The 72,089-nt window shown below is 37.7% G+C and overlaps 1 long non-coding RNA gene across 1 annotated transcript; it reads right to left on the bottom strand.

Moving 5' to 3' along the window:
• Positions 1-35,807: 35,807 nt before the first annotated feature.
• On the bottom strand, positions 35,808-54,432 carry LOC139357785 (uncharacterized). The gene is made up of 5 exons (XR_011611547.1): positions 53,978-54,432; positions 53,733-53,837; positions 51,426-51,477; positions 38,328-38,424; positions 35,808-35,959 (listed from the first exon to the last, which is right to left on the bottom strand). It is a non-coding gene; the product is annotated as an uncharacterized lncRNA (long non-coding RNA).
• Positions 54,433-72,089: the final 17,657 nt, after the last annotated feature.

Here is a 72,089-nt window from a genome sequence, read left to right as displayed (position 1 = left end):
ATAATCACTAAATGCAGTCCTTCATCAAGGTGAGTTTGTCTTATATTTAGATAAAATGATTATAAGTGTTTGCTTTTGAGATTGTAACATCCTCTGTACCTGCTCTCCTGCCTAGTACATAATTAACCTGTCAACCCACCCTGCAGTAATAAGTGTGACAGACAGGAAATACATTAGGAAGGAACTTTTGTGTGATGTGCTTTCAAGCCCTCCTTTATCCTTCAACTATCTTTCCTTTTAATTAGCACTTGGGTAACAGCATAGCATAATGAATTACCATATTACTGTTATCAATAAAAATTATTTTGGGTCTAAAGTAGTCATTAAGATGAAATGTGTAAGACCTGTTCTGGATATTTTGTGGGGAGATAGCAGTTGAAAATTAAGTTCTATTTTATATATTAATGTTTAAAGATTCGGAGGATTCTCAGGTTTGTAAATCTATGCTTACTAAACATAAAGATCTGAATGTATGGGTGATGAAGGAAAGAAAGTGAATGTATGCATCTGGGGAAAACACAGTACTGATATGTTAAAAAATTTTTCATAAGATGGCATATTTAGAAACATATTTTCCTCTGCTACCACTCTAGAAACCTGACCAAAACAGTAGCAAATGGACTATTTGTGTCACAAATACAAAGGAATGGGTGAAAAGATTATCAAAACCACATGCTGCAGGCAAGAAAGCAGAAGAATGAATGAACCTAACTTGTCAGATATGAGCATTTTGAACACTCAGCTGGTAGTAGAGAAAACAGAGTAACATACTTCCACACTTCTCCCTATATCTCCTACAAGCTTAAGAATTAGTTACATCAGGTATCCAGAGCAATGGACATAACGTTGGTATTAGAAAGAAAAAGATCAGGCAAGTTTGTTTAAGAAGCTACATCAGAAATCCCCTTGTCCTCTTGGATCAGCTGGGCAATGTCCCTCCCACACCCTGTTAGTAGGTTGGTGGTAGATATATTATCTGTGAAGAGGGTAAAAGACAAGAAACAGTTGAGACATAATACTCAGAACAGCAGAGATACGATACTCTTCTGCAATGCTCTAACAGTATTGGCAGCCAGAATTATACCCTCCAGGCAGAAAATTTGCAGTCCAAGAGAAAAATCTTAAAGCTCACAGTGAAAACCCTAAGTAGTTCCAACTATGGTAAAACCTACCAACATACACAGAATATCAAATCGAACTTTTTATGTCATCTTTTTAAATAGACAGGCAATTAAAAGAAAAATAATAAGAAATCTAAGGAAGATACCATTCAAAAGGCAAAGAACAAAACAAATAGAAAGAACAACTTGGACAATACAGGAAATTAGTAAAGAAAAAGAAAGTTCCAAGCATATCCTTACTGAAATAAGGGAAAATACTACACCCCCAAACAGTAACAAAGTGTTATAAAAAGAGAATAACCATAAGACAAGGAATATCGGAAACGAACATAGGAAGACAGCATCCCCCCAAACCCATGAGACACCAATCAGCAGACTAAACCATACAGTGATCAATAGTTGCACATATCTTCCAGAAAGCAGAAGAATGAGTGGAGGTCAGAGAATAGAAACAAAAATTAAACAAGATTACTAATCATTCAGAAGTGTTCATATATAAGTAATAAAAATAAAGATAAAATAAAATGACTTTTAAAAGATCGCCAGTAATGATTTCGTGAGTTCCTAGAATGAACAGTGTCATCAAGTTTCCTGTAAAATAAGTAAAAGATACTATGAGGCACAACATCATAAAATTTCAGAACACTGGAATAAAAACAAAAACCTAAAACTAACTATTGCAGAGATTAAAAAGGAAGAAAGTAAGCTACTTAAAAACATGGAGAAAGAGAAAGGCTGCAGACTTTTCAAAAGCACTGCTTGAATTTAGGAGACAGAGAAACGATGCCTTTAAAAATTTTCATAAGATGGCATATTTGAAAAACATATTTTCCTCTACTACCACTCTAGAAACCTGACCAAAACGATACCAGGGAACTATTTATATCACAAATACAAAGGAATAGGAGAAAAGATTATAAAATCCAAATGCTGCAGGCAAGAAAGAAGAATGAGTGAACCTGACTTGTCAGATGTGAACATTTTGAACACTCAGCTGGTAGTAAACAGAGTAACACACCTTCCCCGCTTCTCCCCATATCTTCTACAAGCTTAAGAATTGGTTATATCAGGTTACCTTCAATTTAGAATTCTTTACTCAGCCTAACTATCACTTTAAGTTTAAGGATCAATAAAAAGCATTTGTAGACATGTAGTGTCATAAAAGATTTGCCTTTCATGCACCCTTTCTCAGAAAAGTAATGAAACAGTAGTTACACCAAAATAAGGAAGTAAATCAGAGAATGAAAAGACATGGGCTCTAGGAATCAAAGTAGATGCAGGAAATCTCCAACTTGGCAATGAAAGGAGATATTAGACCGAAAGCTACATTGAAATCCCAGAAACAGGCTGGGCGCGGTGGCTCACACCTGTAATCCCAGGACTTTGGGAGATCGAGGCACAAGAATCACTTGCACCCAGGAGGCAGAGGTTGCAGTGAGTCAAGAGTCGAGATTGTGCACTGCACTCCAGCGTGGCAAAAGAGCGAGACTCCATCTCAAAAAAAAAAAAAAAAAAAAAAAAGTCCCAGAGACAAAACAGTTCAGATATTAGCAGGTCAGAAGGACCCAGAAAAGATTCTTCAAGAAGAGATTGATCAAATACATGATGTGTTTTAACAAAAATATTTACATACCATAGATAAGAGTAAAACAAAACAAAACAACAAAAAAGACTGTTCTTAATTCTAAGGAAAACAAGAAGTTTTACATAAAAGAAAAAGTTGTCATAGTATAATACATTGTAATTCTGATCTAATCAAAAATTACATCATAATTATTGTGGTAGGATGGAGTGTGGGAAGGGTACCTGTGAAAGGTGACCAGCAAATAAAATTAGCTCTTTCTCTTCCACAGGTAAATCAATAGAGAATGCCTGAAGTGAAAAAATCAAAATATGCCAGTGTAAGTGTAGTATTAAGAAACACGAAGATTGATACCATAGGAAGGCAAAACTACTTGAAAATTGCCATTTTCTGGAACGGCAATTGAAGAGGTGTAGAAAGGCAATCATATTTTGTATAATTAGTCTTGTAGAATTATTTGCATCTTTATGTGCTATGTGGTAAAAAGTGTTGCCTGTCTATAAAATTCAGAATCATAGCTACACAGTCTCCCTTTAGAAGCCTGAAGCTAGCTTCAGGGACAGAAAGACCTTGTTAGAAGATGCCAATGAACATAACGTCTTCTGTTGAGCTATTTTGAGGACACAAAGCCTCCAAGGAAGACCAAAAGTAGCCAGAGGAAGTAGCAGAATTAAGCAGGAATGCTTAAATCCCACTTCTCATTTCGATAGAATGAAAAATTTTCTCATTTTCTACCCTTGAGAGAAAGCCATGGAAACACTTCCTGTTCTCTCCCATGACCTCTTCTGAAATTAGCAGAAGCCACCGAGTATATATGGCTCAGTTACTTTTGGGAGTACTGCTTCCTTCTGTGCGTATCGCCCTCAGGACATAGGCGCCCTCTGCTGGTCCAGGGGCTGCATTCTAGACAGTGTCTGACCCTAACCCTGCAGAGAAAGGCCTGAAGATTGGGTTATATGTTCGTTTCCAGTGGGAAGGTACACTACATACGGTGATTATTGGAGATAAATCCACATTATCCATTTCAGCTTTATCAGAAAGAAAACTCATTCTAGCTCCATGTGTAGGATTCAAATATCTTCTCATCTGGCTTCAAACTCAAGAAAAGCGAAAGAAGGTGTTTCTAATGGAACCCCCTCTCTCCACAAACCTAACAGGCGTTATTGAACAGGTGATCTATCTGTTCAAACGCCTGAAATAGAGCCCCTTGACAAGTGATGGTGCTGCTTCTGGTCATGGTGAGTGTGGTGGATGCTGTGATATGCTGCTTAGTGTCCCTTTCAGAATGGAAGAACTTGATTCCCAACTACTGAGACTGTGGCTTTCAAACTGCTGTCTTCATGAATTGCCTTACCCCAAGACACATCCTTTCCCAAAGCAAACCACATCCATTGATTGTTTAACACGGGAGTTTCTAGGCCCAGTCCCTTACCCTAATTTGGACAATTCTGAAAAGCCATGCCTGCTTCATAGCTTCCTAAGGAGCAAGCAGAAATCTGGATTGAAACTATATGTCTCAACAAAAGTTCTCTCTCTGGCAAACCCTGCTTCCATCCCAATCTTGCCCAATTTTTCTTCCTTCCATAAGAGTTGATTGCATCAGTATTCAGTAATTAATTTCCTGAAGAGTTTGCTCCATTCAGAATCTGCATTTCAGAGAACTCAGTCTTCAGCAATGAGTAATATGTTACTATACAGATAAACCCTTATTGGCCATTGAAGAATGTAACAGTTAACACTTAGTGTTTATTAAGTGTCAGTTATCCTATTAGGCATTTTATGTGTATCAACTCTTTTGCATGTGTGAGATAACACTATAGGTAGGTATTATTATATTATCATGTCCAAGATGGGTACACTAAATTTTAGAGATTAGTAACTTGTTATGGTCACACTGCTCACAAGCAGCTGATCAGATATATTAACCAAGTTAACCTATCTACGACAACTGCCCTCCTAAACCCCTCACTAGAGCTCTCTCTTGAAGAAAATACCAATTTCTGTAGCCCTGGGCCTTTAAGATTGTGAGAAATTTGCCACAAAGAATCTCTCTTTGGGTAAAACATTCTCTGCTCTGTGCATTTTGTCTTCACAAGTAGACAGTTGGGACCTTACAAGCAGAATCTACAGTTTACCTTTGTTTTCCTTGTGTGAACTAATGAAAGTCAATTTTAAGACTTTGTTTCTTCAACATTAGCCAGGAATAGCTAAATTGTTTTGTAGTGCCATTATAGATGTGTAACAAGAAGCAGACATGAGTGAGGAAAAAACGGATTTTCTCTCTTTTCCAATTTCAATAGTCCACCTATTTTTTTTTTAACTTGAGTTATGTATGACTCTGTCCATCAAAACCGGTTTCTTCTGAAGGAATCTGCTTTTCATCCTCACTCTTGCTCCCAGGGAGATCTCCATGGTTACTGTCAGCAGTCCAGCCCAAAGAATATCAACCATAGACTACTGCCAAAAACAAATTTTGAGATGATCTATCTGTTCCAACTCCTGAAATGATTTTGGCCTTTCAGTGCCTCAAAGAGATTTGGAATATCTCAGATTTATAATATAGAAAAGCTTAACAAACTTTTATAAATGTGTTTAGCTCAGCATAACTTGGTTATTAGTGAGGTGGGAGTAGGGCATTCTATCTGCTCTTATAGGTGATACTGAAAACTAGTCTCTACTACTCCACCTAAGTTAAATCAATTAAAATTTTGAAATATAGTACAGCACGCTGACACACACCTATCAGACCATCATCTGCATCTTAATCTCCCTTTCCTAACAGAGATCTTGAGTGTACTTGATCTCTGCTCTTTTTTCATTTCCAAGACTATATTGCAATAAATTGTACTCTTGCTATGCTATCCACCTTAATATTTTCTTCTCTATCTCCTCTTCCTTCTTCACTTTCAAATTGAAATTTTTTCTATCCACTATGAATATTCCTTATGTTACAGTTGGGCAAAAAGTTTCCTACAATAGAGTTGACAAGATAGTAGATTTACTACCTGGCTGGTTAAGCCTTACCTGTTTTTTTTTAGTCTGGCACTGTCTAGATAACACTTCTCTGTACAAGCATAATGTGAACCACATCTGTAATTTTAGATTTTCTAGTAGCCACATTAAAATGTCAAAAGAAACAGGTGAAATTAATTTTAATAATTTGAGAAGAGGCAGAGCAAAGTAGCAGAATAGAAAGCTCCAGAAATTGTTCCCCTTTCAAGGACATTAAGTTAACAACTATCTACACAGATAAAACACTTCCATAAGAACTAAAAATCAGGCAAGCCCTCATCATACTGCTTTTAACTTCCTATCACCGAAAGAGGCATTGAAGAGATAGAAAAAACAGTCCTGAATCACCAACACCACTACTCACCCACCCGCGACAGCAGTGGTGTGATGCAGAGAGCATCTCTGGGTGCTGGGGGAGAACACAGCAATTGTGAGGCATTGAACTCAGTGCTGTTCTGTTAGAGCAGAAAGGAAAACCAGACCAAACTCAGCCAATGCCTGCCCACAGAGGGAGTTTCAAACCAGCCCTAGCCAGAGGGGAATTGCAGATCCCAGTGGTGCCTACAAACCTCACCACCCAGGGCTACAGCATGCTGTATCACCAAGTAAACTTGAAAGGCAGTCTAGGCCATAAGGACTGCAACTATTAGGTGAGTCCTAGTGCTGAACTAGGTCCAGAGACAGTGGACTGAGGGGACACATGACATGCTGAGACACCAGCTGAGGAAGCCAAGGGAATGCTGGCATCACCCTTCCTCTAAACCAGGCTGCAAAACTCAAGGCTCCAAAAGAAACCCCTTTCTTCTGCTTGAGGAGAGAAGAGGGAACAATGAGAAAGATTTTGTCTTACATCTAGGATACCAGCTCAGCCACAGCAGGATAGGGCACTGGACAGAGTAGTGAAGCCCCTGTTCCAGGCCCTAGCCAACAGACTAGTTTCTAGACATATCCTGGCCAGAACCCACTGCCTTGAAGGAAAAGACCCAGTGCTGGCAGCACTCATCACCTGATAACTGAAGAGCCCTTGGGTCCTGAATAACCAGCAGCAATACCCAGGTGCTACATCGAGGGCTACATCAGAGCTCAGGGTGAGCCTCTGAGACTTGATGGCTTCAGATAAGACTCAGCACATCACCAGCTTTGGTGGCTATGGAGCAAAACTCCTTCTTGAGAAAAGCAGAGGGAAAAGTAAAGGGGAATTGGTCTTGCGCCTTAGGTACCAGCACAGTCACAGGTGAGTAGAGCACCAAGTGGGCTCTTGGGGTCCTCAATTCCAGGACTTGACCCTGGAATGATACTTCTGGACCTGTGCTGGGCCAGATGGGAGCTCACTGCTCTGAGGGGTAGGTCCTAGGCCAGGCAGCATTCATGACAAGCTGACTTAAGAGACTGTGTGCCTTAAGAGACGATGGCAGTAATCTGGTAGTATTCCTTGTGGTCTGGGGTCATGGTGGCTATGGGGTGAGGCTCCTTTGTCTTTGGAAAGGGGAAGAAAGAGTGGGAAGGACAGCATATTGTGGTTTTCGTGCCAGTTCAGCCACAGTATAATAGAAAACTGGGTAGACTTCTAAGGTTTCTGACTCTTGTCCTTTACTCCTGGATGGTACTTCTGGACCCACCTTGCCACCCTGAAGGGAAGGACACAGGCCTGGCTGGCTTTTCCATCTGCCAATTGTAGAGTCCCAGGGTCTTAAGTGAACATAGGCATCCATGGAGGAGGCCTTGGTCAAGCCCCAGGGCTGTGCTGGCTTTAGGTCTGACCCAGCACAGTAATAGTGGTGGTATCCACAGGGAGGCTTGTGTCACTCTACCCACAGCCTTAGGTGGCTCACAACAGAGAGACTCTGTATATTTTGGAAAAAGTGATGGAAGAGAACAACAGTCTCTTCTTGGTAATCAAGAGAATTTTGGCAGATCTTGTCCAAGACCATCAAAGCAGTATGTCAACGAGTCTGTAAGAACCACAGTGTTACTGGGTTTAAGGTGCCCCCTAAAGTAAGTACAGCTTGGATGACAACACTCAAGTCCTTTCAAATATCTAAAACGTCTTCCTAAGGAGGATGGCTACAAATTAGCCCAAACAGTAAAGACTACAATAAATACCCTACTCTTCAATACCTAGAAAAAAAAAAAAAAAAAAAAAGAACATCTACTAACATCAACACTATCCAGGAAAACATGACCTCACCACATCAACTAAACAAGGGACCAGGGACAAATCCTGAAGAAACAAAGATATGTGACTGTTCAGACGTAGAATTAAAAATAGCTGTTTTGAGGAAACTCAAAAAAATTCAAGATAACACAGAGAAGGAACTTAGAATTCTATCAGATAAATTTAACAAAGAGTGTGAAATTATTAAAAACAATCAAGCAGAATTTCTAGAGCTGAAAGAAGAATGCCTGAGTCTTTTAATAGCAGAATTGATGAAGTAGAAGAAAGAGTTTGAAGACAAGCTATCTGAAAATATACAGTCAGAGGAGACAAAAGAAAAAATAATTAAAAAACAATGAAGCATGGCTATGAGATGCAGAAAATTGTCTCAGAAAGGCAAATCTAAGAGGTATTGGCCTGAAAGAGAAAATAGAGAAAGACGTAGGGGTAGAAAGTTTATTCAAAGGGATAAAAACAGAGAATTTCCCAAACCTAGAGAAAGATATCAATATCTAAGTACAAAAAGGTTGTAGAACACCAAGTCCATTAAATCAAAGCAGATTACCACTAGGCATTTAGTAATCAAACTCCCAAAGGTAAAAGATAAAGAGAGGATTCTAAAAGCAGTAAGATAAAAGAAACAAATAACATACAATGGAGTGACAATACATCTGTGAGCAGGTTTTTTAGGCAAGGAGAGAATGGCATGACATATTTAAAGTGCTAAGGAAAAAAACCTTTTACCCTAGAATAGTATATCCAATGAAAAATATCCTTCAAACATGAAGGAGAAATAAAGGAAGACAAACAAAAGCTGAGGGATTTATCAATACCAGACCTGTCCCATAAGAAATGCTAAAGGGAGTACTTCAGTAAAAAAGAAAAGGACATTAATTTTCAATAAATAATCACCTATATGTATATAACTCACCGATAACAGTAAGTATACAGGAAAACACAGAATATTATCACACTGTAACTGTGGTATTGTAAACTAATTTTATCCTAAGTAGAAAGACTAAATGATGAACCAATCAAAAATAATAACTACAATAGCTTTTCAAGATATAGTCAGTACAATAAGATATAAACAGAAACAGCAAAAAGTTGAAAAGTGGGGGGATAAAGTTGAGGTGTACAGTTTTTATTAGTTTCCCTTTTCCTTGTTTGTTCATGCAAATAATGTTAAGTTGTAATCAAGTTACAATAATGGGTTATAACATAGTATTTGCAAGCTTCATGGTAATCTCAAACCAAGAAACATACAATGGATACACAAAAAATTAAAAGTAAGAAACTAAGTCATATCACCAGAGAAAATCACCTATACTAGGGGAAAACAGGAAGGAAAGAATGAAGAGAAGACCATAAAACAACTAGAAAACAAATAACAAAATGGCAGTAGTAAGTTCTTACTTATCAATAATAACACTGAATGTAAATAGACTAACTTCTCCAATCAGAAGACATAGATTGGCTGAATTAATGAAAAAACAAGACCCATTGATTTGTTGCCTACAAAGAATACATTTCAGCTATAAAGACACACATAGACTGCACATGAAAGGATGAGAAAAGATATTTCATGCCAATGGAAACCAAAAAAAGGGCAGGAATGGCTATACTTATATCAGACAAAATAGATTTCAAGATAAAAACTTCAAAAAGAGACAAAGAAGTTCACTATATAATGATAAAGAGGACAATTCAGCAAGACAGCAGGAGGATATAACAATTTTCAGTATATATGTACCCAACACTGGAGCACATAGCTATACAAAGGAAATATTTTTAGAGCTAAAGAGATAGATAGTCCCTAATACAATAATAGCTAGAGAATTCAACATCCCATTGGACAGATCTTCCAGACAAAAAATCAACAGAAACATCAGACTTAATCTGCACTATAGAACAAATGGATCTAATGGATATTTACAGAACATTTTATCCAAGAGCTGCAGAATATACATTCTTTTCTTAAGCATATGGATCATTCTCAAGGACAGACCATATGCTATGTCATAAAACAAGTCCTAAAACAAGTTAAAAATTGAAATAATGTCAAGCATCTTCTCTGACCACAATGCAATAAAACTAGAAATGAATAACAAGAGGAATTTTGGAAACTATACACATATATAGAAATTAAACAATATGCTCCAAATGACCAGTGAGTCAATAAAGAAATTAAGAAGGAAATTGAAAAATGTCTTGAAATATAACATAATGGAAACACAACATACCAAAATCTGTGTGATACACCAAAAGTAGTACTAAGAGGGAAGTTTATAGCTAGTAGTGCCCACATCAAAAAAGAGGAAAACTTCAAATGAATGATCTAATCATGCATCTTAAAGAAACAGTAAAGCAAGAGCAAACCAAACCCAAAATTAGTAGAAGGAAAGAAATAATGAGGATCAGACCAGAAATAAATGAAACTAAAATAAAAATAAACATTACAAAAGACCAATGAACCCAAAAGTCGGTTTCTTGAAAAGTTATACAAAATTGACAAACCTTTAACCAGACTAAGAAAAAAAAGAGAGAAGATCTAAATAAACAAAATCAGAAATGGAAAAGGAGGCATTACAGTTGATACTGCAGAAATGTAAAGGTCCATTAGCAGCTATCATGAGCAACTATATGTCAATAAATTAGAAAATCTGGAAGAAATGGGTGAATTCCTGGATACATATAACCTATTAAGATTGAACCAGGAAGACATCCAAAGCCTGACCAGACTAATAACAATAATATCAAAGCTGTAATAAAAATCTCCTAATAAAGAAAAACCCGGGACCTAATGGCTTCACTGCTGAATTCTAGCAAATGTTTAATGAATAACTTATACCAATTCTACCCAAACTGTTCCAAAAAATAGAAGAGGAGGGAACACTTCCAAATTCATTCTATGAGGCCAGTATTACCCCGATACCAAAACCAGACAAAGAAACATCAAAGAAAGAAAACTACAGGCCAATGTCTTTGATGACTATTGATGCAAAATCCTCAATAAAGTACTAGCAAGACAAACTCAGCAATACATTAGAAAGTGTATTCATCATAATCAAGTGGGATTTATCCCTGGGATGCAAGGATGGTTCAACATATGCAAATAAATTAGTATGATACATCATATCAACAGAATGAAAGATAAAAAGCCATGTGATAATTTCAATTGATGCCAAAAAGCATTTAATGAAATTCAACATCTTTTCATGATTAAAAATCCTCAAAAAATTGGGAATACAAGAACACAACTCAACATAATAAAAGCCATATATGAGAGACCCACAGCTAATGTCATACTGAATGAGGAAAAACCAAAAGCCTTTCCATTTATATCCAGAACATGCCAAGGATGCCCACTGTCATCACTGTTATTCACCATAGTACTAGAAGACTTAGCTAGAGCAATTAGACAAGAGAAAGATATAAAGGTCATCCAAATTGGAAAGGAAGATGTCAAATTATCCTTGTCTGCAGATGATATAATCTTATATTTGGAAAATCCTAAAGAGTCCACAAGAAAAGTATTAGAACTGATAAACAACTTTAGTAAAGTTGCAGGATACAAAATCAACATGCAAAAATCAGTAGCATTTCTACATGCCAACAATGAACAATGTGAAAAAGAAATAAAAACTAATTCCATTTACCATAGCCACACATAAAATTAAACACCTACAAATTAACTTAACCAAATAAGTGAAAGATCTCTATAATAAAATAGATAAAACACTAATGAAATAAATTGATTAGGACACCAAAAAATGGAAAAATATTCCATGTTCATGGATTGTAAGAATCAATATTGTTAAAATGTCCATACTACCCAAAGCAATCTCCAGATTCAATGCAATCCCTATGAGAATACCAATGATATTCTTCACATAGAGCAAACCTACTTAAAATTTATATGGAACCACAAAAGAGACCCAGAATAGCCAAAGCTATCCTAAGCAAAAAGAACAAAACTGAACGAATTATATTACCTGACTTCAAATTATACTACAGACCTATAATAACAAAAACAGCATGGTACCAGCATAAAATCAGACACATAGACCAATGGAACAGAATAGAGAATCTAGAAATAAATACATACACCTATAGAGAACTCAATTTTGACAAAAGCACCAAGAACATACACTGGGGAAAAGACAGTTTCATCAATAAATGGTGTTAGGAAAATTGGATATCCATATGCAAAATAATTAAACTAGACTCCTATCTCTTGCCATATATAAAAATCAAATAAAATCAAAATGGATTGAAGACATAAATCTAAGATCTCACATTATAAACTACTACAAGAAAACATTGGGGAAGATCTCAAAGACATTGGTCTGGGAAAAGATTTTTTGAGCAATAGCCCAAAAGTATAGGCAACCAAAGCAAATATGGACAAATGGGATCACATCAAGTTAAAAAAGCTTCTGCATAGCAAAGGATACAATCAACAAAGTAAAGAGACAACCCACAGAATGGGAGAAAATATTTGCAAACTACCCATCTGACAAGGGATTAATAACCAGAATATATAAGGAGCTCAAACAACTCTACAGGAAAAAAAACTAATAATTCTGTTTTTAAAAATGGGGAAAAGGGCCGGGCACGGTGGCTCAAGCCTGTAATCCCAGCACTTTGGGAGGCCGAGACGGGCGGATCACGAGGTCGGGAGATCGAGACCGTCCTGGCTAACACGGTGAAACCCCGTCTCTACTAAAACGTACAAAAAACTAGCCGGGCGAGATGGAGGGCGCCTGTAGTCCCAGCTACTCAGGAGGCTGAGGCAGGAGAATGGTGTGAACCCGGGAGGCGGAGCTTGCAGTGAGCTGAGATCCGGCCACTGCACTCCAGCCTGGGCGACAGAGTGAGACTCTGTCTAAAAAAAATAAATAAATAAATAAAAAATAAAAAATAAAAAAAATAAAAAATAAAAATGGGGAAAAGATTTGAATAGACATTTTGCAAAAAAAGACATTTCATATGTCCAACAGGCATATGAAAAGGTGCTCAACATCATTGATCATTAGAGAATGCAAATCAAAACTATAATGAGATAGCATCTCACCCCAGTTAAAATGGCTTATATACAAAAGACAGGCAATAAATGCTGGCGAGGATGTCAAGAAAAGGGAACCCTTGTACATTGTTGGTAGGAATTTAAGTTAGTACAACCTTAAGTTGTATGGGGAACAGTTTGGAGGTTCCTCAAAAAACTAAAAATTGAGCTACCATATGATCCAGCAATCCCATTGCTGGGTATATACTCAAAAGAAAGGAAATCAGAATATTCAGAATATTGAAGACACCTGCATTCCTATTTGTTGCGGCACTGCTTACAATAGTTAAGATTTGGGAGTAATGTAAGTTTCCATCAACTAATGAATGGATAAAGAGAATGTGGTCCATATACATAATGGAGTACTATTTAGCCATAGAAAAGAATGAGATTCAGTTATTTGTAACAACATGGGCAGAACTGGAGATCATTTTGTGAAGTGAAATATGCCAGGCATAGAAAGACACACATAACATGTTCTCACTTATTTGTGGGATCTAAAAATCAAAACAAGTGAACTCATTGACATAGAGAGTAGAAAAATTGTTACCAGAAGCTGGGAAGGGTAGTTGGGGGCTGAGAGGAAGGTGGGAGTAGTTAATGGGTACAACAAAATAGAAAGAATGAGTAAGACCTACTATTTGATAGTACAGTAGGGTGACTATAGTCAATAATAACTTAATTGCACATGTTGAAATAACTTAAAGAGTGTAATTGGATTGTTTGTTACTCTAAGGATAAAAGCTTGATGGATATCCCATTGTCCATGATGTGCTTATTTCACATTGTGTGCCTGTACCAAAACATCTTAGGTATCCTATAAATATACACACGTACTATACATCCACAAAAATTAAAACAAAATAATTAATTTAAATAACTTGTCGGTTAGCCCTAGATATCCAAAATACTACTGTTTCAACAAACAACCAGTATAAACATTAGTAATACAATATTTTACACCATTTTTTATACTAAATCTTTGAAATCGCATGTGTATTTTATACTTAATAGATTTACTCATTCATACCAGCCACATTTCTCTGAATGGCACATGTGGCTAAGTGGCTACTGATTGGAAAGTGTAAGTATAGGGTCTGGACTAAGAACATGACCACATCTTTTCCTTAAACAGATCTGCCAAATACACGAGGACCACTTCCTGTACTGAGCACATAAATACTGCAACATTTCCAGTGACTCAACTACACCTGACCTCTCTGTCTTGCCATCCAAGCCTAAGTCCATATTTGTCCCAACATGACCTTGGTTCTCTAACTCTATGAAAGTTCTTTATTAATTTGCTCCTGCAACCTGTAGCCAATAATCACCTATTTCAAAAGAGAGAAATTTTGCATACTCTTCAAAGAGAAAATAATAAATCACTCCTCTATATATCAGAGTGAAGCACATAGAACAGATAAACACTCCACATCCTGTTTCTATCCTTGGTTTACCCTCTTAGAAGTTGTCTAACTCTCAGAAGTTGCCTGAATCCTGTTTACTACTTTAGAATAGCAATTTAGGTGATGCTTCTTTCTCTAGAACCTGCTGTGATTGCTTACCCTCCTATGCCACTTTTCAAATAACTGCCAAAACCTAAAAGGAGAACTCAGATGGCCTCCAGGCTTTAGAATTTCAGACAGGAAGAACAGTAGAAGTACTTCTCTTCAATCATTATTCTTTTTGCAGAAAATCAACAAAACTCAAGAGTAAACAAGGTTTTTGGGCTCTTTCTTTTCACACTTCTTGAGATGGTGATAATTTTATATTTGCACAAGTGTATCTTAGTAGTTTGTCTGAAGGTATGTTTGCATTTTTGATATATCCTTTTTCATGGAGCTCAGAGATTAACTGAATCTATTCATCATGTATGTACGTCATTGGCATTGTGGCAGTAGCATTTTTTTCTGCCAGATTTAACATATAAAACAGAAGTGTACATATATAGAGTGCTGCTTTATTTTCCAGCATTACTAGGAAATTATCTATTTTATATAAATGACATTTCTGTATAGTTTAAGTGTCATTTGATTTCTTGTTTCTTGGCACTATGCTATGTGATATAAAGAGTTTACAGACTTTACAACAACCTTGCAAAGTATCTATCTCCATTTTACAAATAAGGAAATTGGGTCCAGAGCGGTGAAGCACATTTGAACTTGGAACTGCTACTTATGTATTGTGTTACCTTAGATTTTAACCCTTATACTGCATTGTCTATATGCAGAAACCCTCAGTGTTCCACTACTTCTAGTATTCTCTCCTAAGAAGCTTAACTTCACAAACCATGTTGTCTCCTCTGCTATAAAGGTAGTGTCATATCTTACCAAAAAGCAAAAGGGTACAGGATTTGTGAGAGCTCTTTTTGTCCTTAGAAATCTGTTTAACTAATTTCAACCACTTCGTGTGGATGGGATGGCTGGAAATATGGCCTATGGGAAAATGAGGCATTTCTTTATGATTTATTCAAAAGGAGAAATGGAACTAAAGCTCAGTGCTCTAATTCTTGAATGAGAAGTTAAGCCTTCCTAGTGATGGGAGTTGCTGAAGGTGAGTAAGTAGCTCAGCTGAGATAATTTAAATATTTCCTGAGTTATCATTATCCTCAAGAAATCATGTAGACATTTATCTATTGATCAATATGTATACAATGTATACATATATATGTATTTAAATACACACATATTCCTTTGAATGCAAATATGACACAAGCATTCTGTGATATTGTGAGTCCTTCCAGAAAACTCCAGCATCTTGGGTTAGCCAGGCATTTATATTGTTGCCAGATTCCCCATTTAGCAAATAGTATAGCTTTGGGTCAGTGGTGAGGGCTATAGTTATAACTGGTAGTAGGTACAGAAAACTTAGATATTGTATCCAAGGAAAACAAACTACTTGTAAGTAAACAAAATTGTGATTTTGATTTCATTCCTACCATGAATTTTTTATGCATCTTGAGAAAATATTGTCATAAATAATCAAAGAAACCACAATAACTGAAAACGAAGGAAACTGGTATTAGATTTAAGAGAATGCATTTACCTAATCAATCAAAAAGCACTAACTAAGCCCTCATAGTATACAAAATTTTACAGAAGGACTAATATTAAGAATTGGGAATATGGTCTTCATATATAATAAAGAGTTAAACATAGAAATAACTAAAATCGGGAAAATAAGAATTTAGGTGTTTTTTTCAAATTTTGTGTAACACCCAAGCTGGAATCACTATCATACCATATAGATAGGATCACCTTGTCCTCAATGATGGAGGCACCACCCAGAGCCTTGGCATGGCAGAGAGGCTGAAGGAGGAGCCACAGTTCTGAGGGTCTCCAGCCACAGGCCCACAAACATTGAGGGATGGAATACCATGGCCTTCTCTGAAAATGCAGCTCATACGACATTGGCTTGGTATATATGGGCTCCTGATCTCTCACTGACATTAAAATTTCCTGTGAACTATGTAAGACATTTTTAAAAATACAAATTTCACTCCACACACATACACAAGAAAACTTGAACCCTCATCAGTGATCTACTGATAAGACTACTTTCTTTTCTACAGTTCATCTCAGATACATTCCTTCCTGTACATTGTGTATTAAAGATAGGCATATTTTATATTTCATTTTTGTATTTTGCCTCTGCTCATGCAAAAGATGTAATCTGTTTCCCTTTGCCTTAAATTTTAGCTGGTCCTGTGATTTCCTTTGATCAATAAGATGCATCAGAGGCGATAGTGTGTAATTTCCAAGGGTGGGCCTCTTTAATTTCTGCTTTCTCATAGATGGAATTCTACTCCTGGAACCAGCCACTACGTTATGCAGAGCTGAATCCATGTAGAAAGCTAGGAAGAGAAGATTCAAGGAGACCTGGCTGACAGCCCAGCTGAGCTCTACCCTGCAGCCAGCACTGACGACCAGCTACATAATTGAGCTATCATAGACATTACAGCCTCATTGTGCCTTCAGAAGATGACAGCCCCAGTCAATACCACATAGAGCAGAAGAACTACCCAGCTGAGACCAGTCCTACACTGAATTGTAAAAGATGATAAATGGTCATTGTTCTCAGCTGTTACAGTTTGAGAGTCATTTGTTATACAGGGATAAATAACCAAATCACCCTCCATTTCTATTCAGCTTTTAGCTTCAACCTAAACCCTCGGTATCCTGTTTTTAGAAATATACTCCCAAGCATTTGGCACATAATAAAGGCTCAGTGAATATTAAATATGTGTGTGTATATACAGTCCACTTATATACACCACAAGAAAGTTGTGTTACAAAAACTAACTGGTAACTGCAAGTTCTTAGTGCTTTTAGACCATCCCGGGGACATCATAATTTTTCCTTAACCCCTGCAATACCAATTTAGAGGAACAATGGAAGGACAGTGTTGCTGCACATGTTCTCATATGCTCCTGCTACTTCCATTTCTCACCAGTGTCTCATGATCCTCTCTAGGCTCCACACTAACATATGCAGCTGAGTTTCTTGTGGGTTTCCAATTGTCAGCTCTAGGAAGGAATGTTTTCTTTCCTGAAACTAGATTGTCTCTATGACCTAAACTCCAGGATTCAACAACAAAGGACTCTGACAGTGGAGGCTGCCAAAGTCACTTGCCAAAATACTGCAGAGAGCATTAGTCATTTTAGAGACTTGTTGAATATGTAAAACATTCCAAAGATTATCATAGATTAGCATCTTTCATTCAATGCAATTTTTTCTTCTATTTTAATAAGTCTCGTGTCTTCCTTATACATGTTAAACCACAGGCATCGCTCTTCATGTTTTCACCATCCCAGAAATACTAAAGACCCTTCCTAGGAAGTCTTTTGATGAAATGCTTAAACAATATGTCCCACATCTGGAGAGTTCCTTATAATATTCAAAGTACTTTATATATATACCATCTCTTTTATATCAATATCTTCTTGAATAGAATTCTAGCTTTGGGTCTTTTAAGGTCTGCCTTCCATGGAGGCTAATTGTGTGAGGACTATTGATCTAGCAGATGTTTGTCTGCTTCTTTCAGATGTTTCTCCAGTCCATTGTCTTTGCTCTCAGGCGTTTGTAAAGGCAGGAAATATACAGACATATTTTATTCTGAGACTTGTAGTAGCTAATCATTTTCAAAACAATCATTCTGAAAAAGCAATGGCATCATTGATGCTTTACAATTATGCAAATCTAAGAGAGGGGAAGTACTGCCATTACTTCCTTCTGCCGTAATGCCATAAAAGCACAAGATTTTAGAGTGCACTTGGATGTCAAGTAGGTCCACGTGAGTCAACTGATTAATCAGCATCAATAAACCCTATAGTCTCTTGCTTCAATTGTGTTACTGATAGTGAAAATTCCACCTTTGGTGCTGCTTCCATGTTTGAGAAATACTACCATCCTTACAAAATTAAGTCACTTCAAATTCAAGTGTCTCAGCTAATTGTGTAATGTGACTTTATTCACTCCTTGCCCCTAACATCACTCTCCTCTAAGCACTTCCATGAAGAATTTTTTTGTCACTCACACATCTTTTTTAACCCATACCAGTTTCTGCTCTCACTCCCAAGGGGGTGATTGTGGTGAGAAGAAACTGAGAAGAAATGAAAGAAGAACTCACAAAGCAGAGCCCTGGAGAGAAACCTCATCACATCACACTGCATTTGTTCCCAGATAAGGCTTTGACTTCAAATCCCAACTCTGACACTATTTAACTGACTTCCCAATTTCCTTATTTATAAACTGGAATAATAATAGTACTTAATGCATAGAATTGTTATAATATGGCATGTATAATGTCCTTATCACATAGGTGTTCAACAAATTGTTATTAATCTAACATTGCACAATTAATACATAAGAAGGTGGCATGTGCCATCCTCTGCCAGGCACTGACAAAAAGGACACGATACAGTTTTGTAATGCAGGGACATGACGTCTACTTGGGGAGGTGTGATGGTTATTTTATGTGTTCACTTGACTGGGCTAAGAGATGCCCAAAACAACTGGTAAAATATTATTTCTGGATGTGTCTGTGAGGGTGTTTCCAGAAAAGAACTGCATTTGAATCAACAGACTAAGTATAGAAGAACTGTCTTCATCAATGTGGGTGGGCATTATTTAATCAACTGAGGGCAATGATAGAACGAAAAGGCAGGGGAAGGGTGACTTCCTTCTGTCTGTTTGAACTGGGGCATCTATCTTCTCCTGCCCTCAGACATCAGTGCTCCTCTTTCTCAGGCCTTGAGACCGACTGAGAATTACACCACCAGTTTTTCTGGTTTTTCCAGGTTGCAGATGGTAGATCATGGGACTTCTTAGCCTCCATAATTGCATAAGAAAATTCTCATAGTAAATATTCACATTAAATATCTTAAGAATTAAACAAGAATACAAGGGAAGCTCACATTGAGTGGGAAAGTGGTCAGGGAAGTCTTCTTAGAGGTGTCAGACTTCAAATGAAGGACAAATTTTTCATAAGTGGAGGGATAGAGGAGTGGAATCTATGAAAGCAGAATTTGGAGAGCATGGCTACACATAAAATATCTCATTTTGAACAAAGATTTGGATGTGCTTGGAAGGTGTACTGACCAGCCTCTGATATTCCACCCATCCATAAAGTAAGACTCTAGAGCTCCAGTGGATCACTGTACTGTCTTACAACTTCAAAGTCCAAACAAGTATAAGTAAACCCTAGCAGCCAATGACACAATACAAAAGGAAGTGTTAGGAAAGCATGCCATGAGGAAGACACAGGTAAACATTGAGATGCATAATAGGGAACACCCTTACCTGAGTGTGGGCACTTCCACCATCCGATGGGGTCTTGGACGAGAATGGGAAGAACTACCTTATAGATGTTCATGAACAAGTATTAGAACTATGCATCCTTACACCCAACCGTACATCCTGATTTTGTTAATTTCTGCTCATTTCATCATTCCTGATATACTTGGTGAGTGCTTTTGCATTGAATTCATGAAATCATAAGTTTGACAAATATACCAACCAGAATTATTATTAGAAATAAGTTCTTTTTGTGTTCAGAGGCCAAACCAGTTTGGGAACCGGATGACTGTTATCTTTCCATTTCAAGAAGATTCCAAAGGCCAGCATTCCTAATACTGTGCATAGCTACATACCATACCTTATTTCACCTAAAGCACAGCAATAATTTAGCAGTCATTAAGCAATGATTATATGCTTAATGCTTATAAATTCTAGAATTTTAGAATTAAAAAGAAACCTAGAAATTACCTGACCTATATCCCAAATTGGGCTATACCATCAGGTTGCTCCATTTCAAAATGATGTCTTACAAAGGAAGACAATCTTAGCCAAAGTATTAAGCATATACTACAACAATAGAAAATAAAATATTTTATGGCTAGGGAGAAAAGAACCATTTTTGATGATGGAACAATGTATTTAAATTTATTTGTAAGTCATTTTGGCTGGACGATGTTTATCATGAGACTATGGATGAAGGTAGATTGGGTGTTGCAGGAAAGCAAGGGCTTCTTGCAACCAACAGACTCAAGACACATTTTCCTCAATACTATTTTGGACTTTATTCCCCCCATAGGCTTTCAAATTTCAATCACTACCCCACTGAGTCTGGGGAGAAATTGATAAAGAAAATAATATAGCAGACAATCACAAGTGAATTGAATTTGAGCACAATTGAGATGAACTGCAGTGTTTAAAAATAGAACCATTTCAGAAATGGGCTTAAGGGAGACCTTTTTTCCTCTTATGTGTTGCTTAAATGTTTGAGACTAGAAAGAAGAGAAGGAATTAGAAGGGTGGGCAGATGGGGGGCAGGCTGGGGAGAGGTTATGAACTAACTTGGCTAAATGTTTATTTCATTCTTCTCAGCTTTTTCATTTTGGGAACATTTCTTCCAACTACCTGAGCTGCATTAGAAGGGGAAATTGCTAAAATAAAATGATGTCGCCTATAATCACAGGTGAATTGGATTTTTCCACATGGGCTGTGGTGCGTAAAAGCCTTTTCTTCCTAAGACATACACACACACACACACACACACACACATACACACACTATATGTGTGTGTGTATTACTGAAGTCTTGTGCAGGGAAAAACAGAATCACGAATTCATAGAATCTTAGAACTGAAAAGAAACCTAGAAATTACCTAACCTATTTCCCAAATAGGGCTGTACCATCAGGTTCCTCAAGAGAACTTAAGAAATATTATTTCCTGATCCTACTCAAGGCTGAATCAGACTCCCTGAGGCTGAGATTCCAGCATGGGTAGTTTAAAAGCTCTCCAAAAACCTTTCAAGAAGCCAGACTAATGTCTAAAGCTACTGATTTAATGCACCTCTCATGATTTATAGAAAAGGAAACCAAATCTCAGAAAGGAGAATTCATGTGGATGTTAAGAAACAAAGCAAAAAACTGAATCCAGTCTTCCTGGATTCTGGTACATTGGACTTTCTACTACTCCAAAAAGAAAGTGATAAAGGATTGTAGATGTCGCCAGAAAAATGTAGTCTAAAAGAATCTCCTTAGGAAAGTGTGGATGTCTCAGCTGACAAGATGTGCAATTCCCCATCATAGCAGTACCAGAGACTAGATAAGAAGTGCCTGACCTGAACTGTGGAAACCAGGGCTGCCTTAGTTAGAATCTGTAGCACCATGGCTCGGCTTTGGTCTTTTGGAATGTAGGCTCATCAGATAATGATCACTTCTTCATTTACTGGACAATACAATTTACAGGCTTCAGTCCTGAAATAAGCTCAGGCCAGACAATACGAAGGTACAGGCGCAAGGCCTTACCCACAATACAGTGCTAGGCTCATTGCTGTAAATATTTAGAGAACAAGCCAAATCAACATTTTCTGCAAATAGCTCTTCCTAATTTAGGAAGCTGATTGTGCCAATAATGTATTCTCAGAATTTGTAGTGACTTCAAAAACGCAGGAAACTGGACCATAACATCCATGCGACATGGTGGGCTGGACTCCACTTGGGCATGTTTAGTGAGGGGTCCTTCACTCTGTTGTAGACAAACTATTTTGTTGTCTCATCTCTTGTTTGCCAGAAAACATTTCACCTCTTAATAAAATTTTCTTCTGTGCAATTTCCAAACTTTCATGCTCCCTCCAGAGTTGTTTATTTTCTTAAAATAAATCTGTTTCTAGGCCGGGCGCAGTGCCTGTAATCCCAGCACTTTGGGAGGCCGAGACGGGCGGATCACGAGGTCAGGAGATGGAGACCATCCTGGTTAATCCAGTGAAACCCCGTCTCTACTAAAAAATACAAAAAACTAGCCGGGCAAGGTGGCGGGCGCCTGTAGTCCCAGCTACTCGGGAGGCTGACGCAGCAGAATGGCGTAAACCCGGGAGGCGGAGCTTGCAGTGAGCTGAGATCCGGCCACTGCACTCCAGTCTGAGTGACAGAGCAAGACTCCGTCTCAAAAAAAAAAAAAAAAAAAAAAAAAAAATCTGTTTCTAGTACCAAGTAGCAGCTCCTAAAATATTTGCAGAAAGCTATTAAGTGACCCTCTTCCATTCCCCTGCCTCAAACAAACAGAGGTACTTCTGCTGACTTTTGCTATGGCCCCAGCTTGTTAGTCTGCTGTTTATATTACCAATGTAGTCATTCAATGCATAATCATGTCTCAGTCAGCCAAGGACCACATGTAGTGTGGTGTTCCCATAAGATTTTAATACTGTATTTTTGCCATACCTTTTCTGTATTTAGCTGTGTTCAGATGCACAAATACACCATTATGTCCCAATTCCTACAGCATTTAGTACAGTCACATGCTGTCCAGGTTTGTAGCCTAGGAGCAATAGGCTACACCACATAGCCTAGGTGTGCAGTAGGCTCTACCATCTAGGTTTGTGTTGTATACTTGATGATGATTCCCCAGTGATGAAATTGCCTAATGATGCATTTCTCAGAACTTATTCCCATAGATAAGCAACATGTGTGTTTATAGTACTCATCATATCACAACTGACGGTATAGGACCTCCCTCACCCCTAAACTCTGGTCTCCTTGAGAGCAGATGCTGTGATGTAGTTGTTCATCCCTGCATCTCTATTCCCCAGCATACTGTGTGACATACACCAAGTATTTAAATGTCTCGGTAATTGAATCAGACCTCATCCTACTTTCAGCTACTTCTTTGGTATAAATACCTTATACTCCTTGAAATTCTAGGCTCTTTGACATAAGTTCGGTTTTGTTCATTATTATACTGTAACACCTATCACAGAGTACTCCCATTAATGTGAATTAATTTGACAATGTTTTTCAGCTGCTTCATAAATCTTATTAGTGTCTTCTTCTGGAAACATGCCTCTTTAAAGGTTCTTTTAAAAAATCACTACTACCCCAAATGAGGTCTTGAGACACAGTGGAATTGTTGCTTTCCTTGAGTTTGACATTGTGCAGCCTCAATTTATAATTGAGTTTTTAAATAGTCACCTTGTGGCTTTGGTTCAGACTAACCTTCCAGTTTCTGAAATCTGAAAGTCCTTTTCTCAGAAATATTTGTGATGATATTTTCCAAATCTTGAAAAACAATGACCAATTTTAACTAAAATACAGACCTAAATACGTAATATAGCATAATGACTAACATCTCAGGTTCAAACCCTGGTTCTGAAACCTATTAATTATGTGACTCTGGGCAAGTTACACCTCTTTTCTGAACATCAACTTCCTTATTGACAGATTAGGCATAATTATAGAACCTTCATAGGTATTTTTCCACATAGTAAATGAGATAGTGCATTAACCTACTTTCTTCTATGCCTAGCACAGAGTAAACACTAAACATATGTAATTTTTACATGTTTCAGCCTATTATTCTAGTTTGGCAAAATTATTTGAGCCCTATCTGTCAAGTGGCTTATTAAATTGACCATCTAAATTTGAACCAAATAAAAATGTAATTAGTCTGCCTCTAGTGTTTTCAGTCATGGGATTGATTGAAGAGAGAGAGAAAAGATAGGGGCTCTTATCCAAGTTATCTTAGACATATTGATTCACAATTTTTGATGAATTTGCCCAATCACTTATATAAATGAATCTGCAACATATACCATAAGCCTTCATTCTCTTCTTCCCTACAAATTTATTTTCATTGGGTCACCGAATGTTCTAGCAAGCCATTGTGCAGAGATATAGGCTTGTTCTGCTACCAAGCATATATCTTGTATCTCGTGTTGATGCAGAAAGGCAAAACTAGTTGTCTTCAGACTGATATAGGGAATATTTAAAAATTTAGATCAAGGGAGCCATAGAGTACTCTGCTACTCTCAGGCAAGCCTCTGGGCAGGTCATGGTTTACCATGGTAAATTTTGCATTTTGGACGTAAGCTTATATATGCTAAAGGCAGAGCCACCATGTTTCACTGTAATTCCAGAATGTCTTGTACCAGTTTCTAAATAATTTGAGCATGAATGCTGACTTCCCAAGAATATTATGAGTAACATGAGGGCAAACACTGTATATCCTATTAACATCACCCTCAATCTACCCCTTCCAAGAAAAGAAGGTGGTGATAAGAGACCATCCTCAGGGTGTGTGAGATCCAAGCAGAAATTGGCCCCTGGAGCTTAGTGTTCCTTCCCACCTTGCCTTTAGGTCCATTGGCCCAGAATGTAAATGAGAGACCCAAAAGATGGAAACCTTGCACATGCTGTGAAAATCTGAAATATTGTCTTATAGTCACATTCTAAAGCTTCCTGACATGAACAACACACACACAACTTATGAGCATTATTGGAATCCTCTTTAGAAAACAAACAACAAAACTGCTCACAACTTTCAGATCCTGCCTTATAATTCTCTTTTCAAAGCCTTCCACATAGCTATGTCTACTGTCCAACTCATTCCTGGAAAACTCAGTTAGGAAATGCTTATTAAATATTTATGTCCTGCCTACTCAAGTGGCTCAACCCTGCCCTCAACAAGTTCGCTGCTGCCCAGGAAAGAAGGGAACCACCTGAAAGGGTGTTCAGACATCCAAGGACTAAAGGCTGAATTGTATGTTCTTGTACCAAGCATCCAAGAAGTGAAGGCTGAATTGAATGTTACAGACCACAAGTGCTATAGGAATTCAGAGGCGAAATAGCATAGTACCAGAGGAGTGAGTGGGGAAGGCTTCCTGGAAGGGGTGACCTCTCAACTCATTGTAAAAAGGTGAACAGGATTGTGTACAGGCAAGTGAACATTTCCAATATTTTTCAATCATTAAACTGCACAGCTGCCTACATACATCCTGTTGCTTCTATTTACTGAGGAAAAAAAAAAAAACTTAATTCGAAGCCAAAAGTTAATCGTGGGCCCCAGGCCTGTGCCTGTAGAAAGCTGCCTCTGCTTTCCCTGGGGTTTCCCAGGGGCATAGTCTGGCAGAGGTCAGCAGGGAAACATGGTGAACATTAATTAATTTTGTGTTCCAGTTTTACAACAAGATTATTTCCTAAAGTGCAGGCAAGATTTTATACGCGGTGGAAGCATTTCTCGAGACAGAATTATATTTTTCGCTTGTGTTGAAATTTTATTATAATTTTGAAATCCATTTATATCAAAGAAAAGAAAAATTAACATTATTTAAGCACAGGGATAAAGTTACCCTTCAGGTGATAAAGCCAGAGATCATTGGCTTTAAAAAACAGGCAGAAAGAAGAATTTAGAAACAATAAAACTAGTTGGCTTTAAACACTTACTGAATTTCCTTAAAATTTTTTCAAATAACTATATCTTCTAGATACTTCATAGGATAAAAACATAAATAATTAACTAACATTGCAGCAGTGACTATGACCAGGATGGCCAGGAGATATGAGCTGGGGCCAGACTCACCAGCAATTTTTCCGCTGACAAACATTCATTGAAAGCCTGCTATATGCCAGGTACTGCGAAGGATATCACGATTCCCTAGAGCTGAGACACTGAAGTGAGGCAGAAAGTGCTAGGCACAAGTTGAGATTTTTGAGAGCTTTGTGTTTAGGAGTCAGTCCTCAGCAAGAAGAGGGGCCCATGATGAGAGAAGCTAATCAGAGACCATGAGAAATGTCAAAAAATCTGCATATTAGATATTCCTAATTCACCTAAATGACCAAAGGAGGAAGAAAGAAAACTATTGGAACTTCAAACCATTGCTTTACTGGAATCATTGTAATACTTCAAGGTCAGGGCATTTCCAGCTACTTCCTGTGCTAGATACACCACATGACAATGATGTTTTTTTTTCTCATCATGCTGTGACCTTTCAATGTTTTCCATTAAGAAATGATTGGTTCATCAACTTCAGCAAAGTCTCAGGATACAAAATCAGTGTGCAAAAGTCACAGCATTCCTATACATCAATAATAGACAAGCAGAGAGCCAAATCATGAGTGAACTCCCATTCACAATTGCTACAAAGAAAATAAAATACCTAGGAAAACAACTTACAAGGGATGTGAAGGACCTCTTCAAGGAGAACTACAAACCAGTGCTCAAGGAAATAAGAGAGGACACAAACAAATAGAAAAAAAAAAATCCATGCTCATGAATACGAAGAATCAATATAGTGAAAATGGCCATACTGCCCAAGGTAATTTATAGATTCAATGCTATTCCCACCAAGCTACCATTGACTTTCTTCACAGAACTGAAGAAAACTACTTTAATTTTCATATGGAACCAAAAAAGAGCCTGAATAGCCAAGACAATCCTAAGCAAAAAGAACAAAGCTGGAGGTATCATGCTACCTGACTTCAAACTATACAACAAGTTTACAGTAACAAAAACCGCATGGTACTTGTACCAAAACAGACACATAGACCAGGGAACAGAATAGAGGCCTCAGGAATAACACCACACATCTAAAATCATCTGATCTTCAACAAACCTGACAAAAACAAGCAATGGGGAAAGGATTCCCTATTTAATAAATGGTGCTGGGAAAACCGGCTGATCATATACAGAAAACAAAAACTGAACCCCTTCCTTATGCCTTATACAAAAAAACTCAAGATGAACTAAAGATTTAAACATAAAACCTGAAAGCATAAAAACTCTAGAAGAAAACCTAGGCAATACCATTCAGGGCATAGACATGGGCAAAGACTTCATGTCTAAAACACCAAAAGCAATTGCAACAGAAGCCAAAATTGACAAAAGGGATCTAATTAAACTAAAGAGCTTCTGCACAGAAAACAAACAAACAAACAAACAAACAAACAAAAAAACAACTATCATCAGAGTGAACAGGCAACCTAAAGAATGAGAGAAAATTTTTGCAATCTATCCATCTGACAAAGGTCTAACATCCAGAATCTACAAGGAACTTCAGCAAATTTACATTTACAAGAAAAAAAATCAAAAAGTGGGCAAAGGATATGAACAGATACTTCTCAAAAGAAGACATTTATGTAGCCAGCAAACATGAAAAAATGCTCATCATCACTGGTCATTAGAGAAATGCAAATGAAAACCACAATGAGATACCATCTCACGCCAGTTAGAATGGTGATAATTTAAAAGTCTGGAAACAACAGATGCTGGGAAGGATGCAGAGAAATAGGAACACTTTTACACTCTTGGTGGGAGTGTAAATTAGTTCAACAATTGTGGAAGACAGTGTGGCAATTCCTCAAGGATCTAGAACCAGAAATACCATTTGACCGAGCAATCCCATTACTGGGTATATACACAAAGGATTACAAATTATTTTACTAAAAAGACACATGCATGTGTATGTTTATTGCAGCAGTACTTACAATAGCAAAGACTTGGAACCAACCCAAATGCCCATCAATTATAGACTGGATAAAGAAAATGTTGCACATATACACCACGAAATACTATGCAGCCATAAGAATATCCTTTGCGGGTACATGGATGAAGCTGGAAACCATCATCCTCAGCCAACTATCACAGGAACAGAAAACCAAACACCATATGTTCTCACTCATAGGTGGGAGTTGAACAATGAGAACACATGGACACAGGGAGGGGAACATCACATACTGGGGCCTGTTGGGGGTTGCGGGGCAAGGGGAGGGAGAACATTAGGACAAATACGTAATATAAGCAGGGCTTAAAGCCTAGATGATGGGTTGACAGATGCAGCAAACCACCATGGCACATGTATACCTATGTAACAAACCTGCACGTTCAGCACTTGTATCCCAGAACTTAAATAAAATAAAAAATAAAGGAGTAAAGAAATGATTGGTTCATCAAATACATAGATAGATATAGTTATAGGCATATACATATCTGTTTGTGCATATTTGTATACATATGTATGTGTGTATATTTGTGTGTGTGTCTATTAGTCCACTCTCATTCTGCTAATAAAGACACACCCAAGACTGGGGAAGGAAAGAGTTTTAATTGATTCACAGTTCAGCATAGCTGGGGATGCCTCAAGAAACTTTTAATCATGGTGGAAGGGAAAACAAACACATCCTTCTTCACATGGCAGCAGGAGAGAGAAATGCCAAGCAAAAGGGGGAAAAGCCCCTTATAAAACCATCAGATCCCATGAGAACTCATTATCACGAGAACAGCATGAGAGTAACCATCCCCATAATTCGATTACCTCCCATTGGGTCCCTCCCATGGCACATGGGCATTATGGGAACTATAATTCAAGATGAGATTTGGGTGGGGACACAGTCAAATGATATCTGTGTGTTTGTGTGTGTGTGTGTGTGTGTATATTCATATACATATCTATGTATAGATATATATTTATCTATCTGTCTAGTGGGTTAACAAATGTTTGCATTTATTTTTAATAGTCATAGTACAGAGCCACAAAGGTTATTTAAATAGATAAAAGGGAGTTCTGAAAAGTATTGAAAATAAATTTCATTTTCTCTTTTTTCAGTTATAATGATCTATAATTATAATAATACATAAAATTAGTTTTATATTATATTATCTATAATTATCTATAGCTTAGAAAATGAAAGCTATATTGGATAGTTATTTTCCTCCTAAGACCGTCACTGAGGTTTAAACAATTTCAGCAAAGTTAACGAAAGCAAAACAAAGAGCTACGGTTCCACCCCAAAAACGTTGTTTCTGAGGGGTGGGAGCATGGATGGGGAAAGGGGAGCTGGGGCAGGGTACGAAGCACAGGGATTAAAATCCATGTGAGAGTGTCTGCTTGTCGTGGCTCAAGATTTTCATCACACTGGAATGGGCCAAGAAAACTGTAGAGAAGGTGACTAAGCACATTTCCATAGAACTGAGGCTGGCTCTGAGAGGTCCCCAACACAGGTCCCAGTTCATAGCAACGTCCAGGTATTGTTCTGGTGCTCACATTTCAGGTGTGGCACTGAAGCCAGCAACTGTGATGGTGTCACTGAGTCTTCCTCAACTGCCTGTTAGTAAAGGCTGTGTTCCCGTTGCCTGCCAGACATTGTAGCACAGATGACAACTGTGCATACGGCTTGCATGAGGAGCAGGGAGAGGTCCCTAAGCTTCTGTGTTTGGGAAAACATAAAGCATATCCTCCATTTTTCTTGCTGACCAATGGGCGGGAGGCCCAGGATTCCAATCTCACTAGCCTCTTTCTTCTTTAACAAGTGCGAAGAAAATGGAAAACAATGAAATTAAATGCTGTTGATTTCCCTCAGAATGGTACAAGAGTGGCAATTGTTAATTTTTTAAAAAGGCAAAGAAATCTAACTCCATTATCTAATTTTCCAATTGGAGATAATAATTTTCTTTTTTTCCTCACATTGTTTGGATAACAATTACTCTAATTTAATATTACTTCACCCAAAACAAGTGAAAGGTAAAACAGAAAATCCAAAATCAAGATGTAAACGTTGGAGAAATTCTGAGATGAAACATTTGTTAGGAAAAGATATTCACTAGTGAATTCATAAGCTCTAATTCGGAGTAAGTCTCCCTGATGAGAATGTCCTGGTAATAGTGGCCCCTGCACTACTGTCACACGTGATGAACAATTGTATTCACTGAGGAGGTTCTCCTCCCTGTTTAAGGAATGACCACTGACTTTTCAATAGATTCGTGAAAATCTTGACTCTCATGAGACCATCAGATGCTGCAAAGGTCAAACACATATTTTAGCCTGGAGAATAACCAAAAAGACTTAAATTTGGACTCTGATCCTAGAAGAAAATAAATAGCAAAGGCAGAGAGATCCTCTGTCTTTTGACACACCCATGTCACTAGATGTGTAGTAAGGTGGCAGGGGATGCTGTGATATGGGGAGAAATGATGTGGAGTAACATAGCGTAGTGTAATGCAAGCCCAGTGAAAACTATATGGAACCATATCTACATTATCCCAAACACACATTATTGAAATATGCATTGTTTATGGAGATTCATCTTTATGACTCTTTAACTCACTCATTTGACTTGTATTAATATGCATAATTATTGTTCACATCATTCAATAAACTTTCAGTATGGACTAAAACTAACACATTCACATAGATTCCATTCCAATGTCTGCACCTTTGCTGTGATCAAAAAACAATTGACTGCTACTATCTGCTCCAGACTCCAAGACAGATGCTAAACCAACCCACTAGTAATGGTTTGTTGCTTGAGCATATCTGAAGTCCTAGGAAAACCCAGGAAATTAGTTGCCATCTGATGTGGTGTTACCATGTAGTCCTTGCAGAAGGCAGATGAGAGGAGCTCAAGAGCCTGGCCCTATCTTGGTGTTCATCGTGATTAACAAGGCTGCAGCCTTAGTGTCTCCTCAAGAGAATGGCTCAGGGCTCTGCAACCACAGGAGGTAAATAAATATTTGTTGACTAACAGATAAAAGGAACACAAAAAACAAAAACAGGGACAAAGAGAGGGTCTCCCTTGAACTTAACAGTGTAGAAAAGAAGAAACAGAAACATACAACCTGTGTCAGCAGTGTGGAGACCACTTTATTACCAGGGCATCCTCTTTACGGTGGCTTACTCTGAACTAGAGCTGATGAATTCATTAGTCAACATCTTTTCCCAACAAATGCCTCATCTCAGAATTTCTCTACAGTTTATATTTTGATTTTGTATTCTGTTTTACCTTTGGCTTGTTTTGAGTGATGAAGTAATATTAAATTAGAGTAATTATAGCAAAATATTGCTTCCATGAAGGGAGAAAACTCAAGACAGTATTATATTTGCTTCCTTGACAAGTGACAGTGTAGACATCCATAGAAATTCCCACCCATCCCCACATCCTGACATCATGCTGCACATCAATGGAATTGATCCATTAGATATTGCATCCATTAGATAATACTATCAACAGTGAATCATCCATAAGACCTCTATGATATTATCATGATATATTCTTGCTTTCTGAATAGCAAGATATTGATAATAAAACAGAATTGGGACCAAAGCTAGAACAATTTTCAACAGAAAACCTATAGACTCATAGAATATTTTCTAGATTTTTGGCTAGGATACTGCCACTACTTATAGGCTCTATCTGTGTGGTCAAGAGAACAGAAAAGACAATACAACCTATTCCACCATGCCCTGTCATTTCACCTAAAATAGGATGTGAGATGCCTCTTCTCATAGAATTCACACAACTATAATTTTCAGATCCATTAAGGTGGTAGGCAAGCCCTCTCATATACTAGAGTAACATATCTCATTCTGGACACTAGGATGGAAAAAATTAATGACAGCCTGTCTTAAGGTGTTGGACTAAAATAGTTAAGGGTCTACCAATGTGTCACATAAGGTACAATTGAAAACTGAGTGGGCATTTAACTGGAGGAATAATACTGAGAGTTAACAAAAATTGTATTAGAATATTTGAAAGTAACTTGCTAGAGGAGGAAATAGGCATATTGGATACCTCTAAAGAGTCAAAAAAAGTCCAACTGATAGACATCATAGGATGTAAATTCTTAGCTCCATAAAAGAGACCATTTTGACCATTGTGGGGAAGTTGTCAACGTTCACCCCATCATAGCAGTGCTCAAGTAAACAATGGGCACCCCCCTAAGGAGGATGTGGTGTTAGATGAAATGAACTTAAAGGTTTTTTTCAATGCAGCAGTTGCTGCCGTGAAATTCCAACAGTTCCCCTACTTCTCACCAAAGGCCACCACAAAGGGCAGGTCTTCTTATGTAACTTTTCGTCTCTAGTTCATTTTCTTTTCATTTTCCAAAACTGCCGTCCTCATCACAGGGTGCAATAGCACACTGTCTTCTCATGCTTTCCCGCTCCCTTGAGGAATGTGTTCCAGTTTGGGTAATTACATTCTGCCAGCCTACATTATCTCTACAGTTTACATTGAGTAAGGCATTTTTCTTTAATATCCATCCTAAATTGTTGCATAGTGTTTCTGTGTACCAGTAAATATTACATACATGCCAAGGTAATAGTCAGATGCTCGGAAACAGCCCACCCTATTTATAGGAGAGCAAGGAAGTATTAAAACTAATTAAAATTTACTTTGATTATTCATGTTCCTTCCGCATGTCCTGCCCTTGATGCTGGCAGTTAAGGGAAATTGGTTTCACATAACCTGCTCTTATTTTCCTGTGTTTTGTGATTTTTTTTCAGATCCCATACCTTTCCCATTCCTACTTCACTCAGAGGGCACTGCAAAATAGGTTCGTGTGCACAGGAGTGATAGGTCAATTTTGTGAAGGTGGAGTGAAGAGGCTGAGGTTTGGCCTGGACCTCTTTATCATGAAGATAATTTTTAAATACAGCTCTGTAACATGTCATAGTCATAGCTGCTTGAGTCAGAGGCTATGTCCTTTTTAGTATTTTTTTTTTTCAGTTGTCTCACTTCTTATTAAGAGTATTTATTCTAGTTACTTTCATTGCTGACCTTGGAAGTTTATCGCAAATATTATTTCTCTTGTTTGCTTGCTCTTATTCTCTCTTGCTTTTATACTCTCTGTTTCTCTCTCTGGTCTCTGACCTCATTTCTTTAATGGCCTCAGTATCTCACAGTAGCATTTTTTTCCATCTACACATCGTTTTTTCCAACCATATTTTTCATTAGACACTGGGGTGCACAGATGCTTGTTTGGAGATTATCAGCATCAATGGACAGAGTCTCCACACGCTGGCACTTAGGGAGGTGTGCCACAGTTCATCACTTCTTGGCTCTCAGGTCCTAGAGATCAGGGGCTGAGTCTTCTTATCCTTGTCTCCCAAGGCTTAACACAGGTCTAAACTAAATGAGTGTCCAGGAAATGCTTTTTAAACTGAAGTGAATTCAAGAAGTGAACTGGATTAGTGAAATTCTGAACGTTAATATCCCAAACCTTTTTTAGAAATTTATTTGTCCAAGGTCCAGGATCTCTTTTCTCTCAATTCTAAGCACACCTTTCCTTTCCTCCAAGATGGACCTTTATTTCTCTACCTCTCTCTTCTTCAAATATGCCTATTTCCAAAGCAGAGAAGCCTCCCTCATAGGAGTATTCCTTAATGTCCCTTTTAGATTTGGGTCATTTTCCTCTGCTAGATCAAAAGGATCATTTATGTTTTTCATAGATTCATCCTTTCATTTGGCAAATACTTATGGAAATACACTATGTGCCAGAACGGCACTGCTTTCAGGGACACGGGGATGCACTCATGAAACATACGGTCCAGAAAAGACAAATATTAAGCAGATATTTATACAAATAAATATTTAATTTCAGTTCTGCAGAGGAGAAAAGTCAGATTGGACTAGAGTGTAATAAAGGCAACAAAATCCCATGGACATTACTTGAGGCTAAAGACAGCTATAAGCAATCTTGGCTGTTGGGGAGAAACGATACTTCAAACTCTTCCTGTCCTCAGGAGTCCTCTCACTTCATAGACTGGGGAGCAGGAAAGAGGAAGGAGTCATGGAGTAGAAATTAGGAGACCTCCGTTCTTGCTTAACCTTGTCACAGATTCCATGCTGATGTTGGGAAAGCCCCTTTCTCTCTGGGCCTCAGATTCTCTACAAGTGGAGGGAATAGGATGGCACAATGTTGGCTGTGGTCCTTCAGGCTCTGACATTCCATGCTTCTTAGGGCAGATGCCTTCACTTACAGTGAACAGCAGGCATGTTTGACTGTGCTCCTATTTAGGCCTAAAGTCGCTAATTAGGCAAATAACACTACATACATTTTACTTAATCTGAACTTTAGATAATTTTTGCTTTACAGTTTACTGTTTCCTCCATACAATTTCCTTATCTATTCTAAAACTGATACACAAATGGTTGCAAGAATTTGGGGGCTTACGTTGGCTGTTTTGCAATTCAGACAAGTGATTAGAATATTCCCAGCACATACACTTAATCAAAACAAGCCCAATTAAGCTCACTACTCCAGATTCCACCTCATTAGCTTTCTGTTCCTAAAATATAACAGATGTCATTGCTGCAGGCCCGGAGGTACAGACACATTTTTCAGCTAAGCACTTACAATGCAACCTAAGTTAGAGGAAGATTTAATTATTACTTTCATTGTCGTGGCTTCCTGTGGAAGCTCATTTTTCAGTTAATAGCAATCTCTTTCTACCTAGTTGCCCACTGCCACCAAAATAATGTGTCTTTCTCCTAAAGTAGTAAGTTCATAAAATGTAGCATTCCTATCCTCTCCTTTCTTGCCTGGTAAATTGATTCTGGTTGCTCCTGAACTTATCCAACCCTGCAGTTTTTATTAAGGGAATGGAATGAGGAAGAAATGGGATGCAATGATTCCCTCATCTTTTTTAGTAATACTTGGGCTTGTTTATTGAATACTCTGCCACCTGTACTCAGAGAAGGGTTCAGGTCTCTATTTTTTGCCCACTATACTTTGACAACATTGCATTATAACACTTAATTTACCTTGACACTTCTTTTATGTGCTATTTCCTTCTCAAGACCATCAACTTTTCTAAGACTGGGACTTAGACTTATTTTTCTTTATACTCGCAGCTCCCATCACAGACTGGCACGCTAGATACTTTTTATGTTTTTTAAAGATGAAAGAAAAATAAAGAAGAAGTGAAAATCAAATTCTGTTGTAGGTAACAAAAGAAAAAAAAATGCTTTATGTGACAGGGAGAGTTGATAACTGATTCTTGTAAGTGGAAAAACTAGTAACTCTTATATTTGTCCAAAAAGCAGATAGCTGTAAATCTCTGTCTTATACATTATTCACTGATTCAATCCATTTTTTCTAATCAGTATCAGCATTAGTTCACTAGGTCTTACATTCTTTTTTATTATTACATATGTTCTTAATAATTGTGGAAATGCCGTATTTGAGGGTTCTAACGCTCAGGGAAGTAATAAGTATTCTGGCATGTTATACATCCAAGCAACTCGCCGTGCGGCTCTCACAGCCCAGGGGAAGAACTGTGTCAGGCTGAGCTTTCTTTTCAAGGTAAATTTAACACCTTAGATGTTTCAGGATTGGGTTTTATTCACAGATGTGTCTCTTTCTCCACCTCCTCTCACTTTGTGTTTCTAGATAAGCACTTATTCTCTGAACAGACTCTAGGCAGTTTTATTCCTGGAGATATTAAACAAGAAAGACTCCAATACAGTCACACCCCACATATGTATCTCAGGCTTTTCTTTAGATGTGCAGGTGACTACGGGCCTAGAATTTATACTCTTGTTGGTGGGTGTTCATCAGACATGTACCATACATACACATACATGCACACACAATGAAGTCATACAAACACGGTTTGTGATTTATAAAACTGACAAAAACTTGTATGTGTAAATGAGTGCCTTTCTTTTCTATAGAGCTTTTATTGGTGAGTGAAAAATCCTTCCCAAAATACCGATATGGGTCAAAATTTTCTAGAGCCTCCTGTAGGAAATTTATAAAGAGTTATGTGTTAGTCTGCTGAGGCTGCCATAAAACAATACCACAGGTTGGTCATCTTAACAGAACTTTATTTCTCCCATTTCTGGAGGCTGGGAAGTCCAAGATCAAGATGTTGGCCAAGTCAGGTCCCGGGGAGGCCTCTCTTCCCACTTTGCAGGCAGCTGTCATCTCAATGTGTGCCCACAGGATCTCTTCTTTAAGCACCAGGTCTAAGGAGAGAGCCACAGAGCTCAAGGGCAGCAATTCTAAGAGACCAGGGACCAACCTTTATGAGCACATTTAACCTCAATTACCTGCCTAAAGTCCTTACTGCCAATATGATCACTTTAGGGTTTGGGGCTTCAACACATGAATTCTGGGGAGACACAAATATTCACTTCATAACAATTCAGTTATTCAAATATTGTGTAAATTTTCTAATGGATTGCCTTGAAATCAGACACCTTGTGTTTCAAGAGGGAGAAGCGTTGCTTGTTCTTTTTATTGACCCTTTCTTATCTGACTTGGCTTCAAATGATCTTTGTAGTTTCTAACGTTGAAATTCACCATTAACATGTAAAAAAAAAAGTCACTGTAGGAAAAACTTAAATAATTTGCTTCAATCTGAAGACCATTTTCAAGGAGAAATTCAAGATTTATTTTGAATGATTACTGTGTTATTGGAATGAAGGCATAGTCTTCCAGGGTGACTTTTACCTAGGGAAAAGCATTTAATAAGGTTGAAAATGTGGAATATATTCATTAAGGCAGTTGGTGGCCTATATGCATAGTAACACCTTGTGGTTATAACACATCTACCACAACCTGTATTAAGCATCACATCATATAAGAGCCAGCAGAGAATGGTGAAGTTAAATATGAGGTTGGTGCAAAACTAATTGCAGTTTTTGCCATTACAAGTAATACTATGCTTCTATTTTTTTTTTTTTTTTTTTTTTTTTTTTTGAGACGGAGTCTCACGCTGTTGCCCAGACTGGAGTGCAGTGGCGCGATCTCGGCTCACTGCAAGCTCCGCCTCCCGCGTTCCCGCCATTCTCCTGCCTCAGCCTCCTGAGTAGCTGGGACTACAGGCGCCCGCCACCTCGCCCGGCAGATTTTTTTTTGAATTTTTAGTAGAGACGGGGTTTCACCGTGGTCTCGATCTCCTGACCTTGTGATCCGCCCGCCTCGGCCTCCCAAAGTGCTGGGATTACAGGCTTGAGCCACCGCGCCCGGCCTATGCTTCTATTTTTAAATTCCTTGAAAGTAGGACAATATTTATCTTGTTCATGACTTTATCTCCAGGACCTAGAATAATGCTAAACATAGAGTAAGCACTTTATAAGCGCTTACTGAATTTAATAAAGTCAGGAGAATCAGGTTCTGTTAAACCTGATGTCTCTTTAATATAAAGCAAAGATTGGCAAACTGTGGTCCTCAGGTCAAATCTGGCCTACCATTTGTTTTTGTATAACCTGTGAGCTAAGAATGATTTTTACGTTTTTAAAAGTTTGGGGGGAAAAAATCAAAAGAATAATAAAATTGCATGCCTCTTGAAAGTTATATAAAATTCAAATTTTAGTGTGCTTTATTGGCACACAGTATCAATAAGTAAATTTTATGAACTAATGCAGACTTAATAAGAAAAGATTTTATTGGAAAGGATTATTGCAAGGGAGGGAGGAGAGGGAAAGATTGTAATTGAGAGAGGGAAAAGGAGACAACTGAAATGGAAAGTAGGCTTTGACCACAGTATCAGCAAGTCTTTTCGGAAGGGGAATGAGCAACGCTGAAAAAAACTAAGTGTGGGGAAGTGAGTTAAAAGGGTGGTGTGATCAGAGAGTAGATGAAATAGTAGAATGTTTTATGCTGAGGCCAGCCTATTTTCAGGGAGCAATCCTTAAGGAGGGCTGTGTGATGCCTAAAGTTGAAGAAGAGCGAAAGTTCAGGGGCTTAGGAGAAAGGAGAGAAACAACCAAAGATTGGTTGAAAACATTTTATTCCCATTCTTCAGTGGTAACAGAACAGTTCAGCTAATTATTGAGGCAAGAAAAAAATGAAAATATGAAGGGTTGATGCCTGGCTTTGTCTGGAGAAAAAAAGGAAGGAATCATGGGTTTTATCTGAGTCATATATATGAGTTAGGGAGGTTTTTGCAGTAAGCCATGTCCCAGAACAAAGGGTAGGAGAGTTCTTAACCTTCTGTTTTCCAAGATCATAGGGCTGAGGGAGAAATTAAACATTTTCAGTAGCCATGTCCATCAGTTCTGTATTGTGTATAACTGTTTCCACACTACAAAGGCTGAGTTGAGTAGTTGTCACAGAAACTGTATGGCTTGCTACACGAAAAATATTTCCTGTCACCCCATTACAGAACAAGGGTGCTGACTCCTATTATAAAGGTGTTAGGAGGAAAAATTATGGCTGAATTAGTAGAAATTCTGAATGATGTAATATACTGAAAGAAATGTAACTTAGCAAACTCTTAACCTCCCAGGCTTCAGGGAAGTCTCCAGGAAGACATTCTCCCCTGACTCCTGCCACAGGCTGGCTGGTGCCTCCTCCTGAGCCCGAGCCTCCCTCCCAGAACTCACTTACTCTCAATGTCTCTCTCCTCCCCCAGACACTTCATTTCTGAGGAAAGAACAATTCTGCCTTCTTTGAATTCTTAACACCTAGAACAGTACCTGGAAAGCTGGAGAATGAAGGAAACAACATATGAACAAACAAACTTTGATATTCAAAATCATCACTAACAACATACTGTCAAAGACAAGCCTGACTCTAGGGAGAAGGTAAGAGCAATCTTTAATCACACCGTGCCTATGCAAATAGCTGCTGTTAGAGTGCAGAGAAGCACTTTGTTCTCTTTAGTAGGTTAAATATGCCTCTCCACAAATGTGTTAACATCCTTCCTTTGCTTAGTAAATCCTCTTTTCATGAGCTGCTCAAAGGTAAACTTTATCCCCAGGTTGGATTATCATAACCTCCAAAACTGTGTGCATATATTAAGCTTTCTCCCATTTTAAAAAGGAATTACTCTTCAGCCCCCACATTCACCTCAAATATGAACTAACTTTTCTCTTCCCTTTCACAGTCAAACATTTTTAACAAGTCATTTACATTCTCTTTCTGAAAATTTACTTCTACCACTAATAACTTTCTTGATATCAAGTCTCCTTGGGCTTCCTTCTCTGCCCAACCTGTAAATGTTAGTGTTTTTCCAAGCTTCTACCTAGGTTCTCTTCCAGTGCTATATGTTTTTGAGTGAGTTCATTCATTTTCGTACCTTCTGTAGGCTCATCATAGACAAATCAATGCTTCAAGATCTAACATCAATGGTGAGTTCCAGGCTTATAATTATGCATTATCTGCTAGACCAGGTTAGTTGAATAGCCCACAGACTTAACATCTCTTAAACAAAACTTTTGCAATTGCCAAGGAGTATTTTACTTCCAATTATGTGATCAATTTTAGAAAAAGTATGATGTGGTGCTGAGAAGAATGTATATTCTGTTGATTTGGGGTGGAGAGTTCTGTAGATGTCTATTAGGTCTGCTTGGTCCAGAGCTGAGTTCAAGTCTTGAATATCCTTGTTAATTTTCTGTCTCATTATCTGTCTAATATTGACAGTGGGTGTTAAAGTCTCCCACAATTATTGTGTAGGTCTAAGTCTCTTTGTAGGTCTTTAAGAACTCACTTTATGAATCTGGGTGCTCGTGTATTGGGTGCATATATATTTAGGATAGTTAGCAGTTAGCTCTTCTTGTTGCATTGATCCCTCTACCATTATGCAATGCCCTTCTTTGTCTTTTTTTATCTTTGTTGGTTTAAGGTCTGCTTTATCAGAGACTAGGATTGCAACCTCTGCTTTTATTTATTTATTTATTTATTTATTTATTTATTTATTTATTTGCTTTCCATTTGCTTGGTAAATATCCCTGCATCCCTTTATTTATTTATTTATATTTTATTTATTAGTAGTAGTATTTTGAGTTGGAGTCTTGCTCTATCACCAGGCTGGAGAGCAGTGGTGCGATCTTGGCTGACTGCAACCTCTGACTCCCTGGTTCAAGTGATTCTCCTGCCTCAGCCTTCTGGGTAGCTGGGACTACAGACACGCGCCAACATATCCAGCTAATTTTTGTATTTTTAGTAGAGATGGGATTTCACCATGTTGACCAGGATGCCCTCCATCCCTTTATTTTGAGCCCGTGTGTGTCTTTGCACATGAGATGGGTCTCCTGAATACAGCACACCAATGGATCTTGAATCTTTATCCAATTTGCCAGTCTGTGCCTTTTAATTGGGACATTTAGCCCATTTCCATTTAAGGTTAATATTGTTATGTATGAATTTAATCCTGTCATTATGATGCTAGCTGGTTATTTTGCCCGTTAGTTGATACAGTTTCTTCATAGTGTCGATGGTCTTTACAATTTTATATGTTTCTGCAGTGGCTGGTACCAGTTTTTCCTTTCTATATTTAGTGCTTCCCTCAGGAGCTCTTGTAAGGCAGGCCTGGTGGTGAAAAAATATTTCAACATTTGCTTGTCAGTAAAGGATTTTATTTCTCCTTTGTTTATGAAGCTTAGTTTGACTGGAAATGAAACTCTGGATTGAAAATTTTTTTATTTAAGAATGTTGAATATTGGCCCCCACTCTCTTCTGGTTTGTAGGGTTTCTGCAGAGAGATCTGCTGTTAGTCTGATGGGCTTCCCTTTGTGGGTAGCCTGACCTTTCTCTCTGGCTGCCTTAACATTTTTTCCTTCATTTCAACCTTGGTGAATCTGATGATTAAGGGCCTCTTCAAGGAGAACTACAAACCACTGCTCAAGGAAATAAGAGAGGACACAAACACATGGAAAAAACATTCCATGCTTATGGATAGGAAGAATAAATATCATGAAAATGGCCATACTGCCCAAAGTAATTTAGAGATTCAATGCTATTCCCATTGACTTTCTTCACAAAACTAGGAAAAAACTACTTTAAATTTCATATGGAACCAAAAAGAGCCCATGTAGCCAAGGCAATCCTAAACAAAAAGAACAAAGCTGGAGGCATCATGCTACCTGACTTCAATCTACAAGGCTATAGTAACTAAAACAGCATGATACTGTTACCAAAACAGAGTTATAGACCAATGGAACAGAACAGGTCTCAGAAATAAGACCACAAATCTACAACCACCTGAGCTTTGACAAATCTGACAAAAACAAGCAATGGGGAAAGGATTCTCTATTAATAAATGGTATTGGGAAAACTGACTAGCCACATGCAGAAAACTGAAACTGGACCCCTTCTTTATTAAGACCCCTTCTTTATTAAAAATTAACTCAAGATGGATTAAACATTTAAATATTAAGATCAAAAACCATAAAAACTCTGGAAAAAAACCAAGGCAATACCTTTCAGGACATAGGCATGGGCAAAGACTTCATGACTAAAACACCAAAAGCAATTACAGCAAAAGCCAAAATTGACAAACAGGATCTAACTAAACTAAAGAGCTTCTGCACAGCAGAAGAAACTATCATCAGAGTGAACAGGCAACCTACAGAATGGGAGAAAATTTTTGCAATCTATCCATCTGACAAAGTGCTAATATCCAGAATGGACAAAGAACTTAAACAAATTAAAAAAAAACAAAAACAAAAAAAACCACAAACAACCGCATCAAAAAGTGGGTGAAGCATATAAACAGACATTTCTCAAAAGAAGACATTTATGTGGCCGACAAACACGAAAAAAAGCTCATCATCATTGGTCATTAGAGAAATGCAAATCAAAACCACAATGAGATACCATCTCACACCACTTAGAATGGTGATCACTAAAAAGTCAGGAAACAACAGATGCTGCAGAGGACGTGGAGGGATAGGAACACTTTTCCACTGCTTGTGGGAGTGTAAATTAGTTCAACCACTGTGGGAGGCAGTGTGGTGATTCCTCAAGGATCTAGAACCATTTGACCCAGCAATCCCATTACTGGGTATATACATAAAGGATTATAAATTATTCTACTATAAAGACACATGCACGTGTATGTTTATTGCAGCACTATTTACAATAGCAAAGACTTGGAACCAATCTAAATGCCCATCAATGACAGACTGGATAAAGAAAATGTGGCACATATACACCATGGAATAGTATGCAGCCATAGCCATAAAAAATGACGATTTCATGTCCTTTGCAGGGACATGGATGAAGCTGGAAACCATCATTCTCAGCAAACTAACACAGGAACAGAAAACCAAACACCGCATGGTCTCACTCATAAGTTGGAGTTGAACAATGAGAACACACAGACACAGGGAGGGGAACATCACACACTAGGGATTTTTGGGGCATGTGAGGTTAGGGGAGGGATAGCCTTAGGAGAAATACCTAATGTAGATGATGAGTTGATGGGTGCAGCAAACCACCAAGGCACATGTGTACGTATGTAACATCCTGCACGTTCTGCACATGTATCCTAGAACAAGAAGAAGGAGGAGAAGGAGAAGAAGAAGAAGACCAACACCCTCCTTCCCAGACCCCAAGTCCCTCATATTGGATTTTCTATCTCAGATCACCATTATCTACCATGGTCTCAGGTTTATCCAGAAGGTCTGTCATATAATTAGTCCCCAATGCCTACTGAGTTTGCTTCCCAAAGAGTTTCCAAAGATCTTCACATGTCACAATTACACTACTTTTATCCTGCTTCTCAGAAGAATAGTTTTACCTGGTTTTATCCCCACAACCACCTATTAACTCATGTCCTAATCCTCAGTTTCACCCATCCTAGATCACTCTTCCTTCATTCCAAAACACAGATTTCATGAAGGCATACAATGGTTTAAGAATACTTTAGAATTAGTTCAAACTCCTTTACATGATTTTTAAAAAGTTTTGTGACCTCCATACCCATCCAAGCTTTCCTACCCTTACCAAATCCCTTTCCCTCCCATCCTCTCACTCACACTAACCTTCAGTCATATGGAAAAATTTTGTTTTCTGAATATGTCTTTCTCTCTCTAGCCTCTACCCTTTTTTTTCTTTTTGTAAGCTGTTTCGTCATTCCAGAATACACTTTCCCCACACAAACCCTACTCTTGTTCTCAGCCAGTTTCTGTCAATCACTCATGTCACAGCATAGACATTACTTTTTCTAAGAAATTATCTGGTATTGCCCCTTCCTCAACATCATTATTTCTTGATTATGGGTTTTCCTATTTCTCTCTTAGGACTCTGTATTTCTCCTCTTGCAGCATAAATCACATTTTGTTTTAATTGCTTGCTTCCTCCTCTGAATCCCGCATAATGCACATGTCTTATGAAGTCAGAACTCATGTTTATGTTGGTTTGTCAGGTATCTCTAAAACCTATTACATCACTTGGCACATGATTGACATTCAATAAATAGGTATAAAATAAATGGAAGCATGAAATCTTTTTTGTATTTCAAAGGAAATTGGTAAAATAAATCCCTTTTTTTGTTTCCTTCAAAGTGATTGGCACACATTAACAGACACCACAGTTTATTAAATAAGGAACTGATTTTTGGCCCAAACCCATTGAAATAACTTGAAAAATGAATAGGTCTATGACATTAGAAGATTTTACTGAGAAAGTCACTGTTGTGCTATTATTGTCATTGTTTTGCAGTTTTCTAGATTAGTCCAGTGGCTTCAAAATGTATTTGTTTGGTCATTTTTGGTAACTGAGGGTAACATCTTGAATGTCATCAGAATTATCATTTTGACAGATGATAAAAGATGCTCATAAATACTAATCAGTATGTAAGTACACTTCAAAGTCTTGGCCCTCTATGCATTCTGGACCCACCCAGGCAGTTACCTCTTTTCTTCTACCCCTCCCCCATCTGTTTCTTGAAGCCCACCTTGAAATGTGTTCATCTTCCCTCTGCTTCTCTCCTCTCTGCACCCACATGCATGCCATGTACATGTTCATGCACCTCTAGCAAATCTATAGAAAATTGAAAGAGAGCTTTTAAAAAGATACAAATCATTGCAGGTTTGGCATTATCCGCATCATCCATTTCAGTTGATTTGCTATTAGCATCTGTGATGAGGCTTGGAGGTGGCTGCCAAACCTTGAATGTCACTGAGATGAAATTTAGCTGGTGGGGCTGGAGCCAGGCTCATTACTGTTCAGATTGTGGAGCTTTGTGATTGTCCTCTCTTGTTAGAATGCCTCCATTTGAGCACAAAAAAGCATAGATTGCTTTGCAGAATCTATCTTAATTAATCATAAATAGTGCCTGATGGGAAGATTGCTGCTTTCATCTTAGTTAAATAAAACACAATCACTAAATCCTTTTCTTGCTCCAGGTTTTCACAGTATTGTGCAGGTTGCCTCCTTACATATTTGAGATGCTTTGAGGTCTAATCGCATCAGTGTGTTACTGATAGCCTCATTAGGCTGTGCCATCAAGAGCTGTTCCCAGCCCCTTCTCCACTGGCAGAGCCAAGTCCCAATGAGTTAAATGGGGACACTGGAATGGCAAAACAATCTACTCCTTCCCAGCAGCTAATTAAGAAGGAGGGCAATGCATTTTGCTGAAGATGTCAGTGAGTTTGCCTTGCAGCTCTTCAAGGGTGACCTTGTAGCAAATGGTGAAAGTACAGAAGAGAGTCGCTCTTGCGTGGTAAATGATCATCAGCAAAGTTCAAATGCTACAGAATGGGTGGCTGAGTATGCTAGCAAAAATTGGCTTTGTTCTCTGCCCCTTTGAACTCACAACATATCTTTTCTCTACAAATATAGAAAGCAAATAATGGAGAACTTAAGACTCTACTTCAATGTACAATATATAATCAGCCTCTTGCACCAGTAATATGAATGCTGTATATTGGGTCTTAAATACAGCAGTTTACCATGGGGCACCCATGTAATATAATGGATGTATAAGGAGTAGCATAACGAGTAGCATAGTTGCCCTTCTCTCTTGCCAACCTCTACTTAAAGAGTTAAAAAAAAAATCCCTAAAATCTCCATTTCCTGTCTCCTTTTGCAGCTTCAGGTGAAGTCCTGTGACACAGTTCTGACCAATGAAATAGGAGAAATATACGGATACCATCCTTTCTCCTATCTTCTTCCTACCTGTAATAAGAAAATGTAGCAGCAAATGGGACCACGAATACAAAATCCACATGCTGAAGACAGCAACACAGGAAAAGAGAGTCTGATTTCTTAAATCCAGAAGATCTTGATTGACCTTACAAACTACAAATTTCCCAGGCCCAGACCTTCTAGTGCATAATCTAACTCCCTATGTATTTAAGTACCTATTAGTCAGGTCTTCTGTTCCTGATAGCACACGTCAATCTTTTCTGATAGAGAACACAAATGACTTATGATTCTGCCTTTTTTCCAAGGACTTCATATTTCTTGTACTCCATTTGTCCAGACTATTTCCCTGAGCATAAACAGGAGGATGCCATGTGAAAAAGGAATCGGAATTCATACAACTCCTCTTCTGAAAAGATCAACAGCTTCTTAACCTTCAGGAGTTAATCAAATTCCCAAATTCACAAATGTCACTTAGTCAGAGTTCCATCAGGAAAACAAGAACTACATTACCTATTCCAACAGAGGGAATTTATTATAGGAAAAAGGAGAAGAAATGCTGAGGTACTCCAGAGATAATGACAGCAGGTGCAATTACTAATCTGAAAGCTAGGTGCACTGAAGGAAGAAAGTAGGTATAGGCAGAGCCCAGGAGCTCAGAGAGGGGCCTCAAAGAGCTGGTAGCCAAATCTGGAAAAGGAGACTCCTCCAGGGAATGAACATACATAGGATCTCAGAGAAGTCTGGGATTAGACTTCTAAGATAGTGGTGTTGCCAGGCTGTTGCTGATACCTAAATGGGGATGTGATGAGGCTCATAGGTTCGAACCAGTTAGCCAAACATCAGAAAATAAAAGCTACCATTAGTCTTATCATTCAGACATAAATATTGCCAGAAATTAAGGTTCACATCTTTAATAAACATAGGCAGTATTTCTTACAATCTGTGAAATGACCATACATGCTTAGAATCTGTTCTATCTTTTGATCCTCAAAACAGCCCTAATAGGTAGATAGGAACATATTATTCCCAGTTTGTAGATGTAGAAACTGAAGCCCAGAGAGGTTAAGAAACCATCCAATGTTGCACAGATAGTAAGTAGAAAGGCTGGATCTAAATCCAGGCACTCTAGCTGCAGAGACTGCATCTTTAACCAGTAGCTATATTATTGCTTCTTCTATACTCTTCTTGGTGATTGAAATTCTTCTTTTGAACGCATATATAATACTTAACAATAACATGTTTTACTTAATTTAAAAGGTGTATGTGTGTGCCATCATCTTTTCTTTAAACTTAAAAACCTGGACTAGATTTTAATATGGCAGATTCCTTTGATTTTATTTAAAACTTTGGGGAAATATTTCATTCTTTTTGAAAGTTAAAAAATTATAATCTCGCTAGTGTATTGTGAGAGGGTCTGTTTCCAGAAGGCTCATTAAAATGAAGTTCTAGCTTTTTATTATTTGACAGTTGTGTTTTCTTCTACTGTTATGTCCATTATTTCTTTCCCCCCACCCCCCGTGGTCTTTTTCCCTTCTTCTGGAATTTCTATTATACATTTGTCCTAAATTTGTCATGGATCTCATGTTTTCTCTCATTATCTTTCTCTAACTGCTGGGCAACTTTCTCAAGTTGATCCGTTAATTCATTGACTTGTTTTACTTTAGAACTGATGCTACTATTCACAGGTTTCTTTGCAACTTTAAATTAAGAAGCCATATTTTTAGTCTCCAAAATAAGTCACTTGTGACCTCAAGTTGTTTCACAATTATAAATGTATTCTAATATCACAGGTACAAAAACCTTTAAAATTGGGTGTGACCGCGAATGAAACATTTTCTAAGAAAGTTTTGTAGTTTGTTATAGAAATTATTTACAAAGATGTGTGTTCTAGGAATTTCTTATTATGAACTGCTAAATTGTTTTCTATGGTAGTTTTCTGTTTACTTCCTCCCATTGATCAAAATATAAATGTGCCTAGTTATGATGAGTTCTGTTTGAAATCATGGGTGCCCCCATTTAAGTATGTCTAACATAGATGCATGAAGAAGAGAGAAATTTAAATTTTGTATAGTTTCAATCTGATCTATCACAATTACGTGGCCTTTAAAAATAGAAGGATGAGTTCATGTCCTTTGTAGGGACATGCATGCAGCTGGAAACCATCATTCTCAGCAAACTATTGCAAGAACAGAAAACCAAACATTGCACATTCTCACCCATAGGTGGGAATTGAACAGTGAGATCACTTGGACACAGGAATGGGAACATGACCCTGGGGCCTGTTGTGGGGTTGGGGGAGGGATAGCATTAGAAGATACACCTAATGTAAATGACGAGCTAATGGGTGCAGCACACCAACATGGCACATGTATACATATGTAACAAATCTGCACGTTGTGCACATGTACCCTAGAACTTAAAGTATAATAATAAAAACAAAAATAGCAAGGACCCTTGAGCCATTACCCAGCACATGTATCACCAGAAAACCAAGGATTGTCTTTTGAACATAAATTGTGGTGGCTTAAATTCAACACATGCTTAAAGCATCCTTCTGCACTGGCACAACTGTCCACCTTATAATATCCAGGCCAGCACTGCCACTATAATGACCCTTCACCTAAAGCATAAACCTTTAGCAAGCACCGTAACTGGATCCCAATGTCTGGACCTCTTCCCAAAGGCAACGGTAGCATTTACTTCTCTTAATCTCCCTCTATTAACACAGAACCCATCCTCAGTCTCCTTTTCTTTCTTTCTTTTTTTTTCTTTTGTTTGTTTTTTGTTTTCTGTTTTTTGAGATGGAGTCTCACCCTGTCTCACAGGCTGGAGTGCTGTGGTGCGATCTCGGCTCACCGCAACCTCCGCCTCCCAGGTTCAAGTGATTCTCCTGCTTTAGCCTCCCGAGTAGCTGGCACTACAGGTGTGTGCCACCATGCCTGGCTAATTTTTTATATTTTTAATGGAGATGGGGTTTTACCATGTTAGCCAGGATGGTCTTGATCCCCTGACTTCATGATCCACCCACCACAGCCTTCCGAAGTGTTGGGATTACAGGCATGAGCCACTGCGCCTGGCCCTCAGTCTCCTTTACTAGCTGCTTCAAGTTAATGGTTGCTAGTAATGTTCTTTTAGGAGCCTCTTTTATTTCCCTTCTCAGGAAGACTTTTCTTTCTCATAAAATGAATTGCCCACTAGCCAGCCCTTCCTTAAACTGACTTTATCTTATAGTATAACCCATCCAACTTCTGACTGGCAGGTGGCACTCATTCTGGTGTCTTGGCCTGACATAAAATGTTTTTCCCTGGATATTAATGCTTTTTTGCCATGTTAATGGAGATTTGGAAACAAGTATAGCTAAATGCATTTGAAAAATTTTCCAGCCGGTCGTGGTGGCTCACGTCTGTAATTCTAGCGCTTTGGGAGGTCAAGGTGGGCCAATTGCTTGAGCCCAGGAGTTAAAGACCAGTATGAGCGATATAGTGAAACCCCATCTCTATGAAAAATACAAAAAGGAGCCAGGTGGGTATGGTAGCATATGCTTGTAGTCCCAGCTATTTGGGAGGCTGAGGTAGGTGGATCACCTGAACCAGGGGAGATAAAGGTTACAGTGAGCCATGATTGTGTCACTGCACTCCAGGCAAGGCAACAGAGTGAGATCCTGTCAAACAAACAAACAAACAAAACCCACAAACCAAAAATCAAAATAATTGTCCATTTACCAGAACATATTTCCATGAACTCTTCAATATATCAACCCAGAAGTTTACTTTTAGAATATTTTTCACAAATGCACAATTCAAATTATTCTTTCAGGGTTAACAGTTATATAAAGATGTATATTCTAATTTTCCAGCAACAAATGTGTGATTCAGAAGTGTGATGATATTACAGGCTACACCATTCACTTAGAAAAAGTTGTGAAAACTAAATGTACAATGTATCTCTAAGCCCATTCCAATCGACGGTAGATTAGGTACCACCTGTGAATTTCAAAGTTTTATCTAGTGATGGAAACATTTCCATAGATAAGATTAGAAAATAACCTTGATTATATGAGGCTCAAATCTAGGAACAGATTATCTGTAGCGCCAATGCTAAGTGCAGTTTTGCAGGGCCTTACTGGTAGCCTTAGAGCCATAGAAAGGACAAATTAAAATGTCACTCTAAAGTATGCAGATGTCACTCAAAATTAAAAACAGTAAAATGTCCACCAGAGGAGTGAAACTCACATGTCATTAAACAATAAACAACACCGCTTCCAAAACACCAAGATGGTTTTAAATTATTCTGGCTCGATAACTTCTTGATGTTCTTAGACTTCCTCACTCAAGGCAACAGGCAAATGAAACCGGTCTCTGTTGGTAGTTTTCCAACAACAGTTTGTTTGTCTAATCATGGAAATAGCAATGTGTCCTAGCAGTCCCTCACAGTTCCAACATAACTTCCTTGCCATGAAAGAGGGATTATCTTTTTAGATTACTCACCGCTGTCACAATCCAGCATGTCATTATTTAGGAAGCAGAGTAAAACAAATTCATTTCAATGAAGGTAATGGAAAGGAAGAAAAAGAACCTTTGAAGACTTATATTAAGGCAGCAGCATGATGACACCCTGCAAGTTAAATAGAAGAATCCTTTCTGATGTTACTAGTGCAATCTTTTCAACAGAAGACACATGTGTCACTAGAATCACAATAAAGATGGCATCATAATCATGTTTAGTAACTGTTAAAGATTTGACCAACACTGCAGATGCAAAAGATGGAAAAGAACTGTGATAATATGCATAAGAAAGTAAAGACGGAGGTCAAATTTTAGTAAACAAAAAGCTCAAAGTGGGAAAGTCACCTCATGCCATCAATATTAAAAATGGGCCCATCAAAGAATCTGCCAATGTGCAAGTACAACTCTTCATCAAACCTGCCAAGTCAAATAAAAGCCAGAGTGATGGTCAAATGATGGTTACAAATATATCTCCATCACCCATCTGGATGCCTATGAAAAGTGACTTGAAAGAATATCTAATTCATATATGCCAATAAAAGATTACCAAGTCATTGGGTATGACATCAAGAATAGGACTTCAGCAATGCTGAAGCAAACTCAAATATATTCTCAACTTTTAGCCTGGGATTTGATTTTAAAACCAGGCAAGAAGCTTTTTTTTTTTTTTTTTTTTGTTCTATTCTTCATTTTGAATCTCAATACAACTTCTACACTTCCCTAAGGGCAGTGATCCAAGCAATTGCATTACCACTTTTATTAAACACATCCCATTCTCTGAATGGATTTAGATCTGAATGTGTCCTCAGGTACCTACATCTAGCACTCTAAGTGATGGGAAAGGCAGAGAAAGAGACTAGAAAGGGCCCAGGCAGGGTTTTGCTGGATTAACATGACTGTTAGAATCAAGAACAAAAATCATATTAATGTAGGATGTAAATTCTATCCACCTTTTTATTGCCACAGAAATCCACCCAATATTAGGCCATTTAGAAAATATATTATATAATAAATTGATTAAACATGCTTTGAATTTAGTATGAATTATGATATCTCAAATTGGGATCATATTGATCACTCCTCTGAAAGGAATTAGTTGATTGGTTGGATTTAGAGCCACCCAGGTTATGTAAGCCTGCTCAACTTTAATTCTAAATCAAAATGTTACTTTGAATCTAAATGTGACATGCCAGTGAATAATTCTTATCCATTTCCCTAAGACCTTGTATTCAAAGAAGATCTTAGGGAGCTCACTTGAATTGGAGAGTCTAACTGACAAAATTAGAAAATAAATTATTTTTAAGAAAACAACACACAACGAAGATGGGCTATTATAATTTAGTTCTTAACTTGAAGGTAGGGACTGCACATACCTTAACAGTTTAGAGGAAGGGATCACATCGTGGGCTTGAGCGGCCAAGAAATTGGAATTCAAGTGGTAAAATCTAAATGAAGTCTTAATCAATACAATTTGATTAGGTAGAAAGGGGAGGACATTTCAGCAAGCAAAGGCAGGAAGAAAGGACTAAGGAGAGGAATGCTATTCTTATAACTACAGTGAGTAAGTGCTTCTCTGCCTCTTGACTTTCCTACAGTGTTTACCACATTGTTTTAAAAACTATTGCTGAATGATGAATGGTTCCAGAAACAAAGGTAGAACATACAAATAAGTGTTAGTAGATTAAGAAAAGAAAATCATCAGAAGTTGAAACCATAAAAGAAAAATTGCTGGGACTATATAATGGATTCAAATTTAGTCACAAACTGATATATGCAAAAATGTAACTTATTTTTCTATAGTCAAATATCATTTCTATCATTAAGCTCCCATTCTGCTCAGTAGCAGAAAGCTGATATCAAGTTGCTTTCAGGTAAATTTCTTCCCATTTAGGCAATTCTCATTCAATTCAGGTTTATAATGCAGCCATATTCGAATTTTTTAAATCACTCTCAGATTTTATTCTCTGTCTCCCTTTTCCCCATATTGATTTAAATCTCTAGAAAATTTGAACAACTGCCATTACAAAAGCAATAATGAAGAATGAGAACCACCATTCCAGTTTCACTATGGTTATATCCTAAACCGGCAATCTGTGAGATACTGTACCTTTCCTTATGTGGTCTTCAGACACATTCCCTTCATGCCAACACTCACTGTGCTGACCAGTCATCAGGTTAAGGATTTTGATTGATGACCTCTGTTCCTGAAACTTTACTGAGGTATCCAAACCCCTGCCCTAGTATTTAACTTGTAGCCTCATACACTTACTTGGAGTTTTCCTTGTTCACATTCTCAGGCCTTTTGAACTTTTTCAGCCCTCCCTTAGCCCTTCTGTATCTTAACTTATGAGCACTGGGATGGTTAGTCTATTAGGACAGCCCATCCTGATGCTGTAGAAGGCTTTGAGTCACAAACATAAACTCACTTTGCCCCAAGCAAACCTCTGAGCATCTCTATAATTCCTGCCGCTTTGTATCCAAGAGACACATCACCTGTCACCTGCCTATCATGGGGACTCTGGGCTGGACAAGCAAAGTTCAGCTTCACTCCATTCCTGCTCATATTTGTCAACCTCATTCTCAGCCTCAATGTTCCCGAGGTGGGGGGTCATGTAGACAGTGTCACAAACCTAATAAGTGACCTCCCCACTAATCTCCTACTTACCCTGATTAGAAGATTTTTTTTTTTTTTTTTTTTTTAGACCGAATCTTGCTCTGTCGCCAGGCTGGAGTGCAGTGGCACAACCTTGGCTAGAATATTTTTAAGTGACTCTATTCAGGGATCTAGGTGGAAGAAAATTGGATCTACCACATTTATTCTTATTTTCAATTTTTGCTTCCTTATACCTGGGAGTGCCTTTTGAATTTAAACACAAAGAGTAAAATGTACTTATTATTCCTTCTCTGAACAGTTCAAATCTGGAAGGGTTATTAGCAGCTAAACTAGGAGAATGGAAAGAGTTTACGTAACATACACCAAAATTATAACACACCAATCAGTCTGCCACAGCCAAGACTTTCAATGTCAAGAAGTAAAACAGTAAACTGAAACGTAATGGTAACATAAGATGTGAGCACAACTTGACTATAATTTCTATTACTCTGGGAACAGAAATTCCACTCACTCATTTATTTATTCATTTAAAAATATTATTTGAACACTTGTAAGTGGCAAGGGAGTGTGATATACAGCAGGTAAGGTTCAAGCTCTGGGGGAGATATACAATAAACATGTACACAAATATTTCCTGACAGTTATAAGTGCCACGAGTGAATTAGAATGTAGGGATAAAATCCCTAGAAGTGGGGGCTACTTCAGATTGGTGGTTGAGGTGGTAAGATTTTTTTCTCTTGCCATTTTTAATCAAGTTGGAAATTTTCGCAAAAAATAGCACCTGAGAAGACTGTCTGTTTACTGCCTTACAGAGCTAGAAATACAACAGCTAATGGAAACAGGCTCTGCAGGCCTTCCTTCCCTGAAATGGAACTCTAAAATGCTTGAAAACAAGGCTAGTTCCAGACTCCTGTTGTTGTGCTGCTTTTTTTGAGAGTTTAATTGCTTTTGAATGCATATGAATGTCAATTAGAGCCAGGCTAAATATGTCTTCTTGGAGACAGAGCATTTGGTCTTTCTTTCAAGTTCTTTTGTTTGCTTGAATTAGCTTTGTAGTTTAACAGATGTTTTTGGAGGAAATGGAGACATAAGCTTTTATAATACTGAAAATTAAATGAGAAACAATACTGTTCTCTTCACCTTCCCCAAAAACATGCAACGCTATAAAACTGGTAACCCACCTTACGCTGCAGAAAGCCTTCACATTTAGGGGGCACATGTTGTTAAAACCAAAGATATTTTTTGTGCACCTGCAGTTCATTAAATATTGCTCATTCTTTGCGGAGTTACATAATTGAATGTATAAGTGATTATCCCTTTAGCCTTGGGATAGGATAGTGTTTTCTAGACGCATTAAAGAAAAAGTCCTCCCTTTAGTTAAAAATAAAGTAAAACTACTTTAAGAAAACAAATACTACAATCTTCTGCACCAAACATGCCCCTCCAGCCTTCTTCTGTTCCACTACACAATCAAACTACTTATTCAAGCTGAAGAAACCTACACACACACTCAACATGTTTCTGCCACCTTTCCTGGTATGATGATTTCCTTTAACTGGACCCTGCTCTCCTCTCAAAATTAACAATACTTGTGTGCTGTCCTTACTTCTACATTATTGTCATATCCTTACTGGAAGATAATAGTAACAGCTTTGGAATCAAGCCTATGCTTATTCTAACTCCATAACTTAGTACATATGTAATCTTGGACCAGCTGATTAACTTTCCTCAACCTTAGTTCTCTACTCTGTAAAATGGGGATGATCTCCATAGTAGTATTTCATGACTCTTACATGATACAATATATAAGTGCCTGGTATGTGATATTCGTTATCCTCTTGAAAATGGAGGTCATGGTCTTCCAGTATCTTGTCCAGTATGTAAAGTTCTTGGAAATCATAACTCCTATCCTCACAATAAGGAAAAAGCAGAACAACGTGAAACTCAGCAACTGTTCTTAGATATATCAGAGAACTTAGGTCACAGGGAAAATTGCTGTCAAAACTGGAGAGACAGACAAGCAAATACAGAGAAGCACAGCTTACTTGCAGCAGAGCCCAGGAGCAGATGCCCAGAGCTGACGCTGGTACTGGTGGAGACACTTGAAACTGTAAATGATGAGTTGCTGGAGGCTTAGTGTGGACTAGCATGGAAGTTAAAAGCTCAGGTAGGTCTCATTCTTAGGGTCTAATTGGAGTTTTACCTTTAGGAACCCTACCAGATTCTCACAGTGAAAATTGGAGAAAAATCCCTTCATACATCCAGCAGGAAGAGGAGAAGGTAAATATTTTAAAATTCATGAAGCAATTTTTGTTCTCTTTAACAAGTCTTGCACTCGAGGAAATTATTTAACCAGAATCTAAATGACTGGTATTTTCCCAGAGCCTAACCTTGCCTGACCTAGGCAAAGGAAATACTCAACTACAGCCCCATTTAGCCTTTGACATGGAGAAGGGAAACCCAATTCAGGCTCACTAAAAGACTGAGGCCTAGTCTTAGGACTATAGAATGCTACCCCTTCTATACAATAATAGAGGATTACAACTAAAAGAACTACGTGTCTCAGATTCTATTTAAGGGGGAATCTCTAGGGATACCCAAAGACAACATGGGAGACAAAAACAAAGACACTAGAAAAATAAATTAGCTTTTGATGTCACAGCTAAAGCAAATAGTAAACGTAACCTAACCTCTAGTCAGACAAACATAAAGCCTCACATAAAAGGCCTCTTTCTTCAGTGTCTTTTATTCAGTGTTTCATGTCTAGCTTTCAACAAAAAGTAACAAGGCATGGTAAAAGACAAAACTTACAGTCTTTGGAGACAGAATGAGCAACAGAACCAGACTCAGATGTTTCAGAACTTCTGGGAGTATCGAACTGGGAATTGAAAACAACTATGTTTAACATACTAGTGTTTCTAATAGAAAAGGTGGGCAACATGGAAGAACAGATGCATAATGTAAGCAGAGACATGGACACTCTAAGAAGGAATGAAAGGAAATTAAAAGGAAAATGCCAGAAATTTAAAACACTTTAACAGAAATGAAGCATGTCTTTGATGGGCTCATCAGAAGACTGGACAAAGTCAAAGAAAAAAAAACTGGTGAGCTTGAAGATATGGTAATACAAACTCCTCAAACTGAAATACAAAGAGAGAAAAAAAAAAGAATAAAAAATTCAGAATAAAATATATATAACCTGTGGGACAGTTACAAAATATTACAAAATATGTAACATACATGCAATGTGAATATCAGAAAGAAAACAGAGAAAGGGACAGTAAATATATTTGAAGTAATAATGACAGAATTTTTCAAAATTAATGACAGATACCAAACCATAGATTCAGGAAACTCAGAGAACACCTAGCAGTATAAATTCTAAATGAAAATCTACACCTAGATATAGTATATTCAAATTACAGAAAATCAAAGATAACAAAAAAAGTCTTAAAAGAAACTAGGGGGTCGGGGGGAGCTGAGGAGAAACATCTTACCTGTAGAAGAATAAGGATAAGAATTACATAGAAATTTTCTTCAGAAGCCAGGCAAAAGGAAAGTGAAGTTAAACATTTAAGGGTTGAAATAAAAAATACACCAATGTAGAATTCTGTATTCAGTAAAATCATCCTTCAAAAGTGAAGGAGAAATAGCTTTTCTTGAACAAAAATTGAGGAAATTTGCCATCAGTACATCAGCTTTGCAAGAAATGTTAAAAGGAAGTTCTTCAGAAAAGAAGAAAAATTTTATAAGTCAGAAACTCATGTCTACCTTGAAAAAAAGGAAGAGCATTAGAGAATGAATAAATTAAGGTAAAACAAAGCATTTTTAAAATGTTTAATTGGTTTAACCAGCATCGGTTTGTTTAAAATAATAATAGCAACAATGTACTTGATGATTATAGCTTATGGTTAAGTGAAATGACCAGGGCAATGTTACAAGAGGTGGGAGGCAGAAATAGGGAATATTCTGTTACAAGGTACTTGCGCTATCCACAAAGCAATGTTATTTGAAAGTAAACTTGGAAAATAGAGGCCATTTTCTCTACTCTCCTATTGTCTATAAGTGATTCATTGAGGAACACTTTAAAACCAAAATGAAATATAATGGTTCTCGTAACCCTCATAACTAGAAAATCCTGCAACTAAGTTCACTGGTTTCAGGTATACTTTGATACTTGGTTTAAATTTAAATTTAGGAACAAGCTCCTCTGTGTCTTAGACAGGCCTTGCTCTTTTCCTTGAGTAAGTTTCATTTTCAGACAGAAATATTCTCTTTTGTGGGAAATGGCTGCAGCATCCTCAGACTATGTCCTCACTGCCTCAAGTCTAGCAGAAAGGAGAGAATGACCTACTGCACAACAAAGATTCAGGGTGATTCAACAGACTTAAGTCACATTTACATGGTAGAATACATCCCATATGTAGGAGAACACTATGCATGGACTGTGTTACTTGATATGCTCCATGATTAGGTCTAGGAGTTTTGTGAATTTCACCAGAGCACATGTGTTGAGCATAGAGGAAAGGGTAGTTCTGCAGGGCAATTTTTCAAACAATGGGGCACATAATTAGTGAATCATGAAATCAATTTAGTGAGTTGCAACCAAACACATTTTTCATTTTGCTTTTTGTGTTTGTTTCTACTTTTAGTAGAAAGAATAAAAGGGAATGGTATAGAGGAGAAAAATGTGAAGAGAAAAGAGGAAAACTATTAGAGGATCTCACAGGTAATGAAGATAAATATTACTTCATAACACCTGTGTTTCGTAGGATACAGTGTTTACTAGGTTAAACACATTTTTTGTAGGTTTCTTTAAAAATTTTTAAAAACCAATGTCCTAATGGAAAATTAAAATGTGATTATCAAAGGAGATATGGGGGCTAGACAACCAAAAATGCATGAAAATTTACCACATCAGGTAAGACTATTTAATGGGTACTGAGCTGATACTTGGTGAATAATTTTTAGAATTTATATTTTGATTGATATGCCTCTTGTGATTACATAGGGTTTAATCACATCCTCTAGAAGGAGACAGTTAATACTTCCACAAATTAGAATTTCTGAAGGAATTGTCATTGTGCTTGAGCTAAGTGTTGAAATGGTTCAAGGGCTCAAGTGCCCTGGGCTGAGGCTTGCATAACGAGGTATTCCACAGCCAGGTGGCTACAAATGTAGAGATGAGTAGAAGGGGGCAGAAGATGATGAATTCAGTACCATGTGTCTCTGACATCATCTCTCTCCCAGGATTACCTAACTTCCTTCCTCTAGTAATCGACTGTCCCTGTTTATCTAAGCCGGTAACTGACCTTTGGGTTTACACACTCCATCTATTTTCATAATAAATGTCCGTAGAATAAAAGTTGATTCAAAAGCAGAAGAATTTACTGGGTTGGAAGGGACAAGAAAGATTAAGGAAGAAAGAAAGAAAGAAATGAAGGAAAGAAGGAAGAAAAGGGCAGAGCATTTTGTAAAGTTTTCCAGATCATACATACTCAGAATAGCAAAATGAACCTTGAAAGAAATTTATTTGACAACATTAAGCACCCAGCTGGAATTTTCACATTACATGAAGGAGGCACACAGCCCAAAACAAAAGGCAGAAAAGCCAACATTGGCCACGGTAGCCTTGTAAAATGGAGCAACAATATAGCCATACAGGAAAATAAATCCAATGACAAAACTTATTTATTTATTTATTTACTTTAAGTTCTGGGATACATGTGCAAATTGTGCAGGTTTGTTACACAGGTACAAATGTGTCATGGTGGTTTGCTGAACCTATCAAATCGTCATCTGGGTTTTAAGCATTAGATATTTGTCCTAATGCTCTCCCTCCCCTTACCCCCCACCCGCTGACAGGCCCTGCAGTGTGATGTTTCCCTCCCCGTGTCCATGTCCTCTCATTGTTCAACTTCCACCTATGAGTGACAACATGTGGTGTTTGGTTTTCTGTTCCTGTACAACACATCTTTTTACTCTAGAGTCACTAGTAAGTATCGAATATCATTTTCCCTTTTCTCTTTTCTCTTTTTCTTTCTTTTTGTTCTCTTTTTCTTCCTTTTTTATTTCTCTGTTTCTTTCTCTCTCTCCTTTCTTTTCCTCTTCCTTTCTTCCGTCTTTTTTTTTTGGTGGAAGGTGCCAGAAATAGCAATACGGATCTTAAATATACATGATAGAAAACGAGCAGCATTGTAGGACCAGGTTATTAAAGATCACTCCCCGGCACTCCTTGCTCTTAGCAGAGAATATTTGAAATCCTGGCATAATTAATAGTTTTGTGACGAAATAGGTGAAAACTTTCAACCCTTTTCCCTCCTTTTATTAGCTTCATCTACATTATTAGCCCTTGTGTTCAGCCAGTACTTAATGTTATTTCATTTGATCCTATAAAGTGATAGCATTTCAGAGCTGGAAAGGATGTTAGAAAACACCATCAGACCCCTGCATTTTTATAAATAAGAAAACCAGAGCCCTGAGCAGTTCAGCAACCTGATCAGTAACACAAAATAATTAATATTAGAGCCAGAACCAGAATTGGTTGTGAACCAATGGCTAACTTGTTGAAAAAGGCCATGTAAGTGGCCATGTTCATGGAGCGGTTTGATTTCTCCAAAGGGAAGACACCAAAACATGACTTGACATTAGTCCAGTGGCCTGCAATGGTCCAGTAGCAGCAAAATGATACAAAAGGGCCACAAACCAATTACAATGAGAGTATAAGGAATCAGTGTTTTGATCAGTGTGTGAAATCTCACAGCAATTGTTCAGAAAATTTAAGTGCAGCTTTTGTTAAGACTGAAATGCCTATCAGTAATTCAGAAGTTTACCTTCCAGTGAAGAAAGAAACCTGGTCATTACCAAACAACTTTCTTCACTGCCTAAATGCACTTAGTTTAGACATTCAATAAATAAAATGATCATTCTCAAGCATTAAATTTTAAAACAAAGCCATGAAAATTGCATATTATATTCAATTTAGAGAATGTCACGTTTACACAGCATCATTAGTATTTTACCTTTCATCACGAAATAATACTAGAAAGTTACCTTGTCTGATTTATGATTTTAAGATTTATGAAGTTAAACTTCTGAGTACCTGGTTTGGCATCCTAAATAAAGCATATTCAGTAGTCAGTAAAGAGGCATAATTCTGCATTATTAAAACCGCTTCTTGCCCTTTTGTGGCGGGGGGGAGGTGAAAGCTATTCAAAGGGTAGAACTAGAGAGAGAAAGATATACCAGTTCCAAACATAGCAAACAAATCTCCACAATTCTATAAAATGAGCCCCATACCTTTTATAAAAGGGACATCACCAGATGAAAATGGCAAAGGCTAACCAGAAAGCTGAATATATACAGGCAGATTAATTTGTTAAGAAGCAATTACTGAAAGGAAGCAGGCATCAAAAATTCAAATAATTGCCACTGAAAGGATTGTCTTTTTCTTTCAATTTTTTTCTTCTTTTCAAGTTGGAAACCCAATATTATTAAATATTTAGGGATGACATTTCTTCCAGACCTTCAAGAAACCACATTTTATGAACACAATGAAAAAGAATAATTCTTAGAAATATAAATAGATGGTCATTTTTTGTCTCTGTCAGTGGTGTAAAAATTATTCAAGACACAATTACTTTTTGCTGAGTGTCTCATATGTGGGAGGTCTTTCAAACACTAAACACTAAATACACATCTAAACTCTCTCACAGGGCATGATAAGCTTCCTCCGAAAAACTCAGTCATCATTATTTCATAATCTTACTTCAGTGAGGCCCTGTAGAAACTCATAATGATATGATCCTTTTTTCATTGGCTGTTTATGATTTGGAAACTTTGGTATAATCCAGTCTTGAAGAGGTATTTGCTTTTGTTTTTCTTTGAGAAACAGATTCAGCACATTGGCCCCATTATAACACTTTTGCCTTTTATCCCAGACTCTGTGTGTTGTTCAAACTAATATGATACAGGTACATGGATTCTCCATAGACATCCAATCTTCCTTGAGAGCTCACCAAGTGTCTCCTATGTGGCAGCTCCAGTCTGGGCATCTTGAAGGCAACACATAAATATAAGACGTCTCATTGGCTCTTGTGTTGCATAAAGTGTAACTCAAAAATGCACTAAGTATACTATTCATATGGAAAAGCTTATTCAGTATCTATTTGGCCCTGCAAGTAGTCAATGTTATAAACATTTAAAACAAAGAGACTCAAATACATAAAGAGAGGATGGGAGCAGGAAAGAGAGATCTAAGATGCACCTTTAATGTTAGAAGTGCTATCTCTCTCTTCTGTATTCTCACAGGACGTATTGAATGTGCCTGCATATAGTTCCCATATACTCCTTCCCCTAACACATGCTCCCAGGCACATATTGGAGGCTTGTGTTGAATATTATAGATACAAATGTAACTGCTAAGTCAAATAAATGCTAAGAGCTCTGGAGTTCTGTTTCCTTGGTATTTCAGACTGTACCAACTCCTGAATTTAGACAGCTCAAACACAGATAGGATTAGGTGATTTTCATAGACTGAGATCTAAACAAACATTTTTTGATATAACAAATATTTGTTATTGAACTCCTACATATGTGACACACACCACATATAAAGTATTTCCCCTTATTCAGAGACTTTACTCAAAGAGAAAACAGGCAACTCCAACGTGAGGTGCCATGGTAGTGGTATGAAGACAGTGTAATTGGAGAACAAAGGAGGGTCCCTTAGTCCAGTATGGTGAGACAATAGGGTGAGAAAGATAAAGCTCTCCAGAGAGTGGGAAGGATAGGGGACCCCAGAGAGAAGGAACAGCATGAGCAAAATCATACTTGCTAAATGAATAAATAAAGAAATGAATGAATGAATGAATGAATGAATGAACAGGATTTGGGAGGGAAAGCATTATATGTAAAAGGAGCATCATTTAAGAACAGATAGTACAATGACAAGTTTTACCAGATTAGAAATCTTAGGAGGAAGAGTTTTGGGGAAAAATGCAGATAAGTTGATTGGGGCAAATTATCTAGAGTTCTGGCTCTCTGATTAGAAAACTGTTTCTAAAATAGTACCGCTTCCTCCTTCTTATTTTTTTAAAATTTCTATGAATTTTTATTTTATTTTTTCAAAAAATATTTCTTTTTAAATTGGCACATAATTATGCATATTTATGAGGGTACATAATGCTGTTTCAATATATTTATTGCATGGTGATCAGGGTAATTAGCATATCATAATCTTAAACATTTATCATTCCTTTATGTTGGGAATATTCTATATTCTCTCTTCTAGCTAGTTGGAAATATGTGTTATTGTTAACTGCAGTTATCCTACAGTGCTATAGAACACTAGAACTTATTCCTCTTATGTAGCTATAATTTCATATCCTTTAACAAATCTCTCCCTAGCCTCACCTTCCCCCTACCCCTCACAGACTCAAGTAACCCGTTCTACTTTTCACTTCTATGACATCAATTTTTTAGTTTCCCCACGAGTGAAAACATGCAGTATTTATCTTTCTGTGCCTGACTTATATTACTTAACACAAAGTCCTCCTGGCTCATCCATGTTGCCATGAATTACAGGATTTCATTCTTCTTTGTGGCTAAATATATTCCATTGTGCATATATATCACATTTTCTTTATTCATTCATCTGTTGCTAGACACTTGGCTGCTTTCTGTATCATGGCTGTTATGAATAGTGTTGCAATATGCATGGGTGTGTAGATATCTCTTTGATACATTTATTTCCTTTCCTTTGGATAAATACTAAGTAATGGGATTGCTGGATCATATGACGCCTTTTTCTTATTCTTGACTTATAAAGCCACTGTAATATCAGAATTGGGGAACCTGGAACTAACCAGCCTTCCCTCTGTCAAGGTCAGTGTTCGTATTGGAGCTCCAATTTTTCCTAGGAGCAGTTCTACCTGCAAGGTGTTTATAATTGTGGCTGAGTACTCAGAAAATGATTTGGCAGTCCTTGGTGAGAGAAATGTCAGCTGCATATGTATGCACACAGATAAAGGCACTGATATGAGTGTTCTCCTTCCCCTTCCTACTTCCTACCACACAGATACTAGTTTATTCTAGGGCAGCTATGGACCAAAGAATTCTACTTCAGAGCAGAGGATGTAAGTGCCAGAAGATCTAGAGAATGTGGCCTAAATCCTAACATTTGATATGAGGCCAGGAGTGTGGAGATTCAGATCTGTATTGCAGCCATCAGGGACTTCCAAGAAGACTCTAAATCCCATCTAGCTAGGGTTCCATTATAATGAATTAGACCTCCAGGGATAATGTGAATAGCAATTTTCCATGGAAACTACAATGCAGCTGACTGATCAGCATTGCACAGTAGCCAGAGAAGAGTATTTGGAGTCTGACTACTTGGATTCGGATCTTCACTCAGCCTTTTGTCTACTATGATTTTGGGGCATGTTGCCTGATTAATTTGAGCTATGCTATTCATTGGATGAAGGTCACCAATTGCCTGTTAAAAAATAAATTCAAAAGACTATACATCCTCATCCAGTGGTGAGCCTCTAAAGACTTCCTTCCTCCATCTCTGGCTTCTCTCAAATTGCCCCATCCTTGTTGCCCTGTTTCTTCTCATGCAGTTCTCTACACCCTTCCCTTGTTCTGTTTTCTCTGCCCACTCTTTAATGTAGGCAGAGAATGTTTGTGTAATCTGGGACTGTGACCTTTTTCTCATCTCTTCAAGCTCCCTGGGGAATCTCATTGTCTCATTTTAAATACTACTTAGGAGAAAGTTATTCCTGAACCTTGAGTTTCAAGCTCAGTCTCTTTTAACTCCAGACTCATATATCTGACACAGAGCAGTGTTGACACTTAGTCCCACTCTTCTTCCAGGCATCATTGGACTAGGTAAGCCATTTGGGGAAAAAGCTTGCTGAATGGCACTTGGTTCACATATAACATGTGACATTTGGTTTTATAGTGTACTGAAAGGCAAAGGAGGCATTGAGTAACAACAACAACAACAACAAAAAACTTGAGAGAGGAATTAAAAAAATATAAGCATTACTGGGGATAATAATGGCAATGGATAGGATTTTAAATGTGTTTAAATTCATAAAAATATATCCTAATATTTATTTTCAAAAACTCACAGGTCATGTTTGAAGGATGCTTAGAAACCCAATTATTATACTGAAAAGTTGATAAATATAGGGAAAATATCAGATATCTCCCTTGCCTTTCTCAAAAGAAGTATACCTCAGGGCAAATAAGGAATTGATGAAGTTTCTCCTTATAGGTAACATTCTAGCTACTGTATGAAGAAGAAATGAGAAAATTGGAATATCACTATAATACATATAATGTAGCATAATGAAACAATGAACCCAGATGTTTGATAATCAATAGTTGCTAACATCACAGAAAGACAAGCAGACACAATGTGCTTTTAGTGGAAAGAAACAATTCTACCTTGGAAGTGTTCTTGCTCAAAGATCAGAACATGAATCTGATCAACTATCTAATTCAAACTTCAACCTACAGGAACAAAAGGAACAGAGAAAATGCAATCAACATCCGCAGTAAACATTAGAAGAAAAATAATCTTATTTCTTCAACAAATAAATAGCAAGGATAAAAAAAGATATGAAGAGGGACAGACCTAAGAGATATATTCAAAATTCAATGTATGTTCCTTATTTGGAACCTCACTGTACAAACAAAATATAGATAGACATTTGATAACAACAGAGATAGACTAGAAACTCGGTAATAGCAGGGAATTATTGTTTATTTTATATGTGTGATAATGGTATTCTTTTCAAAATATATATTTATTTTTTAGACATTCACAACTGAAATATTTATGAATGAAATGGTCTGGTGTCTAAAATAAGTTTTGAAAGAGTCAGGGGTGAGGAAAAATGAGTGAGGTATAGATGAAACAGTATTAGCTGTGAATGGTTCATTGTTGAAGCTAGCAATGGATGTATTGAGTTTTACTAAACTATTCTCCCTACTTGTGTATATGTTTGTAATTTTTCATAATGAGGCATTTTTCTTAATCTGGGACAATCTGATTGAAGAAAGGTTCTGATACAACCAGAGGCTTGTTATAAAATTACTATTAGAGAAGGAATTAGTAGGGTATAAGCATCCCCAACACCAAAGATGGCTGCGGGTAAGTTGGTTCTCTAGGTGCCAAGTCTAGTATGGTTCTCATGGTGCACTATGCTCATTAAGGAGGGAAAAGAGAAATTGCCAAGGAGTAATTGAGAGTTCTCTCAGCCCCTCAAGTCAATCACACTTTATTAAACATTCTTGTAGCATAAGCATTACCTGGAGTACTGATTAAAAATACAAATTCTAGGATCCCAACAAGACCCTCTGGTAAAGGAGCTGGGAAGTTATAGGTTTTACAAGCTCTCCAAGTGATGCTCATCATCAAAGTTTAGGAATCAATCAAAGCTTAATTTCAATGTATTAATACAATAGGGCCTTCAACTGAAAATACTTTGCAAACAGCGGGAAGTTGGGGACAGTTGAACTAGAATTAGATGAACAAAGAGTGGTATAGGTTTGGGAGTCATTTTCATATATTTCCAAAAGGAATTCAATAAAGTCACTCCCAAAGGGGGAGGGGAAGAGAATTTTTAGTAGCTAAAGGGCACTATTAGCAATTCTGGGTGCCAATAACTCATCACTCCTGCTCTCTACATCCCAACTGATTGAGAACTGCACACACAACCACATAGGGCTTAACATATCAATTGTTGTGATGACATTGAACAGAAGAAAGAAATTTAGACCTGATGCTGAAGTAGGGATTCCTATTTCTTCCCTAATAGAATTGAAATTAATGTACTGCAGGTAAAGGACTCATCTGATATACATGCCTATTTCTCTGGGCCTTCAAGAGGTTTCCTTTTCACTGCTGAGAAGAGATAAGTTAAAGCATTGGCCCTTCTAATGATGAGTAAGTTAGGCATCTAGAAAAATAAACAGATTTGGGCCTGTTTCTTGTTTTTCTGTCATTATGAGTTCACTGGCTGATAGAATAGCTCACTGGATGCTCGGTTCTCCCCTGGGAAATAGTCAGTCCGATCAAAAGGCCAGAAATAACCCTTCCAACAAGTCCCTTCACCCATAGACCAAGAAGAATTTACAGGTTAATGTTATTTGCTACTGGCACCATCTGCACGAGCCTCTGGGCTTCTTTGATGCTTAGTCACCATTTCTGTAAAATGATATAACCGGCTCTTAGCATAATGAAGAACAGAAATGAGATATCAAGATTCATTTCAGTCACAAATTCTGTTGAAAGAGATCATCAATTAAAAGTTTTGGTAAACAATTTTGATTTCTATTTCTTGTTAATTGAGATATGTTATATGCTCAGAAGATGCCCTGGCACATAGTAAGCACTGACTAAATGTTTGTTTTGGTGGTGGTTGTTGAATTAATTTGTTAAGGGACATAGCATTTGTGACCATGTTTTAGGGGAATGGGTTTATTAAACCTAAGAATTGTAATATTAAAATTATTTTAAAATGCTGAATCTGCCCAGTTGACTGGTGAAAAGATACAAACACAAGTATTGATCCTGCATGGTTTTCAACATACTTCATTTTACTAGGGATCAGTAGCAAAAGTCCAGAGTTTGGAATTTATTATTTGTTAATGTAAATCTTAGCCCTGCCATTTATAGCCTATGTTGTCTTAAGTTGGTTAATTGACCTCTTTCATATTCATATTCTTCATCTGTCAAATAGGTATATTAGTTCCTGTAACGATAAAATATGGATAATAATATAACCTTTAACATGTTGCTGGAGGAATAAATGTGATCACATTTGCGAAGTGTTTCTCTTAAAATACAATGCTTATATAGTATTTTAACATTTTTAAAGTGCATATATATATATATAGTCTTCTCATTTTAACTGTTTTTTAAAATCCTGTGGCTAAAGTAGGATATATAGTTCTATTCACATTTTGCAACTATTGAGACCAATATTCAGTGAGTTATTTAGTGTATTAGTAATCTATTGCTATGTAATAATATTACCACAAACTTAGCAGCTTGAAACAATCCACATTTATTTTATCACAGTTTTTGTGAATCATGAGTCTGGGTAGTTTATCTGGGTCCTCTCCTTAGCATCTTCAGAAGACGTCCTCAACCAAGATGTCAGCCAAGGCTGCAGCCTCATTTGAGTCTCAACCAGGGAAGACCCACATTCAAATTCACTCAGGCACTGAAAGAATTCATCTACTTGTGGTCACTGAGGGTTTTCACAGAAGACCTCACAAGACCATCTACTTGTGGTCACAGAACTGAGGCTATGGCTTAGAGGACACTCTCACTTCCTCAAGGCTATCCACAGTTCCTTACCATCGGGGGTCCCCAACCTGGCCACATGCTTCCTCAAAGTCAGCAAGGAAGAAAGAGAAACCCCAGCAAGACAAGCACTGCAGTATGATGTAATGTAATCTGTGATCAGATGCATCTTGTCATGTTGCTGAATTGTATGTAAACAAGACAGGTCATGATAGTTCATGCCTGTAATTCCAGTGCTTTGGGAGGCCAAAGCAGGAGGATCACTTGAGCCCAGGAGTTCAGTGATGCAGTAAGTTATGATCATGCCAGTGCACTTCAGCCTGGATGACAGAGCAAGAATCTGTCTCTAAAAATAAAAAGAAGAAGAAGAAGTGTATCATAGTCCTGCCTATACTCTAAGGGAAGGGATCACATAAGGGTATGAACATCAGGAGATGAGATCCTCTTAAGAGTCTGTCTGCCACACTCCCCAGAGGCATATTTTAGAGGTAGAACCGGAATAACAGCACTTCTAGTCTATACTAGATGCTCTTTTTATTTATGTACTCAGTCAGTTTTCAGGAAATATTTAGTGAGTATCTACACAAGACACTATACCAGTTACAGTGAGCCCTATAATAATGAATACTAAACAAAAATTATTTCCAAAGAACAGGGAAAATAGGAGGTGCCAAAATAATTATGCCTCAATGATAAGAATGATGTTAGGAGAAGAGGGGAAAAGAGTTATGACTGATGTACTTAAAAGGCAATGACAAGTAGTTACACTAAATAAAGAAAAATATTGAGTTTATAGAAATGGAATAGACTAGAGAAGAATATAACTAAGCAAAAAAGGTAAAACATTTTGACTTTGTTTTATAAGCAATGAATAATAAAAAACATTCTTGTTTGTTTTTCAATATTTGTTTTTGAAGAAAAGTAATATGTGCAATGTAAGACTTTGGTTATACTAAAAATAATGGTCCTGAAAATATACTGGAAGCAAGTCACAGTTAACTTGGCCACAATTGTTATTTCCTGTTTGAAGACATTTTCTAAATATGAAAATAGGATTTGGTAAATGTTGGTTGTTTTAGTACTCTATGATGTCCTCCAAAAATAATCTCATGATAAACACTGGCAATGATACAGCAGTTATTTCCATTTACACATCTCAGAGCAAGAACGACTTAAATCGTTATAATGTTAAGTCTTCATCAGTGGAGGTATAGAACTGAAAGGGTTTAAGCCGGGGAAAGAAAAATGATTTAAGGTTTGGATGAATTGCACAGGCCCATAAAATGGTATTAAATCAGTTCTGAAAAGATTTGAAGAGGACACAACACCCTGTAAGAGTGTTACACTTTGCTATCATTAAAGAATGGGATTGGACAACATAGAAGAGGGAAATGTAAGATAGAATATCAGAGTCGCACAAGACACTTAACGTCTTAAGAGGCATCTGAACCATGATAGTTGACAACTAAGCCATTGCTGCCTTATCACACCAGTAATGATCACTTTAAGAAAGCTTGCGCTCAAAGCAACTCCCAAAGCCAGGGACTGATAGAGGCACTCACAGACAACGTTTTGTTTTCCTCTCTTCAATCAACTCAAGGATGCTGTGCCCATGTATAACTGTTACTATATGGGAAATCAGATTGGAAGTCTTAAAAAAGATAGTTTCTCAGCCAGGACAATAGTCAGCAGAACGAGTTAGGCAATTACTCTTTTAATTTCCATATCCAATGCTCTCGTGTGGTTCCTGAGTGCTAGGGTCCCCATCTATGGGCTATTATTGTTCAAAATGTTTTTTTTTTCAACTCCTATATAATACATTTTTCAATCAGAAAATAGAAGGAAATATCTAAGCCAAAGATAGAAATAAGGGTGTTTATCTTAACTCCTTTCTGCCCAAGCCTGTGGAGGATGACTACAGTGACATAAATGGGCACAATGGACTGAAGCTGATTTTCCCTGGTGATCATATACTGCTTGCTGTCTGTTTAGTTCCAAGTAATTTCCATGTCTTATTTACTTAACCTCATGAGAACAGAGTGAATCTATTTCTCACATGAGAGAACTGATATATAGACAGATTAAGCAACTTCTTCAAAGTAAAAGAGCAAATAAGAGTGGAGTAAGAATTGAAATCCAGTCATTTGGCACAAGGGCCTGCACTCTTCTCCACCATACTCCAAGGACAGCCCCTTGATGAGGCCACTGGAAATTCCTTATTGTTAGCAGTTGGAGAGCTGTGTGTCACATGCTCACGTTTCCAATAAATAAGTATCCAGAATTATTTTAAGTAATCAAATTTCAGGTACAGGGACCACCCAGTTCAGAAATGACACCTGTATGTATTTCCTCACAGGATAAGCCTATGAATGTCTGTTCTTGGCTGATTCTCACAGCCAGATGTCTGAGAAGCCATAAAGTACAGAGGACGCAAAAAGGACGCTATGACACATTTCTGCTGATGTTTGAGGTGTTTCAGTTAAGAGCAGTAATATGTTCTCATTTAAAAGGCAGGCAGTTATATTTTTACAATGCCATAAGAGGAGAAGCAAACAAAAATGTTATGCAGTAGAGGTGGGTTATCAAATACTAATTAATCCATAAATGCATGGAAATAGGTGCCTAACAATATAGGCCCTCCCAAGATAATTCCTTATATTCTCATCTTTTCCCCTAATAGGGACTCACATAATAGTTGATCAGTATAGGAGTCATTTCTCATAGATTCCAATTCAGGACCTGAAGCCAATATGACACTTTTATAAACTAAGCTGTCAATTACTATAGATTACCTAAAATCTTCTTCGAAAGTGTACATCAACTTTACAACAGCTAATGCCTGCTTGTGGTCTGATATCCTCAGTCGGGGATAGCTAGATCTTGTGAAGGGAAGTCAAAGCCAGGCCAGGCATGAGTCAAAACAGGGCTCTTTAAATAAATATACCCGTAATTGAGGCCAGGTAAGAGTGGATCATGTTAGGAAAATACAATAGAGAGTTACTGAGATGAAGAGGATTCTGGTTGGAATAGACAACGGGTAATGGGAGCACTCTAGTTCAGGAAAGAAAATTTCAAAGTAGTTCAGTGCTATAGACCAACTCTTCTCAAAATTTAATGTGCATGAGCATCACCTGGAGATCTCGTCAAGATGCAGATTTTGGTTCAGTAGGTTTGGAGTGGAGTCTGAGGTTCTGCATATCTAATGACCACCCAGGATACCCACCTTGCTGGTCTGTATATCATGCTTTGCGCAGCAAAATTCTATAACAAGCAGAAAAATGAAGCTTTCATGCCACTGAATTAGAGAAAATGGGAGTCATGCCAACCCCCTAGAAGTAACCAGAAGGGCAACTGCTGAGCCTGCTTTTGAAGGAAGGACAATCATAGGGCTTTATCTGCAAAGCCGAAGGGCATATTCAGCTGATTGGATTCACCACATTACTGGTTACTAATGGCGATCAGAGCTTTGGTGCTGGATCTAGTCCTTGCCTTATGGGGCAAAATGTTAATTTTCTGTCCTCTATGTAGAAAAGGAATCAAAAAGAACGGTAAGATCAGAGTCTCTAGAGTGACATGGTCTGAGTTCCACTGAAGTTTCCATTATTTGTTAGCTCTTTTGCCTTGGTCAATGTTTTTTGTTCTATAATCATTATTTCCTTAGTTGCAAACCTGGAAAAACAATACTTCTGTTTAAAGGCAGACTAATTAAGAGACAATTCCCAAAGTTTAATGGATTAACAATATAAAACTTTATTTCTTGTGTGTATAATAGTTCAATTATAGTGTTTGGCAGGTGGGTTTTTGTATTAGTCCATTTTCATTTTGCTGATAAAGACACACCCAAGACTGGGCAATTTAAAAAAAAAAAAAAAAAAAAAAAGAGGTTTAATGGATCACAGTTCCAAGTGGCTAGGGAGGCCTCACAATCATGGCAGAATGCAAGGAGGAGCAAGTCATGTCTTAAACGGGTGGCAGCAGGCAAAGAGAGAGAGTTTGTGCAGGGAAACTCCCGTTTTTAAATCCATCAGATCTCATGAGACTTATTCACTATCACGAGAATAGCATGGGAAAGACCTGTCCTCATGATTCAAATATCTCACACAGGGTCCCTTCCGCAACACATGGGAATTATGGGTTATACAAGATGAGATTTGGGTGGGGACATAGAGGCAAAACGTATCAGTTTTGATACTGTAATCTGGGAATTCAGGATCCTTCCACCTTGTGGTTCTATATTTCTCTATATATTCAGAGTCCTCTGATTTCAGCTAGTGGATATGGAATGAATGTAAAGAAGCATGCAGGGTGATTTTTATTACCACATGTCAATTCTACATGTGTTCCATTATCTAGAACTTGGTCACTCAGCCCCACCTCACTTCTAGAGACAGCGGAAAAAGTAGCCTATCTTTGTGGCCAGAACAAACATAGAGTAAGTTTGGTGGATGTCTATCCTAGCCCTTCTCAACCCAGAGAATTAAGTCTTAATGCCTTAAGGCACCCATGGCACATAATAAATTAATCTCTCTCCCATACATGTAAATGGTATGATCTCTGTACCCTCCTTGAGAAGATGAAGAAAATCATCACTCAAATAATTTCTGTAATGCTTGGCCAATTTTTGCTACACTTGCATATCACAGAAGGTTTCTATACAAATGAAAGCTGCTGCAGAATAGAAAAATGGAAAAATGAAGCAGGCTGGGGTGGAGGGAAAGAAAGTTAGTATCAGTAAGAGAAGAAGCAGCCACTTTGTGAGATGGGTTCCTTTTGCTGCATTGCTTTTGCAGTATTTTAAACTTTCTGGTCTACCTAATGACCTCTTAATCTTTCTGAAAGTCTTGCTTTGAAGTCGCCTTCTGCAAAAAGCTTTACTGAACCCTTCCTTCAAACCCATGTGTCACTGATTTCTCAATAAACCTTAAGCAACATAATGTGTTCCTCAAATGGCATATTGCATATGTGCAGTTATTTATTTATATACTTGCCTCCTGCTGAGAACAGAAGCCACCTCCCTCTTTGCTTGGCACATAATATTGTGTATTCAATTCATATGTTTTGAAAAACTTAAGATTTTTTTGGTCAGAGAGGAGAGTACTCAAGCACATTTAGGTTTTTTGAGGTTTCAGGGCAGGGGCACCAAGAGCTGCCTCATATTTCTCACCCTGGTATAGTTCATTTGTTAAGTCTATCCTTAAACACATCCTTAACTCAGACTAAGGGAAAAGGCTTTTGTTTTCAGGATTGGCAAGCCTTGTAATGATGATTTCAGCAACTGCATTAAGCTAGTGGAAATGATCCATGGAGCTACAAAAGTGTTCTCAGTGCTCCCCAAATTGTGCCTCATAGGCATATTTACATACACAGCATTAAACGTGTGTATAACATGGCTTGGATATGGTGGAGGAGTGCATTTGTCCATTAATCTTTCTTGTCTGAGGAAACAATCTTATTTTCTGGAACGGTTTGAAACTATAGTTTGTGTCTCTAGAAGCGCTCTGTTAAAAAGATGAAGACAGAGGATTGCCTTCTCTAGCACTCACTGCTGCATAAAAAGAGATGAAGCATCTGTCCTGCACAACCACCTTTCTCAATTTAGTTGCACTAGAAAATCAAATGAATATGTGTTTTATCTATTTAATCTCATGAATCCTACGCAAGCCTGGTCCAGGGGCTGACTGTGACAAGCCATCAGAAATCTCTTCATAATTTTATATTTTCCTGTTTTCCAATTACCTGATAAATGATTATATCTGACAGTTTTTAATCTTTGTAAGAGTGATCATTGGTGATGAGGGCTTTGGAAGAATTGTATTCATGTGGTTCTCCTCGCA

The sequence above is a fragment of the Macaca nemestrina genome, chromosome 13 (assembly GCF_043159975.1).
Source record: "Macaca nemestrina isolate mMacNem1 chromosome 13, mMacNem.hap1, whole genome shotgun sequence".
Classification (NCBI taxonomy): Eukaryota; Metazoa; Chordata; class Mammalia; order Primates; family Cercopithecidae; genus Macaca; species Macaca nemestrina.
Note: the sequence above shows the minus strand (reverse complement) of the source record. Positions and strands in the feature narration are given on the sequence as shown.